The sequence below is a fragment of the Archocentrus centrarchus genome, chromosome 17 (genome assembly GCF_007364275.1).
Source record: "Archocentrus centrarchus isolate MPI-CPG fArcCen1 chromosome 17, fArcCen1, whole genome shotgun sequence".
NCBI classification, from domain to species: domain Eukaryota; kingdom Metazoa; phylum Chordata; class Actinopteri; order Cichliformes; family Cichlidae; genus Archocentrus; species Archocentrus centrarchus.
In genome coordinates, this window is record NC_044362.1 from 33571168 (window position 1) to 33625294 (window position 54127).

At 46.4% G+C, this 54127-nt stretch overlaps 2 protein-coding genes across 2 annotated transcripts; both read left to right on the forward strand.

Annotated features, from left to right (window-relative positions):
* Positions 1-10999: 10999 nt before the first annotated feature.
* Positions 11000-14981, forward strand: LOC115796271 (uncharacterized). Its single transcript, XM_030752596.1, has 2 exons — positions 11000-11099; positions 13798-14981. The coding sequence occupies exons 1-2, from the start codon at positions 11000-11002 to the stop codon at positions 14979-14981; spliced, it is 1284 nt and encodes a 427-aa protein (XP_030608456.1).
* A 1532-nt stretch (positions 14982-16513) lies between these two features.
* LOC115795848 (uncharacterized) lies at positions 16514-32835 on the forward strand. Its single transcript, XM_030751968.1, has 4 exons — positions 16514-16593; positions 20543-20608; positions 20702-20773; positions 30646-32835. The coding sequence occupies exon 4, from the start codon at positions 30775-30777 to the stop codon at positions 32020-32022; it is 1248 nt and encodes a 415-aa protein (XP_030607828.1). The 5' UTR covers positions 16514-16593; positions 20543-20608; positions 20702-20773; positions 30646-30774; the 3' UTR covers positions 32023-32835.
* Positions 32836-54127: the final 21292 nt, after the last annotated feature.

The following is a 54127-nucleotide window of genomic DNA, read 5'->3' on the forward strand; positions in this document are numbered from 1 at the left end:
GAATCAAATAATGTTTAATCAGTAGTCAAATTAAAATGATAGTAATTAAAATAACTAAGTAGTGGCTGGAGCAAATAATAGACAATTCACTAAATAATTAGACAGAGAGTGACAGACTAACTTCACGGCCTTTGGGAGATATGTTTATCTTATCTTTGATGGTTTTGCCACAATATGTACAATTAGGTGTACAGGAGTAAAGGTCACCATGTCCTGTTACTAACTTGATAAAACTGCCAAGTCATGATTAGGGACATGTGAGTGCAGGAAGGCAATGTGTTTCTTTTACAGGGCCTTTATTGCTGATGGAAGAAGTCTGAGCTATGAGAACCAGCCACCGGATGGACCAATAACAAAGGCCAAACCGCTGCTCATCACATCTGTTTTGCTTATAGATAGTGGCAGTATAAAGATGTTATATTTGCTCTGGTGGGGAGGGGAGCCACAGCCAGCTGCAGGGATGGTCTGTGATCTCCTGAAACAAAAATGCCCGTGTACATGTGATATCTGATTCTTTTATATGTTAAATGTTTTAATTTTAAAGTGTTTTAAATGTCTTCTTCACAAATAAAATAAAACACACCGTGACAGTGTTCTTCTTTGAATGCTCTCAGAGAGGGGACGTGAGAGAGTATACCTCTCTGTACATGTCGGGCAAACACTGTCATCTTGCACTCAAATGCTGAAACATCCTCCAGCACCTGCACGGCCATGCTTCCCTTTCCCTGGAGATTTTTGTTTAGTGTGTTTAAGTGACTTGTTATATCCACCATGAAGTGCAACTTTTCTAGCCAACCTAGATCTCCCAGTTTGGGATAAGTGAGGCCTTTGCTTTCAGGTTTTCACATGTTCCACACAAGCAGCTCAGCATTTCAGCACCTCTCCCCTGGACTTTGTTGTGCAGCAGGTGATCCGAATATGTGCTGTCGACTTCATCTAACACTGAACAGAAATGTCGGTGGTTTAACCTGTTTGCCATTATTTTATTCTCTATCTGAATAACACGGCTCATTACTTCCATACATTTGGGGGTGGGGGTGCGGGTGGGGGTGTTTGAGCACACAGTGCTTCTTGGTGCAAGATGCAGTGGAACGTCAGCAGTTTTCAATCCAGTGACTTTTGAAGTAAATTCACAAAGCCCTTCTGTGCGTCTCTCATACTAGGTGCCCCATCAGTAGCCACTGACACCAGGTGAGTGGTGTTTATTCCTTTGGCTTTCAGACAACTCACAACAGCCTCACAAATGTCCTGCCCCCGTGTTTCACCTTCTAGCAGTATGAGTTCAATCAGTTTCTCCTGCAGCCCATCAGAGTTCACGTATCTGCATAACAGTGCTGTCTGCACAATATCGTTTACATCATTTGACTTATCACAGGCAATTGAATATGTTTGAGCTGAAGTGATTTCATCAATTTCCTTACAGGTGATGTTTGTTGCCATTTTAATGGCCCTGTCCTTGATGGTCTTTGCAGAGAGAGGCATTTCTCCAATTGCCTGAAAAATCTCCTTTTGCTTTTTGAAGTCTGATAATAGACACTCTGATATTTTCATGAATGATTCATTCATGTATTCTCTGTCTGTGAATAGCTTTCCCCTTCTTATAATCACCTGTGCTGCCATAAAACTAGCAGCTGTATACTTTGAGGTGTATGTGGACACATTTTTTAGCCCCCCTTTTACAGCATGCCCCTCCTTCACACCTGGTCTGTGTTCTTCTCCACTAGGTCAAAAAAGCATTATATAATAGCTTTAAACTGATTACAGATCTTGCTAATGCACTTTTTGTCATGTTGGGTGGTGTGAGTGGGCAGAGTTGGACCCAAATGCAGGACTCTGCAGGTGTAGGTCAACAAGTCTTTATTGTGAAGTCACCAAAACAGGAACAACAAAATCCTCTTAGAAGGAAGGCATGGAACAAAATCCAAGACATGGGAACATGACAACCACCATGACAAAACAACAGGTAGAGGAAACACAGGACTTAAATACAGGAGGGTTGATGAGGGAAGAGGAAACAGCTGGGAACACAAGTGACGCAAATACACTAATGAGTGAGAGGAAGCAAAATAGAACATAACACACAAGGACCAGAAGACTATCACAATAAAACAGGCAAAACAGCTAAAACAGCTAAAAGGCATTTGGTTATTATTGTGTTGTAATATTCTGTAAATTTGTAATCTATAGTGTTCTAATTCTTTTATATGTTAATTTAGAGTGCACAAGAATATTCGCCTCAGACCTCTGTAGTGGCAGGTGGCCACAAGGTAACATTTTGTTAAAGCACATGTGCTACTTGTAAAGCGATGAATGATACTTTCCCACCGCCGAGGAGCCGGTTCACGTGCCAGTGCTCGTGCTTTTCCCAATGAACCGGCGAAACGCTTAAGAACGGGCCCGCGTTCCCACCGCGTTTCTGTGAACTGCTCCTTTACGTATGAGTGTGGGCGGGTTCTCGTCTGGACACGAAGCCGAAGCGCACAAACGTGGGAGAACACGCTCTCCTTTCTGTGCTGCAAATACGTTTTAGGGTCCAAACCAAACTACTGCAGCATCTGTGTGCAGCACAGAGGGAAACACAGACAGCGATTAGAGCAAGACGACAAGTACGCACTTTGTGTCCTTTTATCTGTGATATGAACTGATACAAAGCAGCAAGTTCAGCCTTAGAGCCCAACCTAATTCACAGCCGTGAAAATCGCTTCGCTTTTCTCATGTAATACACATGTAATATGGTAGAAAACTTGATGTTGAGACGGCAAAGTCACGCCCTTCTGCTGCTTTCATCACGCGTTCTTGGTTCCAGACCAGCTAGTTTGCGGGACCGGAGTTGAATCCATTTTTCGGCCGAGCACCGAGTGCTTCGGTGGTGGAAAACCTGCCTAACGCTTCAAATTAAGGCACCGGCTCCAGAACCCTGTTGGTGGGAAAGAGGCCGAAGTGCCTAAAGCCTTTATGTTTTATTTCTGTAGCTTTCACGGCATTGAATATGTCACGCCAGAAGGTAAACAAGGGGGCGGACCCAGAAGCAGACTCGGTAGACAGCGTTAACAAACACAAATCACTTTATTAATCACTAATCTTACAAACTCTAAACTGAAAAAGGCCTCTTAGCAAAAATGAGGTGAGCTGAAAACACTGGTAGTGAAACGAGGTGGACACAGGTATTTCACGGGCTGCTCGCAGGTGGATACCAGGGCGGCGACTGGCAGGTAAGTTATGTCTAAACAGAGGGAGAGGATGATTAATGTATGGGAAAGAGAAGGGACTGTTCAGAACTAACGCTGAGGAAGGAGATGATAATGATAAATGGCTTACTCGGGATTCACTGTAATAGAGTCCTCGAGGAAATGGTGGTGTAGACGGTGGTGTGCCAGAATGAATCCGAGGGGAGGCAGGCAGGCTGACGGCTGGAGAGTCCGTGGCGCGAGCAAAAAGAGTCCGTGGAGCGAGAATGTCAAAAGAGAGACGTGACAAGCAGGTTCCTAAAGGAATACAAAACTCGAAACCCAAATCCAAAGTCTCACGAATGGAGGCTGGCGGTTAGTTACCCGACTGCAACGTTAACACTCTGGCGGAGACAGGAGGCTCGAGCTGGTCCTTAAAAATCGGAGGGATTGTTGATGAGCTCCAGGTGTGAAGGTCGCTGCGGAAATCACCTCCAGCTCTGCCCTGCAGGAGGAGGAACTCAGCCGCCCTGCAGGAGGAGGAACTCAGCCGCCCAGCCTACAAAGGAAAAAAGGAACACCCCACAGCCACACCATAACCACCTGATCCCTTACAGTACACTCCCCTTCAACGTTTGCCTCCAGGCGACCGCCCAGCCCGGCACCGGGCGGCATGGAAGTCCCGAACCAAAGAAGGATCCAAAATAAACGACCGCGGAACCCAGGCCCGCTCTTCCGGACCGCAACCCTCCCAGTCCACCAGATACTGCCACCCCCGACCCCGACGCCGGGCATCCACCAGCCGGCGGACAGAATAGGCCGGGCCACCATCCACAAGCCGGGCGGGAGGCGGGGGAACGGCCGGAGGGCACAGCGGACCGGCACGAACAGGCTTGACCCGGGAAACATGAAAAACAGGATGAATCCTGAAGGATGTAGGCAGCTTCAACCTCACTGCCACAGGGCTGAGAACTGCCTCGATCTCGTAGGGGCCAATGAACCGGGGAGCCAGTTTTCGCGACAGCGATCTCAGCGGAATGTCTTTGGAAGAAAGCCAAACCTTTTGTCCCGGACAATAGCGAGGGGCTGGAGTCCGTCGCCAGTTTGCATAGGTGCGAGTCCGTTCCTGTGTGCGTTGAAGGGTCCATCGGGTGCGTGCCCAGGCCTGCCGACTTCGCCGTAGATGATGAAGGACCGAGGAAACCTCTAAGTCCTTTTCCAACGCTGGAAACAAAGGAGGTTGGTAACCTAGAACAACTTCAAAAGGTGAGAGATTAGTGGCTGCCGAAGTGTGACTGTTATGAGCATATTCAATCCAGGGTAGGTGTGAACTCCAAGATGAAGGGTTACTTGATGCTGCACAGCGGAGAGCGGCCTCTAGCTCCTGATTGAGTCTTTCAGTTTGCCCATTTGTCTGCGGGTGAAATCCTGAACTCAGACAGACCTTAGCTCCAAGAGCAGAACAAAAGGCTTTCCAAACCTGTGATACAAACTGCGGGCCCCTGTCGGATACAATCTCTAGGGGAATACCATGGAGACGAAAAACATGTTCGACTAAGAGATTGGTTGTTTCCATGGAGGTAGGTAGTTTTGGGAGAGCTACAAAATGGGCTGCCTTAGAAAACCTGTCAACAATGGTTAATACCACAGTCTTACCATTTGATGGTGGTAGGCCAGTCACAAAGTCCAGTGCAATATGCGACCACGGTCTGTGAGGGATTGCTAAAGGGCGCAGTAATCCCGAGGGGGGTTGATTGCCTGTCTTACTTCGTGCGCATACTGAACAGGCTGTCACGTACTCCCTCACGTCCTGGTCCAGAGTGAGCCACCAAAAGTATCTTTTCAGGAACGCTTGAGTTCTACTCACCCCCGGGTGACATGAGAATTTTGCCGTATGTCCCCAGTGGATCACGGTGGCACGGGCCGAGGTGGGAACAAATCGTAGATGATCAGGTCCAGTGCCGGGGTCTGGTTCAGTGTTGAGTCCCTGTTGAATTGCCTCCTCCACTGCCCAAGTGATAGCACCCACCATGCAGGTGCGCGGGAGGATGCACTCCAGCTCCCCAGTGACCCTGTCTGTGGAGAACTGGCGTGACAGGGCATCAGCCTTTGTGTTTTTAGACCCAGGTCGGTAAGTGAGATGAAAATTAAACGGACTGAAAAACAAGGACCAACGGGCTTGCCGGGCATTTAACCTCTTTGCTTGTTGAAGGTAAGTTAGATTCTTATGGTCCGTTAAGATGATAAAGGGTTGCACTGTCCCTTCCAGAAGATGCCGCCACTCCTCTAAGGCTAATTTGATGCCCAATAATTCCCTGTCCCCAATGTCATAGTTGCGTTCTGTGGGTGTAAACCGCCTGGAGTAGAAGGCACATGGTCGTAGTTTATTTCCAGGCCCCGTCCTTTGTGATAGCACTGCCCCAACCCCTGAATCTGAAGCATCTACTTCCACAATAAACTGTCGTGTGGTGTCTGGGTGCACTAGAATGGGTGCCGTGGAAAAAAGTCTCTTTAGACGTTCAAAAGCGGCCTCCGCTTCTGGGGGCCAATGAAATGGAATTTTAACTGAGGTGAGGTGTGTAAGGGGTGCGGCTACCTGGCTGTAGCTGCGGATGAATCGACGGTAGAAGTTGGCGAATCCAAGGAACTGTTGAAGGTGTCTCCTGGAAGTAGGTGTCTCCCAGTCCAAAACCGCTTTGATCTTAGCTGGGTCTGTCTTCACATGCCCCCCCTCAAAGATGTAGCCCAAAAAGGAGACAGAGGCAGAATGAAACTCGCACTTCTCCGCTTTAACAAAAAGCCGGTTCTCCAGCAGCCGTTGTAGCACACAGCGCACGTGCACACGATGGTCGGATAGCGACTTAGAAAATATCAAGATATCATCCAAGTACACAAACACAAAAAGGTTCAGAAAGTCCCGTAACACATCGTTGACTAACGCCTGGAACACCACTGGGGCATTGGTCAGTCCAAATGGCATTACCAGATACTCGAAGTGACCTAGAGGGGTTTTAAAAGCAGTTTTCCATTCATCCCCTTCTCGAATCCTTACCAGGTGGTACGCATTCCGCAAGTCTAACTTAGTGAAAAAGGCGGCCTCACGTAGAGGCTCAAAAACTGAACTGATTAGCGGTAGGGGGTACTTATTCTTTATGGTAATGTGATTTAAACCCCTGAAATCAATACAAGGTCTGAGGCCACCATCCTTCTTTGAAACGAAAAAGAACCCTGCTCCCACTGGAGAGGAGGAGGGTCGAATTATCCCCGCAGCTAAGGAGTCCTTGATGTAGGATTCCATAGCCTTTCTTTCAGGGCCCGAGATGTTGTATAGCCGACTTGAAGGCAAGGAAGCCCCTGGTAGGAGGTCAATGGCGCAGTCATATGGTCTGTGAGGTGGTAATGAGAGGGCTCTTTCTTTACAAAAGACTGGCTGCAGGTCATGATATTCACTCGGGACAAATCAGGGGTTTCAACTCTAACAGGTTTCCGAGAACCTCCTTGAGGAACAGCCGAATGCATACAGTTCGCTAAGCAGAATGGGCTCCAACTTTCTATTCTCCCTTCAGCCCAGTTTATGTGTGGGTTATGCATTTGCAACCATGTATAGCCCAAAACTACTGGAGTGTCTGGTGCTTCGAAAACAAAAAACCTAATCCGTTCCTGGTGATTGCCTGAAACCAAAATAAGAAGAGGTTCAGTTTGGTGGGTGATAGGGGCCAGCGGCTCGCCGCTTAAAGCAGAAACCGAGATGGGATTGGGGAGAGTGCATATATTAACGCCTATTTGTTCAGCAAGGTTCTTATCTATTAGGCTTTGCTCGGCACCGGAGTCGACCAAAGCGCGGGTGAGAATGGTGTTCTGCTTGACACACAGGGTGGCTGACAATACTAGACGAAGGGGGGAATCTTGCTGGGCCCCACCCACCAGGATCCCCGAACTCACTGGTGGGCTCGTCCTTTTGGCCGGCGTGGGCAATTGGCCACAAAATGCCCACCCTGCCCGCAATAGAGACATAACCGCGAGATTACACGTCACTGCCGCTCCTCAGGGGTTAACCTGGCTCGACCTAGTTGCATGGGTTCCTGTGCTGTCTCCCTTAAAACCTGTGACTGAGCTGTACCAGAAGGATTGAAGGGTTGTGACTGTGAGGAAGTAACTGCTGCGCTAACATCTCCCACAGGCCGCTGGGAAATGGAGTCCCTGTTGTTCGAGCGTTCCCGCAGCCGATTATCTATGCGCAGTGCGAGGGAAACTAACGCTTCAAAGGAAGCTGGCTCATCCCGAGAGACCAGTTGGTCCTTCATTCTATCATTTAAGGCTTGATAGAATACCCCTTGTAAGGTGTTGGTAGCCCACCCGGTCTCAGCAGCGACCGTACGGAACTCTATCACAAAATCGGCCACACTCCTAGTTCCCTGTCTAAGCCGTAATAATCTCCGCGCTGCATCTCCCTCAGAAGCCGGATGGGCAAAGGTCATGCGAAACGCTCTCAAAAACTGTTCATAGGGAAAAGTGCGAATGTCATTATGCACAAAAAATGCCTCTGCCCATGCCAAGGCCTTACCTTTCAATAGGCTCAGAAAAAAGGACAGCTTCATATAGCATCACTGGGAAACGCTCCCGGAGAGCGAGTCACAGCCAGAGAGCACTGCATTAGAAATCCCCTCACCTTATCGGTGTCACCCGAAAACGGCTCCGGCGTCGGAGAGGTAAGGCTCATTCCCCCCACTGACTCCGCTAAAAAACCGGCCGGAGCATGCCCCGTATTCGAGTCACCTACCGTGGCGGCGGGTAATGGCTGACCAGGCTGAACAACCGGAGACAATTTCTCATTGATCGCATGTAACACTCTAAGCGATTCCTCATGACTTTGCTTAATCTCAAGCTGCTGTTCCCCCAGGAATTTCAAAACCTGTTCATGTTCGCTTAATCTAGCTCCTTGCTTGGCCAACGCTGCTCGTACTGGGTCTGCTGAGTCCATGCTGGCCAGAGTGTTCTGTCACGCCAGAAGGTAAACAAGGGGGCGGACCCAGAAGCAGACTCGGTAGACAGCGTTAACAAACACAAATCACTTTATTAATCACTAATCTTACAAACTCTAAACTGAAAAAGGCCTCTTAGCAAAAATGAGGTGAGCTGAAAACACTGGTAGTGAAACGAGGTGGACACAGGTATTTCACGGGCTGCTCGCAGGTGGATACCAGGGCGGCGACTGGCAGGTAAGTTATGTCTAAACAGAGGGAGAGGATGATTAATGTATGGGAAAGAGAAGGGACTGTTCAGAACTAACGCTGAGGAAGGAGATGATAATGATAAATGGCTTACTCGGGATTCACTGTAATAGAGTCCTCGAGGAAATGGTGGTGTAGACGGTGGTGTGCCAGAATGAATCCGAGGGGAGGCAGGCAGGCTGACGGCTGGAGAGTCCGTGGCGCGAGCAAAACCCTGGAGCGAGAATGTCAAAAGAGAGACGTGACAAGCAGGTTCCTAAAGGAATACAAAACTCGAAACCCAAATCCAAAGTCTCACGAATGGAGGCTGGCGGTTAGTTACCCGACTGCAACGTTAACACTCTGGCGGAGACAGGAGGCTCGAGCTGGTCCTTAAAAATCGGAGGGATTGTTGATGAGCTCCAGGTGTGAAGGTCGCTGCGGAAATCACCTCCAGCTCTGCCCTGCAGGAGGAGGAACTCAGCCGCCCTGCCTACAAAGGAAAAAAGGAACACCCCACAGCCACACCATAACCACCTGATCCCTTACAGAATAAACCAAAGTAAAGCGCCTGTCTTGAAGAACCTGTGCCTGTGTTGTCATTTCAGAGTTACAGTTTCATCACAGTACAGAAACAGCATTAGTGAAGGTTACCAATGATCTTCTTACAGCCTCTGACAGTGGACTCATCGCTGTTCTTGTCCTGTTGGACCTCAGTGCAGCTTTGATACTGTTGACCATAACATTTTATTACAGAGATTAGAGCATACTATAGGTATTAAAGGTACTGCACTGCAGTGGTTTGAATCATATTTATCTCATAGACTCCAATTTGTTCATGTAAATGTGGAGTCTTCTTCACACACTAAGGTTAATTATGGAGTTCCACAGGGTTCTGTGCTAGGACCAATTCTATTTACATAATACATGCTTCCCTTAGGCAGTATTATTCTAACAAGATACTTACTCTGGATGGCATTACTGTAGCGGCCCCTTGCATGTATGAACCAGACACGTAGAGTTTCAAACGGGTGTCATTTATTTCTTCTGTTTTGGCAAGCACCAGTCAGTGTTACTGTGACACCTTGACACCGTGAAAACTATAGAACAAAAGCAGATGTAATTTCACATACAATTCTTATGAACATTATGTTCCAATATTAATCACAACTCCAAATACAACCAAATAAGTATTAACAACTCCATAACATCTCCTTTAAATAAACAAATTAAAATTTCAAATTCATATTACCTTCAATCTTGACAAGTTGTCCAATTTACTAATATAAACAAATAAAGTGACACTTTTTCAGGTAGAACAAATACCGTTTGTCATAGGATGTCCAATCAACATTTCTATACTTCATTCCGCTCTCCAAGGGCGCTAATCAAGTTTTAGACCCGAACCTCTTCGCTGGTGAGCTCTGCACTAAAGAGTGTGCGTTTCAGCGCAGCATTCTTAGAAATGGGAAACGAGCGAAACAGTAAAGACAATGCAGCAAATGACAACACAAGCTAGTGTCTTACAAACGTCAACTTATAAACAATAAATAACACTTTGCTTTCTACATCTTCCACCACACGTTATCCACACGTAGAGTCAAACCGGAAGACAGGAGAAAATTTGCACGGCAAACGTAAACAAACCCTTTCAAAATAAGAGCGCAACACAGCGAGGAACACACTGTGTGCTGCGTGCACATAAGGCGCCACACATAAACACTCACTATAAAAGGAGAATATTCATTACATTGAGCAGGCATTTACAATTACTTTGGCCTCCAGTAACACTGTGAGAAATCTTGGAGTCATTTTTGACCAGGATATGTCCTTCAATGCACATATTAAACAAATATGTAGGACCGCTTTTTTGCATTTGAGCAATATTTCTAAAATTAGAAACATCCTTTCTCAGAGTGATGCTGAAAAGCCAACTTGTAAAAAGTCTGTCTCATGTGTAAGTTACACACGCACACACACACACACACACACACACACACACACACACACACACACACACACACACACACACACACACACACACACACACACACACACACACACACACACAGACAGACCTGGAAGGGGAGCAGAGAAATCTCTGCTCTGCTTGTAAAGATCTCACCCTAGAACAAATAGCATTGCGTTGTTATTTTTTGAAAATGATCAAGAGTTTCAGGAATTTAGACAGCCGGATTTGCAACATAGACAGAGAAATAAAGATGGAGGCTTGGATGTGATTTGGGTGAGGTGGGAATTGGAAGGAGGCGGGTTGCATGAGTGAGTCTGCAAGGAAGAATGAAAGGTAAGTAGTGAGATTTAAGAATCAAGAAGAATTTATTGTCATTATACGTCAAGACATATAATGAAATTACGTTCCACAACACCCATCCAAGAAATACAGACAAACAAACAAACATGGGGAGGTAGGTGAACTGTGGCCATGCTGCCCCCCTTCTGGAGTGCTGCCATTAAAAAGACAGAAACAATAGCAAAAAACATATAAGGATGAGTGTCACGGCACGAGGAAGGAGAGGACACACAGGCAGTTGCTGATGAGAAAAAGGTGTAAGTTTATTTACAGTGAACTGTGAGAAACGTGAGCGCAGGAATGTCCAGGGAATGAGGGAGGAGCGGCAGCTGAGAGCGGGAGGTGAGGTCCGAGGTGCTGGAAGGAATCCAGAGAGAGGAGGGGAGGAAGGGCAGGTGAGTGAGCGAACAGGTGAGTTCCAACTGCCGCAGCAGGCACGGTGTGGGAGGCAGTGACAGGACCAGAAGGCTTCCGAGCGAGCGGGCTGGAACAGACACGAGGATCTGGGAGAGACAATGCAGAGCAGGTAAGTCACGAGAATCACACATGAAAGCAAGTCACAGGATTGAGGCCGACACTAACTGAAAAGTTGTCAATGATCCAGCGATGAGTCGAGGTCTGCTGTCATCTTAAGAAGGCTGTGATGATTGCCTCAATGGAGAACAGGTGTGGAGCAGCTCCATGGAGGGACCGCCCTCACATACCAGAACCCACAGGGCATGACAATGAGTGAGAAAAAAAATTCATCTCATACTTTGTATACATACATACATACATACACATACACAGTATAAGTTTACAAAATCCTCTGCAATAGTGCAGGAAACATGGCAGGAAGCATGGGAGCACTAGGGTGGGGAGGGACAGGGATGGGAGGAAGCCAGCGGAGGCGAGGGGGGGGGGGGGGGGGGGGGGGTCGGGCTACTGTGGGGCTGACTCAAACTCCCCTCCTCAGCTAACAGTGCTGATAAGAGGTGGAAAAATGTTCATCAGCAGCTCAGTCAGGGAGATCAGTCCAACACAGGTCAGAAGAAGACAGGACAGCGCGCGGGGGGGGTAGAGCATCTGTTTACAAAACATCCAGGAGACATTTTGATAAGTGTTTGTTAGTTATTTGATCAAAACAATGGTGTTGAGAGACCAGCTGAACAGATCCATAATTATAAATTCCAGTTCGGAAGCTTTGTGAAGAGAGGCTCTAAGCAGCAAAGCAGGGGAAAAAGTACTGGGAGAGAAGAAAAGTGTGACCGTCTCTGCTGAGAGCTGAAGTTTAGTTTGCATGTCTACAGTACCACAGGGGATTTAAAATAAAAAATTTGAGAAATGATTGAAGTGCATTAGCTTTTTCAGTAACTGGTTATAGTAACTTTCATATTTTGAAGCGCAATCAAAAAACATCTACATGACAATATGTTAAGGAAAATCAGACTTTTCACACTTGCAGTGTGGTGTTGACAAATGACATGTAAGGGCTAATTAAACAAAAGGTTTTTAATATATTGATACATTAATAATAAATAAATTATTAGAGTGGAATTACTGTACACAATATGTAATTTGTGTTTTGTTTTGTTTTTTTAAATTAAAGGTGTTTTTAAAATCAGAAAATCACAGCGGCTCAGGGGTCCAGTGGGAACAGATGGTTGAGGTTTGTTATGACAAAACGCACACACACACGCACACACGCACACACACACACACACACACACACACACACACACACGCAGGTCTTCAGGCTCTGTGGGACCATTTCACAGGTCATATGACTAATGCACAAAATGATCCTTCTACTCCAATCAGAATAACATTATCAGATGATGATGATTAAAAATCTATATAGAAGATGTGGCTGAGCGCGCTCTCAGCTCTGCTGTTATTTCTAAGCTGACAGCTGCACATTAGAGCTCTGAAACTAAATTCATTTAAACATTAAAAGCTCACTTCAAATATCGAAGCAGAAAATAAAATAGCCTAATAAATGAGATGTGGAAATTAGTTTAGTTTGTGTTCTAGTTGCTGCAGTTTCAGCAAAAGTGTAAAAGAGTCTCAGCAGCAGATTGAAACCAACTACAGTAATATTTATAGATAGTCTGGATCACCAGATTAACACATGCATATTCATTTTAATACAATGTTTTGCAAATAGTGAAAAAAAATACTCAAAAAAACAGACAAAAACTATCTGTCTCATATAAAGTATTAGTAAAGTATTAAAGTATTTCTGTGAACTTTTTTTTTTTTTTAACATTTTCTATTTTTATTTTTTCTTTCTTCCAAGGGAATGGCATAATGCCCAGATTAATTTACAGTTGGCAAGTGCCTCAAAATTAATTTAAAGGTTGGGTTGATGCTAATGTGCAGCTCCAGCCCTTCCAGTTTACAGGCAGACTGGCCAAATTTCTGGTGACTGATTTGTGGTGTTACCTTTGAATTATGTAGCTACCTCTCCAGTGGCAATATTGGATTGTAAATTAGTAGTTTTGTTTTGCAGTATTTTCACTTTGTGTTCTGCTTTGAAGCAGAGTGTATCCAAAAATATTTTTTACTACATAAATTGAAGACATTTGTTCTTGTAATGCACAGTGAGGCAGACACTTGAATCCTCAACAATAACTTGTTGACACTTAAAGAATGGAGAAAAATGTTTTTTTAGGTTTTATGTCTTATATATTTTAAGAGTTGTACTGTAGAGGTATACGATGAAGTACATTAATACCCCACTAATCATGTGTATTGCTGGTTTCTTGTATTGCAGATCCAAACCGCAGACAACCTACAACAAATAATAAGACGGACGATTCTCTCTGACAGCAAAGACTCTTTCTTTCTTTTATGTTTCAAAAATAATCCTTGTTTCAAACTAATTTAATTCAAATTCTTTGATTTTTAATTCCTCGAATTCCACATAATCGCATTTTATCATCGAGTTAAATCATTGTTTTTATGGTTATGGTCAAATGCTAATAAAACAGAGTCAGCTGAGGCTTCACAATCAAATGATTGTCCTTCAGTGAAGGAAGATCTAAGGAAATGACTTGCTGATGCTATTAAAGAAAAAAGCAGACACAGCCAGGACTTCCTCCTGGTCATAAAATATCCCTGAATCCAGAAAATCTGAATGTAGCTGGATGCAAGCTTTTCAGTTTTGGAAAAGAGCTGGTCAAAGAAAATCGCACCATCATGGTTCTTGGAGCAACTGGTGCTGGGAAGTCAACTCTCATCAATGGGATGATCAATTACATTCTAGGTGTTAAATGGGAGGATGACTATCGCTTTAAGTTAGTAGATGAAGATCAGTCAAAATCACAAGTTCACAGTCAGACTTCTGAAGTCACTGTGTACAAAATCCACCACCAGGAGGATTTTACAGTCCCGTTCTCTCTGACCATTGTGGACACTCCAGGATTTGGAGATACGAGAGGCATAGAAAGAGACGGCGAGATTGTAGAACAGCTCCGTAACCTCTTCTCTGCTCAGCACGGTGTCAGTGTCATTGATGCTGTGTGTTTTGTCGCTCAGGCTGCTTTAGCACGACTCACAGCAACACAGAAATATGTGTTTGATTCAGTGCTCTCGATCTTTGGCAAAGATGTGGCAGAAAACATCAGGATTCTGGTGACATTTGCAGATGGTCAGAAACCTCCAGTTCTAGAGGCGATCAATGCTGCAGGAGTCCCATGTCCTAAAATCAAAGACGGGCAGCCAGCTCACTTCAAATTCAATAATTCAGCTCTGTTTGCAAACAACAAATCACCTGAAGCTGATAGTGTGAGTGATGATGATGAAGGCAGCTTTGATCAGATGTTTTGGGAGATGGGGACAAAAAGCATGAAGAGATTTTTTGATGCTCTGAATGTCATAGAAACAAAAAGTTTGACAATGACAAAGGAGGTCCTCAGAGAAAGAAAGCAGCTCGAGATTTCAGTGGAGAATCTGCAGAAACAGGTTAAACTTGGATTAGCAAAGCTTGAGGAGATAAAAGAGACGAGTGACAAACTTAAAGAACATGAAGCAGAGATCAGCAGAAACGAGAACTTTGAGTTTGAAGTTACTGTCAAAAAACCTGTTCAGGAGGATATTTCCCACACTGGAAACTTCATCACCAACTGTCAGCAGTGTCATGTCACCTGTCACTTCCCCTGTTACATACCAAATGATGCAGAAAATAATGGGTGTGTAGCAATAGGACCAGATGGATGCTGTACAGAGTGTCCAGGCAAATGTATCTGGAGTGTACATTATAATCAGAAGTACAAATGGGGATATGAAGACGTCAAAGAAAAAGAACAATAAAAGAGCTGGAAAAAAGGTTTCAGAGAGCCAAAGGAGAGAAGATGACTGTTCAGAAAGTGGTTGGTAGACTGAAGGATGAGTATAAAAGTTTGCAGGATGAGGTGGTGAAACTGATGCAGAGATCTGCAGAGTGTCTGAACAGGCTCAAAGAGATCGCACTAAAGCCAAACCCTCTGTCCACTCCAGAGTACATCGACATGCTCATTGAAGGAGAGAAACATGAGGGCAAACTAGGCTGGAAGGGACGAGTTCAGGCTCTGATGAAGATGAAGGAAAAAGCAGAGACTATGGCTAAAGTAGAGAAAGGAGAGAAACTCCTCCATCACCAAGAATCACTTGATGTTAAACCTGAGCCATAAATCATACTGAGTGAAACAGTGATACAGGGCAGAGTTACAGCAATAATTTCACTTGTTCATTTTTTAGTTCTAATAAAATTAATATGGGCTTCACTTGTCTGACAATAATTATCTTTTATTTCCTGGTTTAACAAATTTTTTTACTCCTGTTTGTTTGACACACGCTGCTCTCAGCATCATAATATTATTATTTTTTTATATTGAACTAAAATGTAATAATTTAATTAAAAACTATATTTCCTTTTCTAAGCTTTAAACTAAAGCTTAGAATTAGAATTAATCGCATTTTAATCACATTTGCATATTTAACATGAGAAATATTAATTTAAGTTTGGTTGATGAATGAATCAATATACATAAGCTTAAACTTCAAAATGTTGATTTTCCCACCAGTCTACTACACAGACCAACAAGGGTGGAAGTGCTCCTGTGATAAGCAAACTCCTGAAATTAAAGTTAAGCTTCATAACTGGATAGTTTTATTCAACATTAATGTCTCACTTAATATAGTTGAAATTAATCATTCTCTCAGCTGTATTCCTTGATGTTGTTATGCTTGTTTTAACAGCTTATTTTGAATAAAGACTTAAAATTAAACCACAAAAAGGAGAAAAAGTTTGTTCTCCGTTTAACAGCTGCTTTTACACAGCTGTGCTTCGCACTCACGGTTGCTAGGCGACATGAGCTACGCAGAGGTGAGGGCAGCTGATGTGAAGGCTAGCTGCTCACTTCCGGCCTTTGTGGTGTTCGTGGGCTGCGAAGGACGTGGGCCGGGTCCTTCAAACGATGCGGCAGCTGAATTTGGACATTGTGCGTCGATATAATTTGTATGCCGGGAACTCGTGCACTGAGAAACGTTCCACGGTGCAAAGTGCGTTAAAATGAGTTAAAATTTTAATTAGTTAATTTCCCCGTAATTAATTAATTGAAATTAACGCGTTAAAGTCCCAGCCCTACTTTAAACCTTTTGCAGATGGAAACTGAAATGTCACTGATATATGAAACTTTTGTCTGTTTTGAGTTATATTTTACTGTAGGAATCACATCAAATATATTTTTTAAATTTCCAGAACATTCAGACAATAACCCACAGTTGGGTCAGTTCCAACAGCCACTTCTCATTTTATAAAATCATATGATAGGGAACAAAGTTCAGTCATTGTTTATATGCATCCCCTTTTCACACACTTCTGCATTTGGGCCTCTGGTTCTTCAGCACACCGAACGATGTTCGTCTGAGGTTCACCTCGTTGGTAAGGATCAAAGGATTTTTAAAATGTTTTCCATGTTTTGAAAAAACCTGAGACCTGAGAGAGGGTGTAGTTTCTTTTCCACATGACTGTAGATGTAGTGAAACTCTTTCTTTCATCCCTGCCTCACTTTCTCTCTGAGACACTTTTCTTTGATTGGTCAGCATGAATTGATCTCCATATCAAAGCAGTTTGGTCCAGTGAATATTAAATGTCTTTGATTTTATTGCACATACTGTTAGAGCAGTATTTGTGACTGCATTTTGAAACATAGTGAATGTGTATGATCCTTGTGCCATCCTTTAGCTTCTACTTGCTGTTCTGACTAAGTTTAGTCAAGATTTTCATTAGGTTGATTTTTACTGCTTGGACTGGGACTCAAACTAGCAACCTGTGGGTTTCTGTTCAGCTGCTCTGGCAGATCTATGTTATCCAAACTGCCTGGCTCTGAGTTCCAGCTATGCACCCTAACTATCCATTTATGTAAATCTTATATGTGAATGTTGGATTCTGATTGGTGAACACCTTCATGATCATGTGAAGCTTTTCTAGGTGTTGGTCATCATTCACCTCTGCAGCTTTTTTTACAGCTCTGCTGTAAATCAGAGAATTCATACTTGCTTGGACATTTATTATCCTGTTCAACCATCACTTCCTCCTTCCTGAACACACACACACACACACACACACACACACACACACACACACACACACACACACACACACACACACACACACACACACACACACACACAGACAAAACAATGTTTTTTTAAATACAAAAGGAAGAGAGGGATTTGAGTTCTGCACAACATAAAAAACAAAGAGAATTCAGAAAGGCATTGATCTGTCTTCCCTCCATTTATTTTTACTTTTATATAATAATTAGTTGAGTTTGAACGGCACCTTTTATCTGCTAAAGCTGACTTCCCTCATGTTTTGCTGCCATGGCTGAGTGAGTGGGGGAGGGTCATGTGACACTTTGTTGCATCATAGAAGCCGGAAATTAAAGTGAAAACACTTCCCCTTCCTTTGTGATGGCAGGAAAACTTCACAGTAAGTTTATGTACCCTGAGCCATTTGTGTGTGTGTGTGTGTGTGTGTGTGTGTGTGTGTGTGTGTGTATATATATATATATATATATATATATATATATATATATATATATATATATATAAGATAAGATAAGATAAGATAAGATAAGATAAGATAAGATAAGATAGTGTTTATTTGTCACATGCACAGTTATACACAGTACAATGCACAGTGAAATGTATTTTGTACCTGCAACCATATATACACACACATATAAATAAGAAGAATAAAAATAAAAAAAAAAAGTAATTCCCACTATACACTATACTCTATATACTATACACTATACACACTTTTATAAATTATAATATTTACACTGTGCAATAATGGTCCAGTTAGGGCTCAGAGTTGAGCAGACGGATGGCTTGTGGGTAAAAACTCTTCTTCAACCTTTCAGTCTTAGTCCTCAGGCAGCGGTAACGCCGGCCTGATGGGAGCAGGGAGAAGAGAGAGTGTCCGGGGTGGCTGGGCTGTTTTAGGATCTTCATGGCCCTCAGCCTGCACTGCTTGGTGTAAATGTCCTGCAGGTTGGGGAGGGTGGTTCTGATGGTCCGTTCAGCTGAACGAACCACCCTTTTTAGGGCCATGAAGTCCTGCTTGGTGCAGTTTCCCATCCAGGTGGTGATGCTCCCACGCATGATGCTCTCGATGGTGCAGGTGTAAAAGTTCCTGAGCACCTTGAGTGGGAGCTTGAAGTCTCTCAGCCGCCTGAGGAGGTAGAGACACTGTCTGGCCTTCTTCACAGTGATGTTTATGTGATGAGTCCAGGACAGGTCCTGTGAGATGGTCACTCCCAGGTATTTGAAAGTGTCCACTCTTTCCACCTCAGCACCACTGATGACAAGTGGATGGTAGTCCCTCTGCTGCTTCCTGCTGAAGTCGAATGAAGTTTTTATTGCCATGTGGGTGAACAAGTACACACATTGGAAATTGCAGTTACAGAACACCATCCAAATACACAAACACAACACACATAGGGGGATATGTGTCCTCGGGTCATGCAGCCGTTAACTTGCGGCGCTACCTTTGGCAGGAGGAGAAAACAACACATCATGGGGAAGTTAGGTTAAAAAAAAAAGTCATCTGGTACAGTGCTCAAAAGAGCACTATTCCAGGGTCCAAAAAAAAACCACCTTAGCAAAGCATTTGCACATGTAAAGCAAGGACAGCGGCGGTAGGTGAGGTCAGGTCAGGAGGGGATGCAGACGGAGACGAGAGGTGGGGGCATTGTGGAGCCCCCACCTCCACGATCAGTTCCTTCGTTTTGCTGACGTTGAGCAGGAGGTGGTTCTCCTGGCACCAGTTCTCCAGGCGGGAGACCTCTCTCCTGTAGGCTGTCTCCTCATTGTGAGAGATTAGTCCCACAACAGCAGTGTCGTCAGCAAACTTGATGATGACGTTGGACTCTGACGTGGCTTCGCAGTCATGGGTGTACAGTGAGTACAGCACAGGGCTGAGCACACAGCCTTGGGGGGATCCAGTGTTGAGGGTGAGGGAGGATGAGGTGAGGTGACCCACTCGTACCACCTGTGGTCTGCTGGTCAGGAAGCTGTGAACCCACCTGCACAGGGATGGGCCCAGGCCCAGGTCCAGCAGCTTAGAGACCAGCCTGGAGGGAACTATGGTGTTGAATGCTGAGCTGTAATCTACAAACAGCACTCTCACATAGTTCCCCTTACCAGTGTCTATGTGTGAAAGGGTCTTGTGGAGGAGGAAGGATATGGCGTCATCTGTGGATCTGTCTGGCCGGTATGCAAACTGTAGTGGGTCGAGGGTGGTGGGCAGTGAGGAGGTGATGAATGTCTTGATGAGTCTCTCAAAACACTTCATCACCACAGAGGTGAGTGCTATGGGCCTGAAGTCATTGGGGCTGCTGGGGTGTGGTTTCTTTGGGACAGGGACTATGATGGACTTTTTAAAGCAGGTGGGAATCACACACAGTTTCAGTGAGAGGTTGAATATCAGTGTAAACACAGGTGCCAGCTGGTCAGCGCAGGTCTTAAGGACACGTCCACTAATACCGTCTGGTCCAGCCGCTTTCCTGGTGTTTACACGTCTAAACGCCCTCCTCACGTCGCGCTCCGTCACAGTGAGTGTCTCCGCCCCTCCGGCCGGGAGCGCAGCGGGCTGTCAGCTTCCCGACTCAAAGCGCGCAAAGAAGATGTTGAGTTCATCAGCCAGAGAAGCGTCGGCACTCACCGGGTGTGTGTGTGGTGCTTTGTAGTCCGTGATGGTGCGTAGTCCCTGCCACAGTCCCCTGGAGTCAGACTGTTGTAGTTGCTGTTCCAGTCTGCGGCCGTAGCGATGTTTAGCCTCTTTCACCGCTCTGCGGACGTTGTATGATGCAACCTTGTAGTCCTCCATGTTCCCAGAGGCGAGGCCGGAGTTGTAGGCAACGGTGCGGGACCTCAGGGCGTCGCGGACAGATTTATCCACCCACGGCTTCTGGTTGGGAAAATCCTGATGGTCCTCCTAAGTGAAGTGTCTTCAACAACTTTCCCAATAAATCCCACAACAGTTTCCGTAAACTCCTCGATGTATATATATATATATATATATATATATATATATATATATATATATATATATACACACACACACACACGTGTGTGTATTCTATTTTCTATGCTACACCACTCATAGTTAATCCTTAATATCATTTACATATAGATATGTTTATTTTCATTTTTATCCTAAAATAATTTGAATCTGATTTTGATATTTTTGGAAATGAGAAAACAGTATTAAAATATTGGTTTCATATTGTCATGTTTAGTATGTCTGAGGTATTCTTTGTGCTGTTATGTGTTGTGTGTGTTGAGCTGAAGGGTAAAGTTATTTATAACAAACTCCACAGAAGCTGAATGAAGATGGTGTTTAAACAGACTTCTCGATTATTAGCAGCTTCGCATCAAAAGCAGCAGTAAGTTAAATATTACATAAGTAAATATTAAGGTTCATTTGTTTGTTTAATGACATTTTGTTCTTTCTGTGTTTTTAAAAATTGTTTAAACAGCAACTTGAAAGTTTGAAAATCAGCAGACCACAAAAGATCCTCCAACTGGACGACTGGGAACAGCCGGCAGAGGTTTGTTTCATTTTTCTTTGTGAGGTCCGGTGTTAGACTGTTTTAAGAGGTAAAACGCGTCCTAGGTCTCAAGCAAGTTATATTAGCATCTTACCCATCGACCCATTTTAAGGTCGATATTGTCAGTGTGTTGTATGACCTATAAATATGTGTCCAGATGCATGTGCCTGACTCCCACTGACAGAAACTATCTACTATGACTGGGAGAGGATGCAATCTCTCCAGCTTAAACAAAGTATTCTTTCTTGATGCTGTTTAATAAATTCAGCTGTTTTGTCTGTTTATGGGTATCACTGGTCTATTTTAAACTACTGCTGATATGTTCTGTTGCTGAAAGCATTCATAGATTATGATGGTCTACAAAAGAATTTGTTCCCCAACCAGTGTGCATTACCTCCACCGAGGAGGTTATAAAATTTTTGTGGTAGTGTTTTCATGTGTGTTTCATTGTGTCTGTAAACACAATAGCTCGAAAAGTTTTGAATGAATTCTGGTAAAACTTTGTAGGGTGCAGAGTGGGGTCATGTTAATCCATTAAGATGTACCTTACATCCACCAAGGTCTTCAAGATCAACATAATAATATAATAATCGGGGGGTGGGGGGTTGCTCATTGTGTCATTGTGTCCGTCTAGGGTCTCCCTCCTTCCTCCTCTGGGGTGTGCGTGCGGTTATCATCAGGATGTGTGGCCGCAGGTCGAATGACCTCCTGATGGGCCGTGGATAGTCCTGGTCCCTGGGATCTTTCCCTGTTTACCACTGTGACCTGGAGGCCACCACCTCAGGATCACATCATCCACAAAGAGCATAGATGAGATTCTGAGGCCACCAAAGCGGAGGCCTTCTGCCACTTGACTCTGATTGGTCCACCAGGGCCTCCACCCTTGGCCACGGCCTGACACACTGCACCTGACCCCTAGGCCTGGCTCCAGGGTTGGGCCCTGGTAACCCGTTCCCAGGCAGGGTAAACTGTTCGCTTGGTGTATCTAACATAGGGGTAGTTGGAATTGCTCTTTGTCTGGCCCTTCACTCAGGACCAATTTGCCATGGGAGGAAGTCTCAGACAACCTAGCTCTTGGGATCACTGGGACACACAAATCCCTCAACCACAATAAGGTGGCAATTTGTGGAGGAGAAATACACTGCCTGGCCAAAAAAAAATGTTGCCACCTGGATTTAACTAAGCAAATAGGTACATGCCTCCTATTGGATAATTACTGCATGGGCGATTATCTTTCAGTTGGCAACAAGTTATTTTAGTGCAATGAGTTACTTCTCATTTCTTAAACAACCATGTCAAAGACACATCGCGTGGTCGTGGAAAAGATGTCAGTCTGTTTGAAAAGGGTCGAATCATTGGCATGCATCAAGCAGAGAAACCATCTAAGGAGATGCAGAAACTACTAAAACTGGGTTAAGAACTGTCCAACGCATTACTAAAAGCTGGAAGGATAGTGGGGACCTATCGTCTTCGAGGAAGAAATGTCGCCGGAAAAAAATCCTGAATGATTGTGATAGGAAATCACTTAAACATTTGCTGAAATCAAATGGAAGAAAAACAACAGTAGCACTCAGGGCTGTTTAATAGTGAAAGTAAGAGCATTTCCACACACACAATGAGAGGGGAGCTCAAGGGATTGGGACTGAACAGCTGTGTAGCCTTAAGAAAACCACTAATCAGTGAGGCTAACTGGAAAAAAAAGGCTTCAGTTTGCAAGGGAGCATAAAGATTGGACTCTGGAGCAAGGGAAGAAGGTCATGTGGTCTGATGAGTCCGGATTTACCTGTTCCAGAGTGATGGTGCATCAGGGTAAGAAGAGAGGCAGGTGAAGTGATGCACCCATCATGCCGAGTGCCTACTGTACAAGCCTGTGGGGGCAGTGCTGTGATCTGGGGCTGCTGCAGTTGGTCAGATCGACGTTCAGCAACATTATGTGCTCAAAGAATGAGGTCAGCTGACTACCTGAATATACTGAATGACCAGGTTATTCCATCAATGGATTTTTTCTTCCCTGATGGCACGGGCATATTCCAAGATAACAATGCCAGGATTCATCGGGCTCCTAATTGTGACAGAGTGGTTCTGGGAGCATGAGACATCATTTTCACACATGGATTGGCCACCACAGAGTCCAGACCTCAACCCCATTTAGAATCATTGGAATGTGCTGGAGAAGGATTTGCGCAGTGATCAGAATCTGCCATCATGACTGCAAGATCTTGGTGAAAAATTAATACAACACTGGATGGAAATAAATGTTGTGACATTGCAGAAGCTTATCAAAACAACGCCATAGCGAATGCATGTAATCAAAGCTAAATGCAAGATGGCGGCACACACAGACGCAGCGGCTCACGGCTCTTCCTTTCAGTGCTCTTTTTTGTACTTTTGTATTTCTTATTTGTTAGTTTTTGTGCATCTGTCTCCCCGAACAACTGCTACACATGGCAGGAGCTTGTGGACATTGGCTACCAGCTCATGATATCAGTATTGCAGGGGTCTTCAACTCCAGGCCTCGAGAGCCGGTGTCCTGCAGGTTTTAGATTTGTCCCTAGTCCAACACACCTGAATCAAATGGCTGAATTACCTCCTCAGTATGCAGTCAAGTTCTCCAGAGTCCTGCTAATGATGTCTGTATGTGATTCAGGTGTGTTGAAGCAGAGACACATCTAAAACCTGCAGGACACCGGCTCTCAAGGCCTGGAGTTGAAGACCCCTGCAGTATTGAGTGATTTTCACAATACTCATAACATCCCAGACAACATAGTGAGACCGCTGGGTGCGCCGTGGATTGTTTTTGGGTCTGGAAGGCATCGCCGACGGTGGACGGAGAGGAAGCTGCAGGTCCGGCCTTATGCTGAAGCTAAAACGCCAACCACACAGGCCTCCTCTGCCAAGCCTGTATCTCTCCAACCACAGATCCATGGTAAATAAAACGGGCAACCTAGAGTTACAGCTAGCTGTAAATCGCTATGTTCATGACTGTTGTGTAATGATTATTACCGAGACCTGGCTTCACCCACAGATCCCCGATGCTAGCGTGCAGCTAGCAGGCCGCACTCTGCTACGCTGGGATCGGACCAAGGACTCCGGTAAGAGCAGGGGAGGGGGTCTCTGTATTTACGTACATGAGGACTGGTGTAACAACGGAACAATCATAGACAAACGTTCCCCAGACCTCGAGTACATGTCTGTAAGATGTCGGCCTTTTTTTCTGCCCAGAGAGCTAACAGTAGTGATCGTCACAGCCGTGTGTGTAGCTCCCGATGCTAATGTTAGCATGGTGCTGTCTCTCCTACTGAACACCATTAATGAACAGCAGCGGGTCCACCCCAACGGTGTTCTTATTATTGCGGGAGACTTTAACAAGGCCAACTTAAAGACTGTACTCCCGAAATTCCACCATGTCAAATGTTCTACAAGAGGGGAGAACACTCTTGACCATGTTTACTCCAACATTAAGCACGCTTACAGAGCCAAACCCCTCCCCCACCTCAGCCAGTCCAACCATCTTTCCCTGCTGCTCACCCCAGCATACACCCCCCTCAGACGGAGAGCCAGGCCTACTGTAAAAACCATTACAACCTGGCCTGAAAACGCACTCTCCGACCTACAGGACTGCTTCACACACACAGACTGGGACTTATTCGAACACGAGGACCTGGAAACATTCACAGGGACGGTACTGGACTACATTAAGTTCTGTATCGGAAATGTAGACTGTCAGCAAAAACATCCGGGTTTTCCCTAACCAGAATCCCTGGATGAACAGCCGGGTATGTTCACTCCTCAAAACCTGCGATGCTGCCTTCAGGTCAGGCCACAGAGCTCTGTACAGTGCTGCTCGAGCTGACCTGAAAAGAGGAATTAAAAAAGCCAAAACGGACTACAGGAGGAGAATAGAGTCCCATCTGTCCAGCAATAACACACAGGAGGTGTGGCAGGGCATTCAGAACATCACAAACTTCAGAGGCTGTGATGTGACTGCAGGAGACCTGAGTGTATCACTAGCAGACGAACTTAACCGTTTCTTTGCTCGCTTTGAGACACCTCAGGACCCCCCATCTGCTCCAGTCCTGTCCCCCTAACCAGGCTCCACCCCACTCACTGTCCAGGAGCATGAGGTACGGCGCGTACTCTTGGCATTGAACCCCAGGAAGGCTACTGGACCAGACGGAGTACCTGGCAAGGTGATCAGAGCGTGTGCCCACCAGCTCACCCTGATTCTCACCAGGATTTTCAACCTCTCCCTGGCCCAAGCAGTCATTGTATCAGCTTTCCTATACTGATACTCGGCGTTAACTTCAGCTGATTCTGACGCGTGATCCACAGCTGTGTACTCACACACTTTGACAAAATCAAACATCTTTTTCTTCACTTTCTTTTATTATTTGTGACCGACAACAGGTAGTTCTCGTCTCTATCATTGAACAGCATATGCAGCCTAACTAAACAGTAAAAATGCTGGCATACCTGATTAACAGGTTGCACGGTCAAAAACTGTTACGCCTCCACCATTAACGCCAACCAAATGAGCAAACCCCTTCCCATATAAATACAATGACTCATAAACTAAGTTCCCCCGACTGTCCAAACACATAGTAACACAAAACAAAAAGAAAATGGCTCTTTCAGTTACACCCCCCCCCCCCCGCCCCCCCGTGTAAAAACAGCCACAATCATCCCTGTGCCCAAAAGGTCGTCCATCACCAGCCTAAATGATTACCGCCCTGTGGCCCTCACACCGGTAATCATGAAGTGCTTTGAGAGGCTGGTTCTCCAGCACATCAAAGACCATCTGCCCCCCCACTTTCAACACCCATCAGTTTGCATATCGTGCAAACAGATCCACAGAGGACGCCATCTCTGTAGCTCTCTACTCTGTGTTGAGCCACTTGGAGCAGCAGCAGAGCTACGCTCGCATGCTCTTTGTGGATTACAGCTCAGCGTTCAACACAATCATCCCGGATATTCTCACCACCAAACTGCACACCCTGGGCCTCCCCCCTCTCACATGTTCCTGGATAAAGGACTTCTTAGCCAACCGGCCCCAGACTGTGAGACTTGGCCCCCATCTCTCCTCTACCCGCACACTGAGCTCTGGCTCCCCACAGGGCTGTATGCTGAGCCCCCTCCTGTACTGCCTCTACACCCATGACTGCAGTCCGGCCCACAATAACAACCTCATCGTCAAATTTTCTGACAACACCACAGTGGTCGGACTCATCTCAAGGGGAGATGAGGCAGCCTACAGAGAGGAGGTCCTGAAGCTGACAGCCTGGTGTTCAGAGAACAACCTGCACTGAACACCATGAAAACCACAGAGATCATCATCGACTTCAGGAAGCACAGGACTGACCCAGCTCCCCTCTACATCAACGGTGAGTGTGTGGAGAGGGTCCACACCTTCATGTTTCTTGGTGTCCTCATCTCTGCTGATCTCTCTTGGTCAGATAACATCACAGCTGTTATCAAGAAGGCTCAGCAGCGACTTCACTTCCTGAGGGTCCTCAGGAAGAACAACTTGGACTCAAACCTGCTGCTGACCTTCTACCACTCATCCATTGAGAGCCTGCTGACGTACTGTATCACAGTATGGTACGGCAGCTGCACTGAGGCAGACAGGGTCAGGCTTCAGAGAGTAGTCAAGACAGCACAGAGAATCGTTGGCTGCCCTCTCCCCTCCCTGATGGACATCTACACCTCCCGCTGCATCAGCAGAGCAGGAACATCATCAAGGACAGCTCACACCCTGGCTTTGACCTCTGACCTGCTGCCCTCTGGCAGGAGCTACAGGAGCATCAAACCCAGAACAAACAGACTCCAGAACAGTTTCTTCACCAGAGCAATCACCACCCTGAACTCTCACACTCACCCACTGTAACTGTGCAACACCCAAATCTCTGTGCAATATTAGATTATTCATACTGAATAATATCTATCACTCCTATATTGTGTAATAACCAATATTCATTCACCAAGTGCAATACTCACCATCTTCATTATTATATGTATACACTTTATTTTTACAATTTATATATTTTTATACATTCTCTTATTTTCTTTATTTTTAATACATTTTATTTCTGTATATTTTTAGATTATATTAGATTGTCATATTTTTATTTATTTTTATTTACTCCTCCGTGAATCGCCACCTTATCGTGGTGGAGGGGTTTGTGTGTCCCAGTGATCCCAGGAGCTATGTTGCCCGGGGGCTTGTCCCCCTGGTAGGGTCTCCCATGGCAAATTGGTCCTGGGTGAGGGTCCAGACAAAGAGCGGTTCAGAAGACCCCTATGTCTATAAAAGCAAGGGAACAGTTTACTCTGCTCGGGATAGGGCAGGGCCCCACCCTGGAGCCAGGCCTGGGGAGGGAGCTCGAGGGAGAGCGTCTGGTGGCCAGGCATTAGCCCGTGGTGCTCGGCCGGGCGCAGCCCGAAGAGGTTACATGGGCCCGCCCTCCTGTAGGCCCACCACCCGCAGGAGGTGTCATAGGGGTCGGGTGCAGTGTGTGTCGGGCGGTGGCCGAGGGCGGAGGCCCTGGCGGACCGATCCCCGGCTATCAAGACTGGCTATTGGCACATGGAATGTCACCTCTCTGGTGGGGAAGGAGCCTGAGCTAGTGCGTGAGGTTGAGAGATACCAGCTAGATATAGTTGGGGTCACCTCAACGCATGGCCTGGGCTCTGGAACCAGTCTCCTGGAGAAGGGCTGGACTCTGTTCCAGTCTGGAGTTGCCCTCAGTGAGAGGCGGCGAGCTGGGGTGGGTATTCTTGTATCCCCGTGGCTTGCTGCCTGTATGTCGAAGTTTTCACCGGTGGAAGAGAGGGTAGTTTCCCTGCGTCTTCGGGCCGGGGAACGGGTCCTGACTGTTGTTTGCGCTTATGCGCCGAATGACAGTTCAGAGTACCCACACTTTTTGGAGTCACTGGGCGGGGTGCTGGAGAGTGCTCCATCTGGTGACGCCATAGTCTTGCTGGGAGACTTCAACGCTCACGTGGGCAATGACAGTGAGACCTGGAGGGGCGTGATTGGGAGGAACGGCCTTCCCGATCTGAACCCGAATGGTGTCTTGTTATTGGACTTCTGTGCAAACCACAGTTTGTCCATAACAAACACCATGTTCGAACATAAGGAGGTCCATAAGTGCACATAGCACCAGGACACCCTAGGTCGCAGGTCGATGATCAATTTTGTAATCGTATCATCAGATCTGTGGCCGTATGTTTTGGACACTCGGGTGAAGAGAGGAGATGAGCTGTCAACTGATCACCACCTGGTGGTGAGTTGGATCAGGTGGCGGGGGAAGATGCTGGACAGACCTGGTGCATCTAAACGTATTGTGAGGGTGCGCTGGGAACGCCTGGCAGAAGCCCCAGTCCGGGAGATCTTCAACTCCCACCTCCGGCAGAACTTCGACAGCATTCCGAGGGAGGCTGAGGACACTGAGTCCGAATGGACCATGTTCCGCACCTCCATTGTTGAGGCTGCTGCTCAGAGCTGTGGCTGCAAGGTGGTTGGTGCCTGTCGTGGTGGTAACCCCCGAACCAGATGGTGGTCACCGGAGGTGAAGGGAGCCATCAAGCTGAAGAAAGAGTCCTATCAGGCTTGGTTAGCCTGTGGGACTCCGCAGGCAACTGACAGGTATCGACAGGCCAAGCGGAACGCAGCTCGGGTAGTGGCCGACGCAAAAACTCGGGTGTGGGAGGAGTTCGGTGAGGCTATGGAACAAGACTTTCGGACGGCGTCAAAGCGATTCTGGCAAACCGTCAGGCGACTCAGGAGGGGAAAGCAGTGCTCCACTCACACAGTTTATAGTGCGGGTGGGGTGCTGCTGACCTCAACTGAGGCTATAGTCGGGCGGTGGAAGGAATACTTCGAGGACCTCCTGAATCCCACTGACACGCCTTCTGTAGTGGAAGCAGAGTCTGGGGGCGAGGGGGATGACCTGGCCATCACTGGGGGTGAGGTCACTGAGGCAGTTAAACAACTCCTTGGTGGCAAGGCCCCTGGGGTGGACGAGATTTGCCCTGAGTTCCTGAGGGCTCTGGATGTTGTAGGGCTGTCTTGGTTGACACGCCTCTGCAATATCGCATGGAGATCTGGGGTAGTGCCACTGGATTGGCAGACTAGGGTGGTGGTCCCCGTCTTTAAGAAGGGAGACCAAAGGGTGTGCTCCAACTTTCGGGGGATCACACTCCTCAGCCTCCCCGGTAAGGTCTATGCCAGGGTGCTGGAAAGGAGGGTCCGTCTGTTAGTCGAACCTCGGATCCAGGAGGAACAATGCGGTTTTCGTCCTGGTCGCGGAACGCTGGACCAGCTCTTTAGCCTCTCAAGGATATTCGAGTGCGCATGGGAGTTTGCCCAACCAGTCTACATGTGCTTTGTGGACATGGAGAAGGCATTCGACCGTGTCCCTCGGGGTATCCTCTGGGAGGTCCTGCGGGAGTATGGCGTGTCTGGCCCGTTGTTGCGGGCCATTCAGTCTCTGTACAACCGCAGTGAGAGCTTGGTCCGTATAGCCGGTAATAAGTCGGATTCGTTTCCTGTGGGTGTTGGACTCCGCCAGGGCTGCCCTTTGTCACAGATTCTGTTCATAACTTTTATGGACAGAATTTCTAGGCGTAGCCAGGTGGCGGAAGGCTTCTTCCTTGGTGGCCTCAGAGTCTCATCTCTGCTTTTTGCAGATGATGCGGTTCTGTTGGCTTCATCAGGGGGTGGCCTCCAGCTCGCAGTGGAATGGTTCGCAGCCGAGTGTGAAGCGGCCGGCATGAGAATCAGCACCTCTAAGTCTGAGGCCATGGTCCTCAGCCGGAAAAGGGTGGAGTGCCATCTCCGGCTCAGGAACGAGTTCTTGCCCCAAGTGGAGGAGTTCAAGTATCTCGGGGTCTTGTTCACGAGTGATGGGAGAAGGGAGCGGGAGATCGACAGACGGATCGGGGCTGCTTCTGCAGTAATGCGGATGCTGCACCGGTCTGTCGTGGTGAAGAGGGAGCTTAGTGTAAAAGTGAAGCTCTCGATTTACTGGTCGATCTATGTTCCTACCCTCACCTATGGTCACGAGCTTTGGGTAGTGACCGAAAGAATAAGATCGCGAATACAAGCGGCAGAAATGAGTTTCCTTCGAAGGGTGGCTGGTCTCTCCCTTAGAGATAGGGTGAGGAGTGCAGCTATCCGGGAGGGGCTTAGAGTAGAGCCACTGCTCCTCCACATCGAAAGGAGCCAGTTGAGGTGGCTCGGGCATCTGATTAGGATGCCTCCTGGCCGCCTCTTGGGTGAGGTGTTCCGGGCATGTCCCACCGGGAGGAGGCCCCGCAGCAGACCCAGGACACGCTGGAGAGATTATATCTCTCGGCTGGCCTGGTAACGTCTTGGGGTCCCCCCGGATGAGCTAGAGGAGGTGGCTGGGGAGAGGGAAGCCTGGGCTTCTCTACTTAGGCTCCTGCCCCCGCGACCTGGCCCCGGATAAGCAGAAGAAAATGGATGGATGGATGGATATTTTTATTTAGAAAGTTTAACTTTTTATTGCATGGCACTGAGTGACCCTCCAATCTCATTGTACATCCTGTATAATGACAATAAAGGCATTCTGTTCTATTCTATCCTATTCTGAAGGCGGTACAATGAAATATTAGTGAATGACCTTTTGTTATGGTGGTGAATTTTTTGGGGACCAGGCAGTGTATAATAATAATAATAATAATAATGATAATAATAATAATAATAATAATAATAATAATAATAATAATAATAATCTGTTAAAAATGAATACTGTCCAGACAGTGAGGAGCCTTGGTGGAGGTTTGTGCTCTTTAATTGCTTCTTGCTAAATTCTGAGCAGTGTGTTTTTTGTATATTTCACCTTTGGCAGATTCGGGCCCAGAAGAACTTCAGACACTTCAAGAGCAGAAGAACCTCGACTGCACAGAAGTTCCCACCTTTTTTAGAACTAGAAAGATTAATTAGTAAGTTTAGTAATTCACATAAAACAAAACAGGAAATGTTCAGATATTTGAAAGGAGAAGGTGGCTCCAAGAGGCTTTCAGATGCTATTAAAAAAAATGTCAGCAAACCAGTAGAAACACTGGCAGGATCTCTGCCAGTTTATCTGATTCCCCTGGAAAAGGACAAAGAATTCACTGTAACTGGATGCAAGAGTTTCAGTTTTGGGAAAGATTCCAGTAAACCCAATCGCACCGTAATGCTTATGGGTGCAACTGGTGCTGGGAAGTCAACTCTCATCAATGGGATGATCAATTACATTCTAGGTGTTGAATGGGAGGATGACTATCGCTTTAAGTTAGTTGATGAGGATCAGTCAGCTTCACAAGCTCACAGTCAGACCTCTGAAGTCACTGTGTACAAAATCCACCGCCAGGAGGATTTTACAATCCTGTTCTCTCTGACCATTGTGGACACTCCAGGATTTGGAGATACGAGAGGCATAGAAAGAGATGGTGAGATTGTAGAGCAACTCCGTAACCTCTTCTCTGCTCAGCACGGTGTCAGTGAAATTGATGCTGTGTGTTTTGTAGCTCAGGCTTCTTTAGCACGACTCACTCCAACACAAAAATATCTCTTTGATTCAGTGCTCTCGATCTTTGGCAAAGATGTGGCAGAAAACATCAGAATTGTGGTGACATTTGCAGACGGTCAGAGACCTCCAGTTCTAGAGGCGATCAATGCTTCAGGAGTCCCATGTCCTAAAACCAAAGACGGGCTGCCAGCTCACTTCAAATTCAATAATTCAGCTCTGTTTGCAAACAACAAATCGGCCAAAGCAGGCAGCACAGGTGAAGATGATGCATATGACAATGATGATGATGATGATGATGAGGACTATGATGAGGACTATGATGACGAGGACTTTAACAAGATGTTTTGGAACATGGGGATAAAAAGCATGACGAGGTTTTTTGCTACTCTGAATAAACTAGAAACAAAAAGCTTGACACTGACGAAGGAGGTCCTTAAAGAACGAAAGCAGCTTGAGATTTCAGTGGAGAATCTGCAGGTACAGGTAAAACTTGGATTAGCAAAGCTTGAGGAGATAAAAGAGATGAGTGAAAAAGTTATAAGGCAGAAATCAACAGAAGCGAAAGTTTTGAGTTTGAAGTTAATGTCAAGAAGCCTTTTCAGGAGGATATTTCAGATACTCACAACTACATCACCAACTGCCAGCAGTGTCATTATACCTGTCACTACCCTTGTCAGAGAGCAAATGATAAAAGAGGCTGTGCAGCAATGAGATCAAACGGATACTGTACTCAGTGCCCAGGTAAATGTATCTGGAGTGTACATTATAATCAGAAGTACAAATGGGTGTATCAAGAAGTTAAAGAGAAAAAACAGTAAAGGAGCTGAAAGAAAAGTACTTGAAAGCCAAAGGAGAGAAGATGACTGTTCAAGCACTGGTTGACAAACTGAATGCTGAGTATGACTGTTTGCAGGTTGATGTGGTAAAACTGGTGCAGAGATCTGCAGAGTGTCTGAACAGACTTAAAGAGATCGCACTGAAGCCCAACCCTCTGTCCATTCTGGAGTACATCGACATCCTTATTGAAGGAGAGAAATCAGAGGGCAAACCAGGCTGGATGAAACGAGTTCAGGCTCTGATGTCCATGAAAGAAAAAGTAGAGCTCATGGCTCATGTCGAGAAAACCTATTAAGAGTTTCTTGATGCTCAGTCTTAGACATCACCCCAAAATATCACAAAGATAGAAGCAGAGTCAGATAATGATAGAAATTAAAGTCTCAGCCAGGAGCAGCAATTTTTTTAAAGTGATCTTAAAGTTTTACCACATTAATTTTGCTATTCTGAATGTTTTTTGCAGTAAAATTATCTTTTTTTTTTTTGCTTCATCATTTTGTTGCATCACTGTAACCAACTTAAAACCTAAACAATGCAACACTGCTGAAAATATTAATCTTTTTTCTTTATTGAATATTTTATTCCCTCTCAACTCTTTATGATGCTTCACACCTGCAGCTCTCAGTTTGATGCTCAGTTTAAACTGATATAGAAGCTGTTTCTTTTAGATTTAAGGAAACGCAAACATTACTGGTGGAAAAGGCTTTTAGACTAAAATGAATAAAAACCATTTGTTTGAATTATATGTTATGTCTGCTCCTGGATGATGGAGATATTATAAATCAGATTAAATAATAAACATGAACTGTTGCCTCTTGTGGTCTGATCTTTATTTTTTTTCTTGTTTTTTTTTTTTTTTAAAGACCTTTCATGTCTGGCAGTTTTTGCAATCAGAATGATGATCTGAATGCTCTGGTGTACCAAACATATTTGCTTTTATAAGCTACTCTTGTTAATGTTTTTTTAATTGTTAATTTTAATTTTTTATTTTATTTATTTATACCAGGCCTGACAGGTAGGAAGGAAGGAGTAAGAAAAAGAGAGATAAAGAGAACGTGAGAAAAAAAAGAAAAACACAAGGGAGAAAAAATAATCAAAGAAAGATAGATATACATACATACAGACAGACAGACAGACATATTAACATATCTATACACATGCATATAAATATATACACACATACACAATCTTGCTGTGGCTTACAGTAATCTATGTCATGGAATGTACTCACTAATAAGGGCAAGAAACTGCCTCCTGTGGTCTGATCTTTCATTGTGCAGCTTGGCACTTTGATCAGTCCATCCTGTGGACATGATGTTAATGTTCCATCACTTTACTCAAGATTCAAGAGACTTTATTTACCATTTGTACTCACAACCAAGGTTTGGGTGCTGAGGAATCCATATACAATTTTTGTACTCATCGTATAGTGCTGAGACTTATATGGAGCAGGGATCAGGTATTCATGGCCACTGGTGCAGTTGAATTCTTTGTGCCTAACTCAGCAGGCATGTGCACAAAGATGCCATCACACATGTGAGAGTCTCTGCTTTGTGAATACTGAGGCAGTTTCAGCTGTCACTGGTGCTCTTTTTTGTACTTTTTGTATTTCTTATTTGTTAGTGTTTGTGCATTTGTCTCCGTGAACAACTGCTACACACGCCAGGATCTTGTGGACATTGGCTACCGGCACAAGATATTCGTCATGATTTTCACTACACTCATAACATCCCAGACAACATAACGAGACCGCCAGGTGCTCCGTGGATTGTTATTGGGTCTCGAGGGCACCACCGATGGTGGAGGGAGAGGAAGCAGAAGTAGGGCTGCAGGTCTGGCCTTATGCTAAAGCTAAAATGCCACACAGGCCTCCTCTGCTGAGCCTGTATCTCTCCAATGCCAGATCCATGGTAAATAAAACAGACAGCCTAGAGTAACATCCATCCATCCATTTTCTTCCGCTTATCCGGGGCCGGGTCACGGGGGCAGGAGCCTAAGCAGAGAAGCCCAGGTTTCCCTCTCCCCAGCCACCTCCTCTAGCTCATCTGGGGGGACCCCAAGACGTTCCCAGGCCAGCTGAGAGATATAATCTCTCCAGCGTGTCCTGGGTCTGCTGCGGGGCCTCTTCCCAGTGGGACATGCCCGGAACACCTCACCCAGGAGGCGGCCAGGAGGCATGCTAATCAGATGCCCGAGCCACCTCAACTGGCTCCTTTCGATGTGGAGGAGCAGCAGCTCTACTCTGAGCTCCCCCTGGATAGCTGCACTCCTCACCCTATCTCTAAGGAAGAGACCAGCCACCCTTCGAAGGAAACTCATTTCTGCCGCTTGTATTCGCGATCTTATTCTTTTGGTCACTACCCAAAGCTCGTGACCATAGGTGAGGGTAGGAACGTAGATCGACCAGTAAATCGAGAGCTTCGCTTTTACACTAAGCTCCCTCTTCACCACGACAGACCGGTGCAGCGTCCGCATCACTGCAGAAGCAGCCCCGATCCGTCTGTCGATCTCCCGCTCCCTTCTCCCTTCTCCCATCACTCGCGAACAAGACCCCGAGATACTTGAACTCCTCCACTTGGGGCAAGAACTTGTTCCTGAGCCGGAGATGGCACTCCACCCTTTTCCGGCTGAGGACCATGGCCTCAGACTTAGAGGTGCTGATTCTCATGCCGGCCGCTTCACACTCAGCTGCGAACCGTTCCAGTGTGAGCTGGAGGCCACCCCCTGATGAAGCCAACAGGACCGCATCATCTGCAAAAAGCAGAGATGAGACTCTGAGGCCACCAAGGAAGAAGCCTTCCGCCACCTGGCTATGCCTAGAAATTCTGTCCATAAAAGTTATGAACAGAATCAGTGACAAAGGGCAGCCCTGACGGAGTCCAACACTCACAGGAAACGAATCCGACTTATTACCGGCTATATGGACCAAGCTCTCACTGCGGTTGTACAGAGACTGAATGGCCCGAACAATGGGCCAGACACTCCATACTCCCGCAGGACCTCCCAGAGGATACCCCGAGAGACACGGTCGAATGCCTTCTCCAAGTCCACAAAGCACATGTAGACTGGTTGGGCAAACTCCCATGCGCACTCGAATATCCTCGAGAGGCTAAAGAGCTGGTCCAGCGTTCCATGACCAGGACGAAAACCGCATTGTTCCTCCTGGATCTGAGGTTCGACTAACAGACGAACCCCCATTTCCAGCACCCTGGCATAGACCTTACCGGGGAGGCTGAGGAGTGTGATCCCTCGAAAGTTGGAGCACACCCTCCGGTCTCCCTTCTTAAAGACGGGGACCACCACCCTAGTCTGCCAAACCAGTGGCACTGCCCCAGATCTCCACGCGATATTGCAGAGGTGTGTCAACCAAGACAGCCCTACAACATCCAGAGCCTTCAGGAACTCAGGGCAAATCTCGTCCACCCCAGGGGCTCTGCCACCAAGGAGTTGTTTAACTGCCTCAGTGACCTCACCCCCAGTGATGGCCAGGTCATCCCCCTTGTCCCCACACTCTGCTTCTACTACAGAAGGCGTGTCAGTGGGATTCAGGAGGTCCTCGATGTATTCTTTCCACCGCCCGACTATAGCCTCAGTTGAAGTCAGCAGCACCCCACCCGCACTATAAACCGTGTGAGTGGAGCACTGCTTTCCTCTCCTGAGTCGCCTGACGGTTTGCCAGAATCGCTTTGACGCCGTCCGAAAGTCTTGTTCCATAGCCTCACCGAACTCCTCCCACACCCGAGTTTTTGCCTCGGCCACTGCCCGAGCTGCGTTCCGCTTGGCCTGTCAATACCTGTCAGCTGCCTGCGGAGTCCCACAGGCTAACCAAGCCCGATAGGACTCTTTCTTCAGCTTGGCGGCTCCCTTCACCTCCGGTGACCACCATCTGGTTCGGGGGTTACCACCACGACAGGCACCAACCACCTTGCAGCCACAGCTCTGAGCAGCAGCCTCAACAAGAGTAACAGCTGGTCTGGTCCATGGTAAATAAAACGGGCAACCTAGAGTTACAGCTGGCTGGAAATCGCTATGTTCGTGACTGTCACGTCCTGGGCCGTTTGCCCAGCGTTTTGTGTTTAGTTTATTTCCTGAGCTTCTCCTCCCAGTATGTTTGTTTTGTGTTTCCTAGTGTTGTGATATGTCTGTGTCTCTGTCCTGAGTCTGTGCCTGTTCCCCGTGTTTAGTCAGTATGTTCCTTGGTTTGTCACTTCCTGTTTATTTTGACAGTCTGGTTTTCCTGTGCTTTGTGTTCAGCTTTGCTTCCCCTGTGTAATTAGTTTCATTTGCCTCACCTGTTGTTCCCTGCTGTTTCCTCTTGCCCTGATTACCCAGTGTGTATTTAAGCCCTCAGTTTCCATGTGTTCCTTGTCGCGTCGTTGATGTTGTGTGCCCGTGTGTTCCTGTGCTCCCTGTGGTTCCCCTTCGTCTCCCTTCTGAACGGTTTTTGTATTGTTTTTCCCTACTTTAATAAATGCCTTTAAGTTATGCCCATCTCCGGAGTCCTGCATGTTTGTCCTTCCTCGTCCGTTTCCTCCCCGGCCATGACAGAACGACGCGACCATACTAAAGACCAGGCTAGCTCCGGCTACTTCAACGGCACTCGTCTGGCGCTGGGGGGCCCAGCATTTCAGAACAGTGCCCGTCAGCGTCCTTCATCTGCGGCTCCGCTCACTGGCTTCCCCCTTCCACTGCAGTCGCGGCGGCCACGGAGGAGGGGGAGTTCCCGGCAGCATCGGTGGGGGGCCCCCCCAGACCCGAGCGGTATAACGCCGCGGATATTGTCACAGCGTCATGCGCAAACTACCGTCTCTGTGAGTAAGACTGACTCCAGTATCACAACCGTTTGGGATAAGGGGCTTTCTCACACCACCAGCTGCCAGCCAGATCTCTCTTGGCTACCCGCCGATGTAGAGATAATCGATTCTCCCCTGATGGTGGACATTTTGGAGGCAGAAACTCATGCATCTCAGCCCAACAGAACAAAACAACCCACTAACAAGGACAGACGTTCACAGGACCCCGCTGCTTTTCCCCTCCCTGAGGTGGCAAAGCAGACCATCATTCGGTGGGTGGACTCGTTGGTCTTTGAGCTGCTGTCTGACCCATGCGAGATTGAGCAAAAAGCTATCACAGCCAAACTGCAAGGGCTAGTGTGTGACCATCCTTGGCTGCTGGACTCTCTGCATGGGCTCGTGAAAGACTTTGTCATCACCACCCTTCATCCACAGCCAGCGCCACAGACCTCAGCTGTAGCTCCAGCCTTCTCGTCTCCCCAGTCAGCTGTAGCGCCAGCTCCTCCTCAGTCGCAGTGTTCCCAGTCAGCTGTAGCTCCAGCTCCTCCTCAGTCGCAGTGTTCCCAGTCAGCTGTAGCTCCAGCTCCTCCTCAGTCACAGTGTTCCCAGTCAGCTGTAGCTCCAGCTCCTCCTCAGTCGCAGTCTCAGACCCCTCAGTTAGCTCCAGCTCCCTCTGCTCACCCTGCTCCCGCTCCCTTGGCTCCAGCTCCCCCTGCACCCGTACCTGTTCCGCGGGTGGGGGCAGCCACGGACGGGCTGACCTCTGCACCCGTACCTGTTCCGCGGGTGGGGGCAGCCACGGACGGGCTGACCTCTGCACCCGTTCCTGTTCCGCGGGTGGGGGCAACCAGGTCCAAGCCTTCGCATCGGTTTTCTGTGTTAGCTGCAGCAGCAGGGTCTCAGTCAGCTCTAGCTCCAGTCGCTCTCCCTCGCCTTCAGTCAGCTCCAGTAACTCTTCCTCGGTCCCCAGTGTCAGCTGTTTCAGTGCCCTCTCAGTCAGTTCCCTCAGCCCCTGTCTTAGTTCCTTCGGTTTTGGTCCCAGTTCCCTCAGCTCCTGCTCCTTCTGTAGCTCCAGTAGTGTCAGCTCCCTCTCAGGCCCCAGTGTCAGCTAGCTCTCGGTCTGTTTCCACGCAGCCAGATCTCCCTAGCTCTCGGTCTGTTTCCACGCAGCCAGATCTCCCTAGCTCTCGGTCTGTTTCCACGCAGCCAGATCTCCCTAGCTCTCGGTCTGTTTCCACGCAGCCAGATCTCCCTAGCTCTCGGTCTGTTTCCACGCAGCCAGATCTCCCTAGCTCTCGGTCTGCTTCCACGCAGTCTGCTCTCTCTCGCTCGCAGTCTGTTTCCACGCAGCCAGATCTCCCTAGCTCACAGCCCGCTCTCTCTGGCTCCCGGCCTGCTTCCACGCAGCCAGTCGTCTCCCGGCCTGCTTCCACGCAGCCAGTCGTCTCCCGGCCTGCTTCCACGCAGCCAGTCGTCTCCCGGCCTGCTTCCACGCAGCCAGTCGTCTCCCGGCCTGCTTCCACGCAGCCAGTCGTCTCCCGGCCTGCTTCCACGCAGTCCCCTGCACCTCGGCTATTCCTCGAGCAGCCCCTGCTGCTCAATAAAGCAGCAGTGTGCCCTGTTCCGCGGTCCCAGCCTACGCATCCGGTGCCTCACTATGTAGGCCCCGTTCAGCCCATGGGCTCAGCTCACTCCAAGCCGATGGGGGTCTCCGCTCATTCCGAGCCGATGGGGGTCTCCGCTCAGTCCGAGCGCTCCGCGCCAGAGGGCCCCGCTCAGTCCGAGCCGATGGGGGTCTCCGCTCAGTCCGAGCCAGGGGGTCCCGCTCAGTCCGAGCCGATGGGGGTCTCCGCTCAGTCCGAGCGCTCCGCGCCAGAGGGTCCCGCTCAGTCCGAGCCGATGGGGGTCTCCGCTCAGTCCGAGCCGATGGGGGTCTCCGCTCAGTCCGAGCCAGGGGGTCCCGCTCAGTCCGAGCGCTCCGCGCCAGAGGGTCCCGCTCAGTCCGAGCGCTCCGCGCCAGAGGGTCCCGCTCAGTCCGAGCCGATGGGGGTCTCCGCTCAGTCCGAGCGCTCCGCGCCAGAGGTTCCCGCTCAGTCCGAGCCGATGGGGGTCTCCGCTCAGTCCGAGCGCTCCGCGCCAGAGGGTCCCGCTCAGTCCGAGCCGATGGGGGTCTCCGCTCAGTCCGAGCCAGGGGGTCCCGCTCAGTCCGAGCACTCCGCGCCAGAGGGTCCCGCTCAGTCCGAGCCGATGGGGGTCTCCGCTCAGTCCGAGCGCTCCGCGCACGAGGGTCCCGCTCAGTCCGAGCCGATGGGGGTCTCCGCTCAGTCCGAGCGCTCCGAGCCAGGGGGTCCCGCTCAGTCCGAGCCGGTGGGGGTCTCTGCTCAGTCCGAGCGCTCCACGTCACCCGAGGGTTCCCCACCAGAGCCCGGGGTCGCCCTTCTCCGCCGCCGCATGCCCCGCGGTCGGCCTCCAGTGTCTGCTCCCCGTCGCCGCCGCCGCACGCCCCGCGGTCGGCCTCCAGTGACCCCTCCTCGTCGCCGCCACCGCTGGGAGCGCGGTCGGCCTCCAGTGACCCCTCCTCGTCGCCGCCGCATGCCGCGCGGTCGGCCTCCAGTGTCTTCTCCGCGTCTCCGCCGCCGCCGCTGGAAGCCCGGTCAGCCTCCGGTGCCTGCTCCCCGTCGCCGCTGGGAGCGTGGTCGGCCTCCAGTGACTCCTCCTCGTCGTCGCCGCCGCCGCTGGGAGCGCGGTCGGCCTCCAGTGACTCCCCCTCGTCGTCGCCGCCGCCGCTGGGAGCGCGGTCGGCCTCCAGTGATTCCTTCTCGTCCTCGTCGCCGCCGCCGCTGGGAGCGCGGTCGGCCTCCAGTGATTCCTTCTCGTCCTCGTCGCCGCCGCCGCTGGGAGCGCGGTCGGCCTCCCTCGTGGGGATTTTGCTTTGTGGCCCCTTGGCCTCTGCGGCCTCCTGAACTGTGTGTTTTTTGTTTTTGGATTTCCCACTGACTCCCCTGAACTGTGGACTGTTTTTTCCCCTGCTGTTTTTTGTTTTGTCATAGCTCCTGGACTGTTCCTTGTTTCGACCCCCTGTTTTGGACATTGGAGCTCTCCGGCCTTGTGCCGTCGCTTTTTGTTTCATCCGGTTGTTTTTTTTGCTTCTCGTCCCCGTGTTTTGTTCTTGTTTGGACTGTGTTGCCTCTGCTCTGCCTCATTTTGATGCCCCCTGTTGGACTGTCTCCGGCCTTGTGCCGTCGCCTTTTGTTCTGGTCCTGTGTTTTTGTTTTCTTCCTGTGCGGGTTTGATTTGTTTTGTTCACGCCCTGTGATTTCTGTTTTGCTCCCTGTCTTTGTTTTTGTTTCGGGCCCTCCCTCCTGGTCCCCCGCCTCCCGCCCTTGTCTGGTTTTGTTTTCTGGTTTTGGCCGTCGGGAGCCGGCCTTTAAGGGGGGGGTACTGTCACGTCCTGGGCCGTTTGCCCAGCGTTTTGTGTTTAGTTTATTTCCTGAGCTTCTCCTCCCAGTATGTTTGTTTTGTGTTTCCTAGTGTTGTGATATGTCTGCGTCTCTGTCCTGAGTCTGTGCCTGTTCCCCGTGTTTAGTCAGTATGTTCCTTGGTTTGTCACTTCCTGTTTATTTTGACAGTCTGGTTTTCCTGTGCTTTGTGTTCAGCTTTGCTTCCCCTGTGTAATTAGTTTCATTTGCCTCACCTGTTGTTCCCTGCTGTTTCCTCTTGCCCTGATTACCCAGTGTGTATTTAAGCCCTCAGTTTCCATGTGTTCCTTGTCGCGTCGTTGATGTTGTGTGCCCGTGTGTTCCTGTGCTCCCTGTGGTTCCCCTTCGTCTCCCTTCTGAACGGTTTTTGTATTGTTTTTCCCTACTTTAATAAATGCCTTTAAGTTATGCCCATCTCCGGAGTCCTGCATGTTTGTCCTTCCTCGTCCGTTTCCTCCCCGGCCATGACAGTGACTGTTGTGTAATGATTATCACCGAGACCTGGCTTCACCCACAGATCCCCGATGCTAGCGTGCAGCTAGCAGGCTGCAATCTGCTACACTGGGATCGGACAAAGGACTCTGGTAAGAGCAGGCGAGGGGGTCTCTGTATTTACATGCATGAGGACTGGTGTAACGACGGAACAATCATAGACAAACATTGTTCCCAAAACCTCGAGTACATGTCTGTAAGATGTTGACCTTTTTTTTTTTTTTTTTTTTTTTTTTTTTACCTAAAGAACTAATGTAACCAGTGGCTTCTTTGTTCAGCTGTTGCTGCAGCAATGTTCACTTCTGACATCTCAGTCACATTCCAGTCAGATGGAGAGGCATTGCTCACTCTACAGGCAGGCGAGGGCACACGTCCTTCATCACCATCCGGAACTCCACTGAGGGGCAAAAAGTTAACTTGTAGCAGCAGATTGCAGTGAACTACACGTTTGTGCCCATCCTGATCCCTGATCCAATAGATGTGCAAAGCAGGCTTCGAAGCCTCCACAGTGTAGACAAATAGCTTCCACCTGACAGAAAGTTTACATTTCCCTCAGGGAGCTTTGTTCGCCAGCAGTACCTTATCGCCAAGTGACAGAGACAGACCTTTGACACGTTTTTTTTGTACTGGTCACATTGATGTTTTTGCTCAGCTGTGCAGTTCTTTTGGGCCAGAGTGATTCCCCAGTGCAGGTTTCCCAAAAGAGACTTGGCATTATAGTCACACACAGTCACATCATGGAGTATATTCTTGAACATTAGGTCAACTGGCAATCTAGGAACTCTCCCAAACATCAGATAGAAAGGTGCAAATCCGGTGGTCTCATGAATGGTCCAGTTATAGACAAAAGTTATTGTGTGGATCATCTGCAGCCATTTCTGTTTGGAGCGAGGGGGCAGTGCTATCAACATTTTGCCCAGGGTTTGGTTAAACCTTTCTGTATTGCTGTTCCCCATAGGGTGGTATGGTGAGGTATGTGACTTTTCAACCCCTGACAACTTCAAGAGCTTGGCAATAAGCTTGCTTTCAAAGCTCGCTCCCTGGTCAGAGTGCAAGCCCTGAGGTAAGCCGTAAATGCAAAAAATCATTGTCCCACAGCTTCTTGGCAGCCCCTTTTGCGGTCTGGTCTCGAGAGGGGAAAGTATGAGCTAGCTTGGTAAAATGGTATATGACAACCAGAACGTCCACCGACCTGTTGTTACTGTCCTTTGCAGACCAAAAGTCCACACACACAAGTTCCAAAGGTGCAGAGGTCTTGATGTTTTCCAGTGGGGCTCTGGCAGAAGGTTCTGGAGTTTTACTGAGGAGGCATCTTTGACAGCTCTTCACATGATCTTGCACATCTTTCTCCATACCAAAGAAAGGTGCTGGTGAGCCAGAAAGAGCATGTGGGGCTGACCTTGGTGACCAGCATGATCATGAACACCAGATAATGCATCAGCCTTCAGATACTGAGGCACAACAAACTAAAACCTCTTGTATTTGGTTAAAAGTTCCTTTGTGACCTGGTAGAGAATCTAGCCTGTCAACCTGTGTCAACCTGTCCCACTGCTTCAGGACGCTTAGGGTTGGCTGACTCTCATTACAACGTCCCCATCTGAAGGACCTGCACTTCCTCTCAACATAGTGAGCAACTCTTGAGATTACTGGACCCCTTGTTGGTGTGCCTGAAGATCAGTGAGAGACAAAAAAGGCCACATATCCTGACCAGCAGGAGGGGCAGTCATCAGTGAGGTGAAAGCGGTGGACAAAGCCCTTGACCAATCCACAAACTTGTCTTACGAAACGACATCCTGGTAAGTAAGTATGAGATCAACCAACTGCTGCGTCCACCGCTCTGACACCTCACGCCCCTCCAGGTCAATATCTGCCAAACCACATTCCTTTAGCCATTGAGATGGCTAAATTCAGATCAGTCTGAGGTCTGATCTGAATTTGGGACAGATTCAGCAGTCCAATTGGCCTGTGGTCTACTGACATCCTGAGAGATGGGTAGGTCGTCCACAACAAGACATAGAAAGACATCTGCCACCTTTGCATTGTGACGCGGCATCACAGGAGTCTTTGTTGGGTTCAAGATTTTCATTGTTACACAGAGGTTATCCCACATTGGTGTCACTACCCGTCCAACAATTATGTCTCTAAGGGCTGAATGGGAGGAAGTGGGTTCCACTATGACAGTGACCCCAAGTGATAGATGGGCATTGCTGGGACACTTCCCTCACACAAGATACTCCTGTTGCAGCACAAGAGTGATAGACTGTCTTAGCTTAACTGTACCAACCTTGTCAGGCATGTCAGACCCAGACCAACGGGTCATGCAACAAAGCAAAGTTCACACACAGGATTAGAACTGCTGGAGCCTACAAGCTCTCAGTACTTTACATCAGACCTCATCTTTTGGATCAAGGGTCTGATGACATTGCTTTCAATGATCAGCTCATCTCTCAGCCCTGGAACAAGGAACGTAGGGACAGTGAACTTGGAGCCATGAATCTCATTGTTGAGATCATAAATATATGACAGTGGGCACAGCGGACTGGACCTAGCCAGTCAAAGGTAAGACACATGAAAAACGTCATTAACCCTCATGTTGCGAGGGAGCTCGAGGCAGACAGAAAGAGATTTAATCAATGCCTCAATCTCAAATGGACAGATGTAATGAAGGGAGGGTTTCTTAGAGTCAGTTCATAAAGGCAAAGTTCAAGTCAAGAGCCAAACCTTCTGACCTGACATAGAGTTGGGAGCTGGAATCTGATGATGATCCACAAAGCATTCACACCATTTCTTAGTCCTTAGCAAAGCCACCAGCGTCACCCTCCAGACATGTCGGCAAACGTGTAGATGCTGTTGAACGGATGGTACATAGAGTTCCTTCTCTTCTGAAGGAAACAGGGGCGGCTGGTAGCCCAGAGAGGATTCAAAAGGTGACAAGCCTGTTGCGGATCAAATCATAGAACTGTGCACATACTCGTGGGGCGCCTGGGTGGTTTAGTGTTGTGGTACAGGTGGCGCAGGTTCGAGTCCCAGCCTGTCGCCAGCTTGCATGCGTGTTCTCCCCCTGTATCTTTACCCCATTTCCTGTCTCTGTACTGTGAAAAAAACCCACTGTGACTAAAAATTGGAATAAAAAAAGAAAAAAAGAATTGTGCACATACTCAACCTAGGAGAGATGTGAGCTCCAGGTGGACGGAGGAGGAGGCCATGCCAGTGTTTCCATTCTTCCAGGGCCAATTTGACAGCCAAGAGCTCCCAATCCCCAACGTCATAATTCTTTTCTGTTGAAGAGAGATGACAAGAATAATAAGCACAGGGAGGTAGCTTTCCTTCCTTCTGTCAAGTCAAATCAAGTTAAGTCAAATTTATTTCTAAAGCACTTTTTTAAAAACAACTGTTGACCAAAGTGCTGTACAAAAGCAGCACAGTACATAAAACATAAAATAACACAAGCACCAGTTAAAACAAAAACATAAAACAAACACAGTTAAAATAACATATCAGGACTCAGTAAAAGCCATGGAATAAAAGTGAGTTTTCAACCGAGTTTTAAAAATGTCAACTTCTGGGGGAAGTCTTGATGTGAAGAGTTTCGGGGAAACAACTGCGACAGCCCAAGACTGTGTTTCAGTCTTGACCTTGGAATTGAAAGGAGCATTAGAGGTCGTAGAGGGTGCTAAGCCATGCAAAGCTTTAAAAACAAGCAATAAAATTTTTAAATAGATTCTAAGACTCACTGGGAGCCAGTGTAGAGAAGCCAAAATAGGAGATATATGGTCCCGTTTGCGAGTGCCAGTAAATACACGTGGTGCTGCATTTTGGACCAATTGTAATCGATGAAGGAGCAATTGACTGACACCTGAATAGAGGCTATTGCAATAATCGAGGCGGGATGAGATGAAGGCGTGGATCGCTCTTTCAAAGCCCTCAAAGGTGAGAAAAGGTTTCACCTTTGCGAGAAGTCAAAGATGAAAGAAGCTCGATTTGACTGCTTTGATATGCTTCTCAAAGGTCAATTTGCTGTCAAAAATCACTCCAAGATTTTTCGCAAAGGGTTTATTGAAAGGCTTTAGAGGGCCGAGATCACGGAGGTCAGGGGTACCAAACACAACGATCTCTGTCTTTTGGTCATTCAAGCTAAGAAAATTTGAAGCCATCCATATCTTGATATCTTCTAATCAATTCAACAGGCTTCCTTATCCATAAAGAGATTGGTTTTAATATTTTTTGGTGTGCCCCCAGCTGCTTTCTTTTAACAGCATATCTCTCGCTTTCAGTCTAAAAAAATGGTAAAATGAACCTCAAGAGAATTAAATAAATAAATAAACGATTGTAATGTTAGTTTCATATTACTAAAATGTCTTAGAACATATCACTAAAATAAATTTGTTTTATTTTTTATTTTATTTATAGTAACATCTAGGGCGTTATGGGTCAATTTTGACCCATATACAGTGGGTACGGAAAGTATTCAGATCCCTTTAAATTTTTATATATATATATATATATATGTGTGTGTGTGTGTGTGTGTGTGTGTGTGCAGTCTACTTTCCATGCTTTACCTCTCTTAGTTAATCCTCAATATCAGGTACATGTAGATATGTTTATTTTCATTTTTATCTTAAATAATTTGAATCTGATTTTAATATTTTTGGAAATGCAAAGCCGGTATTAAAATATTGGTTTCATATTGTCATATTTAATGTGTCTGAGGTATTCTTCGTGCTGTTTTGTGTTTTGTCTGTTGAACTGAAGGGTAAAGTCATTTATGAAACTCCACAGAGGCTGAATGAAGTTGGTATTTAAACAATCTCTTCTAGATTATTAGCAGCTTTGCATCAAAAGCAGCAGTAAGTTAAATATTAAATAAGTAAATATTAAGTTTGTTTGTTCACTGACATTTTGTCTTTATGTGTTTTTAAAAAATGTTTAAACAGCAATTTGAAAGTTTGAAAATCAGCAGACCACAAAAGATCCTCCAACTGGATGACTGGGAACAGCCGGCAGAGGTTTGTTATATCGGAAGTAGCTAGCATTAGCCATTATTATATTTGTGTTAAGTAGTTAGCTATTTAATGCTAATCTCACTGTGTGCCATATGTTTAAGAAGTGCTAACATGAGTAATGCAGAAACACTAACGGGACTTGCATGTGTGACTTTATTCAGTGTCCAATAAAGACAGGTTCTCAGGGGAGGTCAGCGTGAGGGCCTGGTGCTGCAGGTCAATGAGGAAGAGTGAGGCACCACACAGGCAGGAAGCAGTGTAATGTTGTTCACCCCGTTCAGTGGGGTTTGGTTCAGGTCAGTTCAGGTCAGGTCAGTTCAGTTCAGTTCAGTTCAGTTCATTATTAAGGGCCCACCAACTTGAATGTTTTATCTCCCTGCTTTATCACACATCATTTGACGGGTCAGATAATTTGATCAGTGATCAGAAACAAATTTACATTAAGTTAATACTGCTAATATACACTAAAGCTATTTCATTTATCGATGATGGTTAATCAGATTTTTTTTCAGTAGGGAGAGAAGACAGCACTAAGCATTCAGAAGGGTATGCCTGTTTTATGAGCATGGGTCAGTAACCATAACACTGAACCATGCTCCTGTTGGCTCTTTTTCCAGAGGGTGGTGTTACATTTCTAATTTTCTTTTTTGTTCTTAGATTAAGCTTCTGGATTCATCACCAGTGGTGCTGACATACAGCCAGTGCTCCTGTGTGGCAGGCACTATTACCGTATTTTTCGGACTATACGTCGCTCCGGAGTATAGGTCGCACCAGCCAAAATAGCATAATAAAGAAGAAAAAAACATATATAGGTCGCACTGGACTATAAGTCGCACTTTTGGGGGGGGGGGGGGGATTCAGAAATTCCATCTTGAATGGCAATTTAAAATAATAATGGATTAAAGAACAGGACGAACACGGTTACGCCTACGTTATACTAACGTAGCACATTCAGCTAAATGACGCACAACGAACACGTGTTCGGTATGTTAACGTAACATTAAGTTATTCAGATAACCATAGCATAAAGAACATACTAACAAGTTAACCAAACCATCAATCCATTGAATTCTTCATCCTCGGTGTCACTTCTAAACACTTCCGTACACTCCGTAGACGAAGCGCCGCTTCCTCTTCTGTGTCACGTTAGTCAGACTCGTCGTCAGCTGCAGTTCCAATTATTCCAGCCTTTCTGAATCCCAACAGGATGGTTTGGTTGTCACTGAAGCCCATGTTTAATGACTTCCAGGAAAGTTGGGTGGCGCATTCTCCCAGTTGCCGTTAAGCTGTGCTCTCCATCCATCATCCACTGCGCCCACAGGTTACGCAAGACTGGCTTAAAGCTGCAGTTCACGGAGATGTCAAGTGGCTGGAGTATTTTGGTTCATGTGTTATAAATGTCACATATACGTCGCTCCGGAGTATAGGTCGCACCCCCAGCCAAACTATGAAAAAAAGTGCGACTTATACTCCGGAAAATACGGTATGTGCAATCACACAGTGGCACTGCTCTTCCAAACAGCGCACTACTCAGAACTCAGAGTTCCTGTTGTCCCTCCTGTCCATAGCTGCAACAAATCTGAACAGCAATGGCACAAGCCACGCACAATGGTAATTTAAATGAGATTAAAGTTTTTGTATTGGTCCATGTTTACATATAGACAGTAGAACCATCTATAGTAAATATGTCTTATGTTAGGGTGTGAAGCCAGGACCCATCAACTCTATGGTCTTCACTAAGCCGGTACCAAAAAGGATGGTCCAGACTGGAGTATGGTAGGTAGATTTATAAAATTTGGTTTCCTATGTATCAAATGCATATTTGTATTTGTTCATGCATATATAATATGCCAGAAGCAAGTTTTTATGAGTTCAGAATATGTATTGACTTACATATGTAGTGTGTTACCCAACACACACGAGAATCGAGCTGATTATTACTACACTTATTTACACATTCAAATATCTAGACATACATCCCAGTCTCAAACATATGCACTGTTTCACACTTTTTTTTTTCATTTTTACTTCAATATAATAACTTTGTTCCTTACATTGTTATCATTATGTTTTTTCCTTTAGGAGTGGATTCTACAGAGGCATGGTGGGTCTGTTACCAGATCCCTGCATGTTCAGAATAACATATGCAAAATTTTAAATTGAGGACAGGACACTTGTGACCACAATGAACATTAGACCTGATAAGCCCCTTGTGGAAAGTGCCTTTGGCCTGGTGCAGGAGGGCAGTGTTCTATCATATCAGCAGCCAGTTTTGAAATCCTGGTACATCACACTACACCGTGACGCACCACCAACACCACACTTGCCTCGGGAGGGGTACAACTGTGCGTTTGTGTGCTCTAAAGAGGAGCTCCTACATCTCAAGAGCTTGTCTGTAACTCTGGAAATGGCTCAGAAAATAGAAGCAGCTACACGTGAGCAAATCTCCCGCTCTGAATGGCATCTTCTCTGCAGGCCCAGAGTGACTGCCTCTAGGGTTTGTGAAGTGTGTCAGGTTAGAGGCCAGAGCTCTGCAGAGTCACTTGCAGAGCGCATCATGAAGGGAACAAGGCAAACAGCAGACATGAGGAGAGGTGCTGAGATGGAGTCTGCAATAGAAATTGAGTACAGTAGGCTAATGAATGTAAAGTACTCACCCTGTGGTCTAGTCATTCACCCCACTGCCCCCCGGCTTGCTGCATCTCCAGTTGGTGTTGTATTTGACCCCAATGAATACCCCCAGTTTGGTCTTGATGAGTTCAAATGCCCAAATGTACAAAACTTTATTGACTGCAAATATGTACAGTACAAATAGACTCTGGTTCTCCTGCATTAAAGAAGAGCCATGTATATTACTGGCAGGTACAAGGACAACTGCTCATCAGCGGGATGCAGTGGTGCAACTATATTGTGTGGGCACAGGAGGACTACCTTGTGCAGAGAATATACACAGACACAGAGGTGCAAAAAATAATCAGAGAAAAAACTGACCATTTCTTTTTATACACACACACTCCTGATCAAAATCTTAAGACCAGTTAAAAAAATTGCAAGAATTTGCATTTTGCGCTATTGGATCTGAAGAAGGTTCTAAGTAGAGCTTCTTAATGCTAAAAGAAGAATCGGCGCAAGAGACAAAAACCTTTGAGCAGGGAATTTTTTGAAAACTGCATTTACACTCAAACATGATTTTTTCAGCTGATCAAAAGTTTAAGACCATAGCTCAAAACCCCCCGAAAACCCCCTCAAAACAGAAACCAAAGTGACTCAGTAATGAGCAGCTCCACATTCTTGTTGATCACTTCAAACAATCGTTTAGGCATGCTTGATGCCAGTGTTTCCAGGAGGCTAGTGGGAATGTTGCTCCAAGTGTTGAAGATGGCTTCACGAAGGGCATCACTATCTGGAACTGATGTCCATTTTTGTAAACTTCCCTTGCCATCCATCCACAAATGTTCTCAATGGGATTTAGACCAGGGGATCATGCAGGATGGTCCAAAAGAGTGATGTTCTTCTCCTGTCAGGCGGGCATTGTGAACTGCAGCATTGTCCTGTTGAAAAACCCAGTCATTACCACACAGACAAGGGCCCTCAGTCACGAGGGATGCCCGCTGCAACATCTCCACATAGCAGCTGCTGTTTGACGTCCCTGCACAACCTGAAGCTCCATTGTTCCATTGAAGGAAAACGCACCCCAAATCATGATGCCCCCCCTACTGTGCCATGTAGAAAACATCTCAGGTGGGATCTCCTTGTCATGCCAGTAACGTTGGAAGCCATCAGGACCATCCATCCATCCATCTATCTATTCGCTTCCGCACATCCTGTTAAGGGTCGCGGGGGGGCTGGAGCCTATCCCAGCTGTCATAGGGCGAGAGGCAGGGTACACCCTGAACAGGTCGCCAGCCTGTTGCAGGGCCAACACGGAGTGACAGACAACCTTTCACACTCACATTCACACCTATGGGCAATTTAGATTAGCCAGTTAACCTAACCCCAGTAAGTGCATGTCTTTGGAATGTGGGAGGAAACCGGAGTACCCGGAGGAAACCCACGCAAGCACGGGGAGAACATGCAAACTCCACACAGAGCCTGGGCCAAGGTGGAATCGAACCCAGGCCTTCCAGATGGTATTCTAACTGTGAGGCAGCAGTGCTAACCACTGCGCCACCGTGCTGCCCGCCATCAGGACCATCAAGGTTAAATTTTTTCTCATCACAGAAGACAACTTTCTTCCACCTTTCAGTGTCCCATGTTTGGTCACCCTGGCAAAGTCCAAACAGGCAGTTTTGTGGCGTTGAAGAAGACGTGGCCTTTGAAGACGTTTTTCGTTTCTGAAGCCCTTCCCTCGCAGATGCCGTCTGATGGTTATTGGGCTGCAGTCAGCATCAGTAATGGCCTTAATTAGGGTAGAGGATCGTCTCGTGTCTTGATGGACAGCCAATCGGATACTGTGGCTCAGTGCTGGTGAAATTTTTTTGGGTCTACCACTTGACTTTTTTGTTCCATAACCCTCAGGATCATTTAAAAAATGTAAAATGGCTGTTTTACTGGACCCAACCTCAGCAGCGATGGCACTTTGTGAGAGGCCTTGCTTATGCAGCTCAACAATCCTACCACGCTCAAAGTCAATGACCTTTTTTGCTTTTGCCATCAGGAGGTCTTGACAGTGTAAAGACTTGACAGAAAATGACATGGAATCCAGATTTTTGCACAGCTTTTGGTTTTTAAAGGCTGTGGTCTTAAACCTTTGATCAGCTGAAAAAAATCATGTTTGAGTGTAAATGCAGTTTTCAATAAATTCTCTGCTCAAAAGTTTTTATCTCTTGCTCTGATTTCTTCTTTTAGCATTTTGAAGCTCTACTTAGAACCTTCTTAAGATCCAACAGTGCAAAATGCAAATTCTTGCAATTTTTTAACTGGTCTTAAGATTTTGATCAGGAGTGTATATGCCAAGATACCTGTGTCTGAAAAATGAACAATGAACACGGTAAAAATTATTCTTCAGGTTTGCTTGTGAAACAATTACATTTTATTTGCAATGCAGACATATTATAAATTTGTTTCAACAGTTTACTTTTGTGTGAAATAAATTGTTGTTTTAGTAATAGTATTGATTGAGTTTTTAAAACACATTATAATATTGAGTTTGTATTATATTCAGTACAAACAGCCCCATAGTGAAGAGAATGATAAGTTATTTTTGATGTAAAAAAAAAAAAAGACTAACGATTTAAAATAAGATTATAATTTAGATAATTTTCTGGAACATGTATAGAAATACAGTAGCATAATATAGTATTAATATTCAACATTTGCAAAGAATTAGAACTATCAGTAACTAGAACTCAGTTATCAGCATCCAAGTATAAGTTCTGTAATCAAATGTTGTCAGCTGACAAAGTAGAAATGCTACTGTAGTGGCTTCAGCGGCAGGTCATTTTCCTTAAACTCACCCTCCTAAAATAACAGCCAAGGTATTTTTTTTTTCAAAAAACAAAACTGAACCAAATATTAAAAATTTGACAACTTAGGTAAAAATAAACTTAAGCCATTATTTTATGAGGGTAACAATAAGCTACTTGCATCATATTCTGGTGTCTTGTGGCTCACTTAACCCGTAAGCCTGCACTTCTGCACGTATAAGCCAGATGCATTGAGACCCCAGTGCAGTGGCAAGAAAACGTGTCCATGTTGCAATAATACGGCTCACTGTGAGCTGGTGTTTGTTGAATCGATGTGCCACGTCCCTCTCCTTCAAACCGACTGACAGGAAGATGAGAAATAGAAATAACTCATCGAACTCAACCTCCCAGAGCAGCTGCCTCTGGGAGGTTAAAATAAAAGAGAAAATGTTACTTCCTATGCTACAAACTCATAAGATTATGCTTTTTTTGGCTGAATGTTTTCTAATGGTTATGTATACCATACCATGGGGTAAACAGTGGGGACTGTAGTACACAGGTGTAAGGGAGGCTGAGTCCTTTAGGATGTAGACCTATATAACCGCATAGACCTGAGTACCACCATAACTTACCGTTGATCAACGTGCAGGTGTCACCACTTCTTCATTCCTCTTGGCAGCTGATTTGGCTCTTGAGACCCTGACCATTTTATAAATGCAAGGCTCAGTCACTAACCAAAATGCCATCAAATGGTCATAGCTTGGAAATCTATTCATAAAAGAGAAAAACATAATTTCAGTCATTAATTAATGCCCCACACACTCAGCAAAATGATGTCAGCTTTGACAACTGAGCCAATGTCTCGAATTATATGCTATTTAACATTCAGATAGTCTGATTAAGAAGCTATTTGGTTCTGTATTTTATCTATAGTGTTAGGATATTGCTTAAATATTAATTCATCTACATGAGATATATGTGTGTGTGTCTGTATACAGTGTTTTCATTATGACAGGAAACACTTTAACTCAGTGGTTCTCAAACATTTTCCATCATGTCCCACTTTGGGGGTCAAAAAGACATAGCTGCTCTATGTAAACAAAAGACAGTGGAAAATATTGCTAGCTGCTATGCTAACTATGCTAACAGCTAATGTGAGTATTCCACTCACATTTTAGCTGCATTATAGTTCTCTGTGTTCTTCTTCTTGTGGGTTTGTGGTTGACCAAACCAGCTTCGAGCTTCATTGTCGCCACCTGCTGAAATGAAGTGGATCACGAGTTAGAAAAAAAAAAAAACCCTCAGATTCTAAAAAGTTCTCTGTCAGTGACGGATTCCCTTTAACACTGAGTGCATCATTGCTGACATGTTTCCCACACCTCCACCGCTCTCTACCGTGTTTGTGGGTTGTGCTCGCTGTGCTGAGAATTTCAGCTGTTATTTTTTTCTCTACTGCTCCCAGAATGGATCGCTATAACCACAGACAAATACAGCAAGTGAGTGCCACTATTAGCACTAGCGATTGTCCAGTACCGCAAGGACCCCTTCCCTACGGTGGCCCTGAAGTGCAAACCACAACAACATTAACTAAGCACAATTACAAATGACAGAAGCACAACAACATTAACAAAAGCACATAAAAGACATATAAAAATCTTAAAAGACATATTAAGTGAGACATCTTAAGTGAGACATCTTAATGTCTCACTTAATATGGTTGGAAATTAATCATTTGCTCAGCTGTATTCCTTGTGTTATGCTTGTTGCTCACTTCACTTCTGGTTCTTCGTGGTCTGCGAAGGACCCAGTTTACGTGGGCCGGGTCCTTTGCAGGATGCGGCCCCTGAATTTGGACACAGCTAGTCACAGCGCTATGTATTACCCTAGCTGCGGAAAAGAGCTGGCTGAGCTGTCACCGAACTTTTGCAGCAGCTGTGGCCTAAGTTCCAGTTTAAAAGCCAAAAGTGGCGTCGTCCAATCAGCGATTTCCCAGGTTTTCCCACTGGGACCTACCTTTTCCGGTTTGTTAATGTTGCGCTTTTGTTAATGTTGTTGTGCTTTTGTTAATGTTGTTGTGTTTTTTTTAATGTTGTGCTTTCGTTAATGTTGTGCTTTCATTAATGTTGTTGTGCTTTTGCAATTTGTAATTGTGCTTAGTTAATGTTGTTGTGGTTTGCACTTCAGGGCCACCGTACTTCCCCATTAAAATATTTTTTATACTTTAATCCCTGATTAGTGCCTAAATATAGACCTGCAGTAGAACGTATCTAGTAGAATGCTTGTGAATAAAAAGCATTTCAACATTACGCTCTTGCAGTTTTTCAACACAACAACAGCTGTTTTATGTGCAGTCTGCAGAAGCGCAAAGAGGCGGAGCCGTTATAGAGACAGCGAGCTCAGATGCAGTGAAAGTAAATGTTTCTCTAGTGTCCAAACAAAGCTTTTTTCCCCCTGTAACTACCATTAAATCTTTACTGGGAAACAGCTGGAGGTCCTTCATCAACCACCTGATCAGTAAGTGAAGAAAAGAGAACTTTGTAGCTGCTCCATCCACCCTGTTTGTTTCACACAGGGAAAAACTGCAGTACAGAAGTTAAAATATGCAGATGAACTGTTAATATGAAAAAGTATTTTTTTTGATTACTCGAGTAATCGGTGGAATAATCGATACCCGATTACTAAAATAATTGATAGCTGCAGCCCTAATTTAGAGTTTAGCTCACTAGAATCAGAATCAGAATCAGAATCAGAAGGTTTTTATTGCCATATGGGTGAACAGGTTCACAGCATTAGGAAATTGCTGCGGTACT

Bases quoted from the DNA above. Each gene is read 5' to 3' on its own strand.
- LOC115796271 (XM_030752596.1), top strand. From the start codon at position 11,000: ATGAGGGAGGAGCGGCAGCTGAGAGCGGGAGGTGAGGTCCGAGGTGCT. The intron at 11,100-13,797 runs GTGAGTTCCAAC...CCCTGAATCCAG, and splicing joins GCAGGTGAGTGAGCGAACAG to AAAATCTGAATGTAGCTGGA.
- LOC115795848 (XM_030751968.1), top strand. From the start codon at position 30,775: ATGTTCAGATATTTGAAAGGAGAAGGTGGCTCCAAGAGGCTTTCAGAT.